We start from the raw sequence: 72,089 nt of genomic DNA, 5'->3' as shown, positions 1-72,089 counted from the left end.
CAGGCCACTGTGGCTGGACTGGTGCCCATGAACTAGGGAAATGACTCAAGGTACAGTGCAGCACTGGAGCCCCAAAACTATCAACTTGCCATTCCAAGATGTAGAGTCACCAGTTTAGACCCTGTGACTCCTTACTTATCTACCACAGCAGCTCGTCAGCATCCTGTGTCCCTGCTGTCACTTGGAAAGACTCTGTGGACCCAAAGGGTGTGTCCAGATCCCCATAGTAAGGGTTTCCACAAGAAAACCTCATCAAAAAGGGTCTGAGCCCACAAGCACCTTCCTGAGTGCCTAAACCACCAACTATGGGCTCTCCTGGAGCAAAACTCTGTAAGCACCACTTTGCAAGGGATAATGAATTCTCCTGAGGATGGAGAGGGGGTGAACATGTTTGTACACAGAAGTGTGGTCAGAGCTCCCATCCATCAGTCTATAAGCTTACCTCATCCAGTGACTAACATTAAATGATATTATTATAAAATATAGAAAATGAATTGCTAACATAATCTGATTTCTAAATGCAATGGCATATGTTGAAAGCCATTTATCTGTAGTATGAACGGATGATAACTAGAGCAGGCACATAGTGAGATGGTAAAAGTGGCTGGCCAGTCCTTGCAAGGGCATGAAACATCCTGGAAGAGTTAGCCATGGCAAAGAGTGGCGGGATTTTTCTCAGTGTGGATAAAGTGAATACCAGAAAGAAGAATTATTAAGGCCAAAAGGCCTTAGCCTAGGCACGAGAGGCTCTGGAGCAGCATCTCAACCTCTGAGGTGGGCAAGACGATGTGCTGAAGTGGGTCTTGACAGACATGCAACTGGGAAAACAAGAAGTGACAGGCAGGGATAGTGGGAGAACTCATAGCAGCCTTCCAATATCTGAAGGGGACCTACAGGGGTGCTGGAGAAGGACTTTTATCAGGGACTGCAAGGGTAGGAGAAGGGGTAATGGGTTTAAAGGTAAACAGGGGAAGTTCAGTTTGGATATAAGGAAGAAGTTCTTTACTGTGAGAGTGGTGAGGCACTTTAACAGGTTACCCAAAAAGCGATAAATCTTCCATCACTGGCAGCGTTCAAGGCCAGGCTGGATAGAGCTTTGGGTGACATGGTCTAGTGTGAGGCATCCCTGCTCATGGCAGGGGATTGGAACTAGATGATCTTAAAGTCCTTTCCAAACAAAACCATTCTATGATCCTATGAGACTAGACTTGATGGCTCAGGAAGGCTTGGATCCTATTTTCATATCTGCAGGCAGAAAATCTCAGTCTGAAATTTACATTTTTTTTCAAAGTCCTGATGCCAGATAGCATCTATGAACAGTGCTTTCAACTTTGATACCTCTGTAAGAGGTTCATTCCCATTCTCATGCATGACCCAGCCTTGGTTTCACAGCTTCTTATTATTGTCACCAGAACAGTAGCAGTGTAACATTAATAGGACCTGGAACTCAGAAAGATTCTATTCTCAATAAAAATATTTCTAAATATTTCTAAAGTAAAATGCTCTTCTGCAACTGTGTTTCCCTCTGAAGACGTATTACAGAATGGCACATGCCTCGCTGAAGTATCATGGAAACCCTTCAGATGCTACACAGGGATTGTGTGAAAAGGGAGAAGTTAACACCTCTGAAGAGGCACACTATGAACTGCTTTGTGTAGTGGCTTCTAAAGTTTATTCTCTGTTGTAAATCTAAATGTAATGAAGCAAATAGCAATCTCTGTTCAGATCATCTGGGAAAAGATTGTTTAATGTCATTAATACTGTATAAGAATGAATTACAAGCCCACTGTTTCTTGCATAAAACAGATAAACTCTGTAGACTCAAGGGCTTTTTGAAATATGCTTGCAGCCATACCATTCGGACAGCCCATAGGCCTCTCACAGCACCATCTTCACAGCCTGCTTTGGCCTAGCAGTGGGTACCATGTGGTTTTTGCTAAGTCCACAAGGAATCAGGCTTTTCAATGGAACTAAAAACCCCAGGTATTTGCATGCCTTTGTGCATCACTTGTGATGAGAGACTAAACAGCCATGAACACTAGATGATTTTGAAGAATAATCTAGCAACATCAGGCTGCATGCACTGCATGGATAGTCAAGAAAAGCCTTCACTCTACACTAGTGACTCTAAAGTCTTTGAGTGATGGCACTGATCTTATTCTTCACCGTATGACTGCTGTACGTTCTGAGTAGGAAAAAGGAGTTGCGTTTTAAGAGTTGCAAGGATGCGCATCTTAGCTTCTACATAGTGAAAAGGTATCCTCAAAGGACAAGGCAGTTATTCTTCGTGCAGGGAGTGAATCTGCAGGATCCTGTAAACTAGGAGGAGTGACAAAAATATTTGTAACAATCCAGACTGATTTGATTTTGTTTATGGACAATGGCAAAGCTTTCCAGAAAAACCTTACCTGGCACAGCAAGTTCTGGTATTTTAAGGCACAAAAGCCCCATGCATAGTTGGAAATGACTACATGCCCTTACAGGGGACACTAATGTAACAGACCCACATGCTTCTTAGACAGGTGGCAGATTATGAAACGGGTGTTTTTTAACAATCTGTGGTCACAATTTTTATGCAGACTTTTAACTGTAAAGAATTCCTAAACAATGAGCCAGGCTCCCATGGTTAGCATTAGAGATGGACTTATGCACATCTATGATTGCAGATAATTGTAAGGGTGGTGAGTCACTGAAATGGGTTGCTCAGGGAAGATCTATCCCTGGCAGTATTCAAGGCGAGGTTGGACAGAGCCTTGGGTGACATGGTTTAGTGTGAGGTGTCCCTGCCCACAGCAGGGGGGTTGGAACTAGATGATCTTAAGGTCCTTTCCAACCCTAACTATTCTATGATTGTATAATTAGTAGACATGATTATGAACAATTTATTGACCTACTGGATTTCTTTATTGAGATATCCATGATTAATTCATTAGCTTGTCCATGATGAAGTGCTTAAAATTAAAAGCATAACCTTAAGTAAGGTTAATTATTTCCAGACTGTGTTTTCCAAACAAAAAATTCTTCCCTAGTGAAAGATAAAAATATTCGTATAAAATGCTGTTCTGAAAAAAAAAGACAAATACTGCTGTTGAAACACGACTACAGCATGCTTGTGCTCAGACACATCTGTACTTCTCCAGGTTTTGGAGTAGTGGAATTGCCCAAGGACTGACTTCCTCAGAGGTGTCTCCTTGCTGGATCAGTCACTCTCTTTTTCTCTTTGCTGGCATTTCCAAAAGAAATCTTCCTTATAGGTTAGCTAGCTTGGTCTTTCATTTTTCATTAACCAAAACTGATCACTACAGTTTAATACTCCTACTGTACCCTACTCTGAAAGAGGAGGAAAACAGCCTACTAACCAAACAGAAAAGAAAATACACACACAAACAAAAAAACACACCAAAAAAAAGCCAACCAAGCAAGCAAACAAACAAACAAACCAAACAAAAAAAAACACACACACAAAAAAAAAACCAACAAAAAAAACCCACAGAACATCTCCCCCACGAAAGAGAAAAAAAAAAGAAAATATTGATTGGGAGTGTTAACAGGCTAAGTGGGGTTGCATGTTGATGATGCTACATAGAAAGTTTCACAGCTTTCCTACATGCAGAGGATCAGTCTTCCACACAGAGTGGGCAAAACATATGCAACAGCAGCACAAGTGTTAGGAAAATAGACATACTGTCTGATTTACATTTCTTCATGGTCCCAGAAGTTGTAGGTGCTTTATTTTAGGGTAGATTGGGCTCTCAATCCATTGTAGTTCATGTATGAAGTTTTCAAAAGAGAAATCCAAAAAGTGAGTGCAGAAGGATACAAAAAGAACCTGCTTTTTTAGGATAAGCCACACTCTCAGATTATGTCGTAGAATCATAGTATGGTTTGAGTTGGAAAGGACCTTAAAGATCATCTCATTCAAACCCCTCTTGCCATGGGCATGGACAACTTCCATTCAACCTGTCCTTGGACACTTCTAGGGGTGGGCCACTCATAGCTTCTCTGAGCAACCTGTTCCAGTGTCTAATCACTTCCATATAAACAGCTGCTATAAGGCCCCCACTGAACCTTCCCTCCAGGCTAAACAACCTCATCTCTCTCAGCCTGTCTCCATGGCAGTGCTGCTTTAGCCCTCTGAGTATCTTCATGGCCTCCTCTGTACCGACTCCAACAGCTCCATGTCCTTCTTCTATTGGTGTCCCCAGAGCTGAACACAGTACTGCAGGTGGGGTCGTACAAATACAGAGTAGAGAGAGGAGATGTCACACCACGTTCTTACAGAAAAACTAAATTCTCTGAAAACACAATATTGTTTAAGTGTGCCCACTGTACTGTCAAAACTACCAGATTTTTTAGCTTTCAAACCTACCAGATTTGTGCATCCAAAGGCATTTTCCAACATTTTAAGACTATAACAAAAGATGACAGGCAAAACTGTTTTTTTTTCTGTCTGTAAAAACTGAGCTTCAACTATCCTGCCTGACCAATTTGGTGGCCTTCTATGATGGGGCTACAGAACTGATGGACAGCGGTAGAGCAGTTGATGTCATCTACCTGGACTTGTGTAAAGCGTTCGACACTGTCCCACACAACATCCCGGTCTCTAAATTGGAGAGACATCAATTTGATGGATGGACCACTCGGTGGATAAAGAAATGGCTGGATGGCCGCACACAAAGAGTTGTGGTCAGTGGCTCAATGTCCGGCTGGAGACCAGTAACGAGTGGTGTCCCTCAGGGATCAGTGTTGGGACCGGTCTTGTTTAACATCTTCATCACTGACATGGACACTGTTATTGAGTGCGCCCTCAGCAAGTTTGCGATGACACCAAGCTGTGTGGTTCGGTTGATACACTGGAGGGAAGGAATGCCATCCAGAGGGACCTTGACATGCTTGTGAGGTGGGCTGATGCCAACCTTATGAAGTTTAACCATGACAAGTGCAAGGTCCTACACCTGGGTCAGAACAATCCCAGGCACAGCCACAGGTTGGGCAAAGAAGAGATTCAGAGCAGCCTGGGGAGAAAGACTTGGAGGCGTTGGTTGATGAGAAAATGAACATGGGCTGGCAGCATCCTGGGCTGCATCAAAAGGAGCGTGACCACCAGGTCAAAGGAGGTCATCCTGCCCCTCTACTCTGCTCTTGTGGGACCTCACTTGGAGTATTGTGTACAGTTCTGGTGTCCTCAACATAAAAAGGACATGGAACTATTGGAACAAGTCCAGAGGAGGGCCACGAGGATGATCAGGGGACTGAAGCACCTCCCGTATGAAGACAGGCTGAGGAAGTTGGGGCTGTTCAGCCTGGAGAAGAGAAGGCTGCGTGGAGACCTCCTAGCAGCCTTCCAGTATCTGAAGGGGGCCTATAGTGATGCTGGAGAGGGACTCTTCAATAGGGACTGTAGGACAACAGGTAATGGGTTAAAACTTAAACAGGGGAAGTTTAGATTGGAGGAAATTCTTTCCTGTTAGGGTGGTGAGGCACTGGAATAGGTTGCCCAGGGAGGTTGTGAATGCTCCAGCCCTGGCAGTGTTCAAGACCAGGTTGGACAGAGCTTTGGGTGATATGGTTTAGCGTAAGGTGTCCCTTCCCACGGCAGGGGGGTTGGAACTAGATGATCTCAAGGTCCTTTCCAACCCTAACGATTCTATGATTCTATGATTCTATTAGTGCTACAAGTGATGCACTCAGGGGGTGGTATGACTTGCTATGGGAGAAGGTTCAACTCTGCAGTTGTGGCTCAAAGACACCAGACTGCTTATGGTCAAAGAGACACTGCATAGTCAAACAAGCAGCTTTTTTGCAAACAATTCCCACTCTGTGAACATTGTATTTGAAGCTACCATAGGCCCAGTTTATTCTAAGCAAAAATATCTTCATTTAAATAGAACTTTGTGATTTCATGTATGATTGATGAAAAAAGTGTGCAGAAGATACAGTAAGGTGATTTTAATAATTATCTTATGATAATATGATATGGTAATACATACAGTGTAAAAACTCACCCTGGACTAAGAACCTTACAAAGCAGCGCCCCTGGTTTTCCAGAGCTATTTGCAGGGCAGTGGGTAGTAGTATGCAGTACATATAGGACATATAGGAATGCAAAGCTCAAGGGGCTGCCGTGATCAGAAGGTGCCAGGCAGCAAGTGTCAAGTATAGAGGGAGCCGGGACATCCACCCATCTGCCAGGATATGCTGCGAGTCACAGAGCATCCTAGCTTGCAAGAAACCCGAAATCCACAGTAATAAGCTGAGGTCCACCCACAGGAAGAGAGCAAGAGAAATCAGGGACATTGCTCACACCAGTGGGTCTCCTGTAACTGCAAATTGATGTGCTATTGCAAAAAAATAATGAAAGACCCCTCACCTGGATGGATCAACAAGGCAGGAGAGGATCATGGCACCAGAGCAGACATGAGAAGCCCTCAGTTATCTCTTCCATCTAGACCGAGTTCTGGTGATGAGTTTAAGCAGAGAAGGAAGGAGGATGTGCACTGAGACTCCTTCTGAAGTGAATGCCCCAGCAGCAACTATGAGTGTCACCACCACTCTGGGTCACCAGTCACCAGTGCTGAGGGAGAAAAAGGAGATGTGTTCTTACTGTCACCCAAGACAGCTGAAACACTAGGCAATGGCAGTACAAGCACGGTATTAGCAGAGGAATCCAGTGTCTCTTCAAAAACACTTCGGGTTTAATTTCTTGCACCCTCACAGGTGTCACAAAACAAAACTCACCCCTTTTCTCCAGCAATTCCTCCTTCACCTATTCTGCCCCTCATGTGAGGACATGAAGCTCCATCTTGAAACAAGTCCAGGTTCCCCATTTTCCTGACCAAATGGTTTTTTCAGAACTTGTCTTTTCAGATAATCAGAAATTGTCTTCTAATTTACCATATGAATTTATTCATGAGCAATATGTAGCCATTTGATCCTCAGCAGATATTATCCTTCAACTCAAAGAGCTCTTTCCTCTCTTCAGCATTTACCACCCAACATGTTTATTAAAAGATATCCCCTCTAACCTTTGCTCAATGGCTAAATGAGCTAAGCTCAACAGAGGAAATGTTATAATTATTTTAAAATACAATTACCAATTCTGCTAATAAGAGAGAGCAGAGAGACTACAAAGACAGGAGGATTTCAGTAGTAACAATTAAAACATGAAGGTATCTGCCTTAGAGGCTACAGACAGAGACAATCATTAATTCCCCAAATATGTATTTCCCCCTGACACACAGCAGTGAACAAGTCTCCCACTAAAGATAAGGATAGTTCTTTATGTTCCACAATAACAAACCTTTCTGACATCCAGCCAACCTCCATCTGGAGCAGCAATTTACCTGTCTGCTTGTCTTTGCCAGCACTGGTCTCAGGAGTTCCCTCCAGCCAAGGTACAGGCAAGTGCACTAGCTGCGGTGAGAGCAGAGTAGCTGTGCCAAGGAGTGATCATTTCTCAGGTTATTATTGAATTCATTTTCCACTGGCATAGACTGTCAGACTGACCTGGCTCCATTTCTAATTAAGTCTTTCTTCAAACATTTTTAAGGAAAAGAAAAATCCCTTCTTTTCCTTAACCAAGTTGTGATTTTAAGATATTTCTGGTTTTACTTTGACATTTCAGAGATTTAATGGCAGGTGGGACATCTGGCCCCACACTGGGGAAAAGCCCTGTCATTAAATACAGGAGTGCTTAATATGCCAAACAATCTCAAAAAAGAAATAGCAGAAAAAAACATCTCCAGTTTTGATGAAAGTCTTCTGCAAGAAGTGGCTGAACAGACGCAAAGCTATGACTGGGTCATAGAACTGCTCACCCATGCCTGGGGGAGATGCAATGGGTGGACACCCTCAAGGTTCTTGTCCCTTTGTCTGAGTTAGAGCCTTCAGGGTTAGAACCTTGCTAGTCAAGCAAGAAGGATTAATCATCTGTTGAACCCTCTACCTGCTCTGGCTCACTGTGCTTAAATCCTGATGATGACCCTTACAGCATATCTAAGAGTCCAGGAATTGTATTATATGTAGTTGATATATGTACCCATATAAAAGATGCTTCCATAAATGCTATAGGAAGCTGCTTCCATTTGCATAGAGGAAGAAAAATGTTCTTGCCTTGCAGCCTGATAAAACCTGTAAAAGCTGTAGATAATTTCTCTTCCTCATATGTAGTTCATTTTTTCCAAACCATTACATTTTCCTCCATGAACAAAAGTAGGAAACTACAGCTGTTCAGTAGCAAACTATGTATTTACATCCTGCATGTGGCCTTACGTGTGTTTGGACCAGACCTGGTGCACGTCAGGAAGGTTAGAAGAGAGGACATGACATGCAGCACTTGGCAGAAGCTGAAGGTGAGCAAATGGCACCAGATGACAACTGGGTCATCTACAGGAGGTGCTGAGACACTTGTATCATACAAGAGCCTGGAGTATTTCCACAGAGCTGCCCCATTTGTTACCCGCCCCACTGCCCACCCAGGCTACACTCCAGGAAAGGGAGATGAGGACAATAAGATGTATTATGCACCCATGGATACTGCCTGCAGTCACCTGCATGGTGAGTGCTTTTCCAATTGCTCAGGCTGACTTAAGCCTAGCCATTGTTAGCTTTCCAAAGTATCATATGAACAGTCATACGAACACAATTCCTTTGTTTTATAGTAGCTGATCTACAATAGAGATGCAGTGCTAAGGGATAGTGTTTCCAGTACTGGCACTGCTGGACACACCCTTGGTGCCAGTCACCTGAGGACACAGGCTTGCTCTGAACATGCCATGGAGAGCTTTACTGCAGGGCACTGCAGGATCAGTTTTCAAGACAGGCTGCAGGGATGCAGAGCCCATCCTCCTGTCATCAACTGCTTCCTTTGTTATAACTTCAAAAGACTCAGAAATTAAAAAAAACTCATTTTTACTTTTGCTAGATGGCTGAAGCAGGTAGCGAAAGCCTTAATTAGGGTAGATAATGCCAGAAGAATAAAAACCTGATATAACATAATGTCTCTTGGTGGTACATAAATGTCAAGACATTCTTGGAAGACAAGTGGTGCAGCAAAACAAATGCCTGTATTTTCGTTATACTGAGCGATGGATGAAGATGCAAATGTCACCATATGGCTGAAGGGTGCTGTGCAGATGAGTGGAGGTGGCTTGCTCACAGCACACTGCTTGAGCCAGTTGCACACCACTGCTCCTGGAGAGGGACCACAGCAGGCAATCTGTGCTAGAGCTGTCCAGGAGGGCATGCCAGGACTGGGCTTTGATCATGTTTTGGGGTGCATCCCTGCATCTCTTTTCTCACTGGATTAATCCTGAGTCCACCTAATGTGATACCTGCCTTGTCCATAAAACATACATAAGCTGCATAAGAGAAAAAAAAAAACATCGCCTTGGAGGAGGAGATGAGGAGACAGGGCAGAGGGGACCCTTTTCCATAAGCACTTCACACAGTGAGGATTTAGGCTCCAAGACACATTGACAGTTCAAGAAATAAATAGCAACAGGATACAACCTGGACACTGGGCTTCAGTTTGAAGATAATATGACTAAATAAAATTAGTTTTTATGTTCCATTCAAATCATACTCTAATTTCACAGACATTTTCAGAAGTCTACAGCACTATACATGGCAGAATACATTAAAGATGCAAATGGAAGGTGAATGACTAATATTAGAGATTAAATAGGGAGATTTACATTAGATATAAGGAAAAAAATTCTTCCCTGTGAGGGTGGTGAGGTACTGGCGCAGGTTACCCGAAGAAGTTGGGGCTGCCCCATCCCTGGTAGGGTTCAAGACCAGGTTGGACAGGGCTTGGAGCAACTTGGTCTAGCGGAAGGTGTCCCTGCCTCTGGGAGTGGGTTAGAAGCAGATGATCTTTGAGGTACTTCCCAACCATTTTATGATTCTATGATAAGCAATTAAACAAAGAACAGAAATCATTTTCTAAGAGGAATAACTCCTTTCTTCCTCTTGCCTTATTTTTACTGTTGGCTTTAACAGGTATTTTGCATTTAAGGGATTCTAAGTATGGCCTCAGTTTTCATTAGCACATGCATCTCCAGCCCCTGAACACTGCAAGGCCTTCAGGTCCTCAGCATGGTCCCTTGCAGACTCCCAGCACCCTGGCAGAGAGCCCCTGGCCTGAATCTGCTGAACACAGCACATGAACACAAGCACATGTGAGGAGGTTCACATGCACCATTTAGCATTTGGCCAAGGCTGATTTTCCTCTCCTTCCCCTCCTGCTGAGCAAGAGCCCAATAGGAGGAGGAAGGGCCAATCAAGATCTTACAGTTGGAAGATCTTGCAATTTTATACAGCTGCTGAATCCCTCAGGAAATATACCGGAGTAGGTAAAAAAGGTATCTGCTTTTTCTTCAGCTATAAAGGGAATCGCTTGAGAGGTGCTACAACAGAGGAACACCCTCCCGACGACACCAAGGAAAATGCTATGGTTTAACTTAAAGGAAACAAAGTGCAATCCCACATTACTCAAAGCCAGTTCCTATGAAAGATATAGTTTTCATGACCAGCCAACTTAGGCAATGAATGAGTGATTAAAATCATCAGCTGATGGTTTTCTTCTAAGAAATGACAGATTAGACCGTAAAACACTGTAGTTTGATGTGTTAAAACAGACACTAGAACAAATCAATCAAACCTTTTTGTACCACACGTTAATGACAGACATTCCTTCAGCAAAGAATTTTTTCATCAGTTCCCTACACTGTAGATAAATTGAAATATATGAATCTATTTTCAAAGTAGGTGATTTAAAAGCAGTATTAAAGTAAGACAGAGACAAATAGTTAAACTTTCCTCTAAAGAACCAGAGGTCAGTCTTCCTTAATGTCAAATTTTAGTCTGTAATGCATTTATTTTCTTAAGATATTTTTTTTCTTTTCAAATCAGATAAACCTTTACACAGGATAGTCTGATTTTTGCAGCTACTGCTGCTTCAGAAGGGAAGTCCTTTTTGCCTCTTTCCCCTGTCTCTGTAGGTCTCCTGCAGCAAGCACTTTCCCTCAGCACCTGCCTGTGAGCTGTGGGTGTGTGAGAGAAAAGAGATTAATGAAGTAGTTTCAGTGCAGTCTGTATGCAAAGATATAAACCCAGCCAGAAAGGAATGCACTCCAGTTTTGACCTCTTCCAAGAACCCAAGTTTTTTTGTAGACAGCTGAATCAAACCCACAGCAGAAATGGGCTTATCAAGCTGATCGTGTCTCATCAAAGGGAACGGCAGGACGCATTTTGGGGATGGAGATATCACTTATTCAGGAGAACAGGAGGTTGTAGGAAACTGAAAAAGCCAGAGAGTAAATACAGAGTGACTAAAGCCTGGAAAAAAAGGACCAGTCTGCAAAGGGATTTTGGTGGGATACTTTTTGTGGTTTTGTTTGTTTAACTCTTCTGTCTCACTTTAGGGTTTTTCATCAATTTTCAGTTTGCTGCTGGAGCTCAGGGATTGTGTTTTGAAGAGGTGCTGCAGCTGTTCTCAGAGCTGCCACCAGGCAAAAAGCCCACCACAGCCATTCACCAGAGGGAACGGGGGACTGATCCATAGAGAGTCTCATTTTCTCTCAGACAATATGAAGGATCTTAAGAAATACAAAAATATGCCAAAGCTTCTGAAACCTCATCATTTGTAATGTCACTGACTTGGTGAGGTGGGAAGGCACCTCTTGGATCATCTTGTCTAACACCCGTGCTCTATCAGGTCACCCAGAACACATTGCTCAGTGCATCCAGTCAGGTTTCAAACTTCCCCCAAGATGGAGATTGCACACCCTCTCTGGGCTGCCCAAACCATGAGGCATGGCCTATTAAGTGTGATATCACTATCACAAATATTTCAGTTTCAGCTTTTCTAATGTGGCAATATAAAAAGTAGCTTCTATCTCTCTGTGCTCATGCTTAGCACCATTATGAAAGTCAGTTTCCACCAGCTTCAGATGCATACAATAAAATATACTTCCCACTAACTTAAGACTAGAATCATTTAGGCTGGGAAAGACCTTTAAGATCATACAGTCCCATTGTAAGAGACATAGACGAAAGAATACAAGAACTAGAAAGAGTCTGTTGCTGTGCGCAATCCATAATTCCTCTTGTATGAAAATACTTCCAGCAGCAGCCTGCCCCTCTGCCAGGCCCTGGAGCGAGCAGGGCAAGCTGCCCTTTACAAGCATAGGCTCTGCTGCGTGTGAGCATGTCACTGTGACCTGCTGAGATCCTACCCTTGGGTTTATTAGCCCAAGCAGACTACACAAACCACATATTGTCTTTTACTCAGGCTTGCCCTTTCCAAATATTAATCCCTTTGTTATTCAGTGGATTTGCTTGCTTACAATGAGACTTGAACACCAGCTAATACTCTACATGATACCAACCACAGAGGACCAGATATCCTCCATGCAAGGTGCCTTTCTGCTCCAGGGACAAGCAGGAACACTCAAGCAGTATCCCATCCCACTGCCCTCACTGGTAGTGTGCTTGGTGGCTGCAGCCTTGCTGGCCTGCCCAGTAAACATGTGCCTGCAGTGTACCAAAGCCTGCCAGGTTCTTTGCAGCACCCAGCCATCCCTGCTGCCACACAGAACAGCCCCAGGGAAGCTGCTGGCTGAGATTTCAATTTGTTGCAGCAGCACTCTCCTGAAATACTGGGAAAGGCATTTAACAGTATTCCCAGCAGGTGCCCACTGCTGTATCCCTACCAGTTCAGCCCAGCCCTTGGAAGTAGCTGCTCAGGCAGAGCGCTGTGGGAAGTCTGCAGTCTGAATGTCAGCACAAGATCTGGGCATGGCCCTTGCTGTGGCTAACACCCCATAAAGGCAAGACCCTCAGTTCATGAGCTTAGAACAGTCTTTGCTTCTCTTTTCCTTGGCTTTTTCACCAGCAGGGGAAGGGATGCTCAGAGGAGGCAGAACAAGGGCCAACCTGTCCATCTTTTTACTGCTCTCCTCAGAGTCATTCCAATCACACCAGCCCTGGCACACCCAATCAGTTTTATCGCTCTAATGCACCCGGTCTGCTTAGAATCCCCTTTGGTGTTCATTTAATTCAATAATAATACTGCCTAAATGCTTGTGAACACCTCTAGGTGAATACCAGGGAGAGCACAACCTGCCCACTGGCACATCCTTGCACAGCTGATGGATGTGCAGGAGTGTGAGATTCCTGAAGCATTAAGGTTGCTGAAGTTTGTGTCTAAGTTTAGAAAAGGATCTCTCTTCTGCCTGACATGAAGGACAGGTGCCTTCTGCAGGAGATCTGCGCAAAAACTGTGCATTAATAAACATCAGCTTCCCTGGGGCAGCTCCTGCTGTTTTGGCTTGCAGACCAAGATGCAGGAGGCAGTGAGAAGCAGTAACCTGTGGGACAGTTTGCCTCCCCTGCACAGGCTGCTGAGGCTGGAGTGAGCACAGCACCTCCACCAGATCCCAAACCAATTCAACCCCTGTCTGACGCTTTAACATTTGCTGTGGGTATATTTGCCCTTGACCTTTCAGGGATCTTTAACTTAGTGTTTTTAACAAAGGGGACATAGGGGAGATGACAAAGAAACAAAAGACACAGAAAGTAGTTACACCCTTGTCTTCAAATTTTGACAACACAGTACCTTAAGTACTTAAAGTTATTCATGTCCTTATCCTGACTCCTGCTTCTCTGAGATGCTCCATGACATCCCTGTGTAAGAAGCCTATTTGGACATGTTAAAATAACAGGAGCTTCTGCCCAGTCCCTCCTGCTCTAACACATCCAGCAAGTACAGGCTCACAGCAAGAGCTGGTTTTGCTTTTCCCAAGGATACAAAAAATATGTTTTCAGCTGCCACACTTGAAAACCCAGTGCCACAATATTCTCACACTGTGCAATAACTTCACAGAACATATTTCTGTGAAGAAAAATCCTTCTTTTTCTTACCGCATGCAGATATGCAACGCCTTAGCTTGCTTTTCCTAGAAACATTCCTGAGTATGTGAAGAGAGTGAAAGAACAGGTAACCTTTCTGACTGTTGTCTTGTATGAGCCAGAAAATAAGTAGCAGATAAGACCAATTACCACGGACAGAAAAGGAGAGGCAGGATTTAAAGAAGAGGGATTGAAAATGCATCACTTAGTCTTGTTCTTAATTGCATATTGCACAGCTGGAGTAAATAAATGGACACTTGTCTTAAGTGCTGCACAGCAGCAAGGGGCAGGAGGAGTACCTTAGGGCTCAGTGGCGGGGGGTGAGTCTCCTTTAGCAAATATCCAGTGAGAAGAAGCCAGTTACTTTAAGCTGGTGTTTGAGAGGAGGCAGAGCTACTGCCTAGCTCATTACATGCCTAAACGAATCATAGAATGGTTTGGGTTGGAAGGGACCATCTCATTCCAACCCCTGTCATGGGCAGGAAAACCTTCCACTAGACCAGGCTGCGTCAAACCCCATTCAACCTGGCCTTGAATGCTGCCAGGGATGGGGCACCACAGCTTCTCTGGGCAACATGTTCCAGTGTCTCACCACCCTCACAGGGAAGAATTCCTTCCTTATACCTAGTCTAAATCTACCCTCTCTCAGCCATTCTCCCTTGCCCTGTCTCTACATGCCTTTGTAAAATGTCCCCCTACAGCTTTCTTTTTCACCCCTTTAGTTATTGTAAGACTGCTATAAGGTGTCCTGGATTCAGCTGTAACAGTTAATTTTCTTCCTAGTAGCTGGTGCAGTGCTGTGTTTTGGCTTTAGTCTGACAACAATGCTGATAACACACCGATGTTTTAGCTGTTGCTAAGTAGCACTTACCCTGAACAAGGATTTTTCAGTCTCATGCTCTGGCAGTGAGGAAGGGCACGGGAATCCAGGAGGAAGCAGGACACCTGACCCAAACTAGCCAAAAGGGCATTCCATACCACAGCACACAGGAAGAAATTGGCTGAGAGGTGACAATCGCTGCTCGGTTTGGGTTGGGTATCAGTGGGTGAATGGTGAGCAATTGTATTGTCATAGAATTATAGAATCAGAGAATAGTCAGGGTTGGAAAGGACCTTAAGATCATCCAGTTCTAAGCCCCCTGCCATGGGCAGGGACACCTCACACTAAACCATCTCACCCAAGGCTCTGTCCAACCTGGCCTTGAACACCGCCAGGGATGGAGCATTCACAGCTTCCCTGGGCAACCCATTCCAGTGCCTCACCACCCTTACAGTAAAGAATATCTGCCTTATATCCAAACTAAACTTCCTCTGTTTAAGTTTTTACCTGTTACCCTTTGTCATGTCACTACAGTCCCTATTGAATAGTCCCTCCCCAGCATCCCCGTAGCCACCCTTCAGATACTGGAAGGCTGCTATGAGGTCTCTACGTGGCCTTCTCTTCTCCAGGCTGAACAGCCCCAACTTCCTCAGCCTGTCTTCATACGGGAGGTGCTTCAGTCCCCTGATCACCCTCGTGGCCCTCCTCTGGACTTGTTTCAATAGTTCCATGTCCTTTTTATGTTGAGGACACCAGAACTGCACACAATACTCCAGGTGAGGTCTCACAGGAGCAGAGTAAAGGGGCAGGATCACCTCCTTCGACCTGCTGGTCACGCTCCTTTTGATGCAGCCCAGGATACGGTTGGCTTTCTGGGCTGCGAGCACACACTGCCGCCTCATGTTGAGTTTCTCATTGACCAACACCCCCAGGTCCTTCTCCGCAGGGCTGCTCTGAATCTCTTCTCTGCCCAACCTGTAGCTGTGCCTGGGGTTGCTCCAACCCAGGTGTAGGACCTTGCACTTGGCATGGTTAAACTTCATGAGGTTGGCATCAGCCCACCTCACAAGCATGTCGAGGTCCCTCTGGATGGCATTCCCTTCCCTCCAGCGTATCAACCGAACCACACAGCTTGGTGTCATTGGCAAACTTGCTGATGGTGCACTCAATCTCACTGCATACTTAAGATCTTTTAAGGTTCCCCAGATGGAAGTAATGGCCTTTATTATTAAATGCCATTGAGAAACTGGTTGATACAAGTATTGTCCTACTTATAATTTTCAACATGAATAAGCTCTGCTTGGAAATTACATTACATATTTCCACATCACTCAGCAGCATATAAGACTGTCTAAAAATACAGACATACTTAAATAAATCATTTTAATAAAGACAACAAGAGGGAAATCCTGCCTGAGCAGTTTGATGGCCTTCTAAGATGGGGCTACGGAACTGATGGACAGGGGTAGAGCAGTTGATGTCATCTACCTGGACTTGTGCAAAGCATTCAACACTGTCACGCATGACATCCTTGTCTCTAAATTGGAGAAACATCAATTTGATGGATGGACCACTCTGTGGATAAAGAACTGGCTGGATGGTCGCACGTAAAGAGTTGTGGTCAATGGCTCAGTGTCCAGCTGGAGACCAGTAACGAGTGGTGTCCCTCAGGGATCAGTGTTGGGACCGGTCTTGTTCAACATCTTTGTGATTGTGCATCACTTGTGTTTGTTTTGAAGGTTTTTTGTTTTCCTTTTTCCCTTTTGCTTTTTAGTTTTATATTGTATCCCTTTGTTTTTTACCTTATCATTATTATTAGTAGTAGTGGGTTTGTATTACTATACCTTAGTTACTGGACTGGTCTTATTTCAACCCATGAGATTTACATTCTTTCAATTCTCCTCCACATCCCTGTGGAAGAGGGGGGGAGAAAAAGGTGGGACTGAGCAAGCGGTTGCATAGTTCTCGAGTTTCCAGCTGAGATTAAACTATGACATAAGGTCTCCCTGGAGCCTTCTCTTCTCCAGGTTGAACAACCCCAACTTTCTCAGCCTGTCTTCATGGGAAAGGTGCCCCAGGCCCTGGAGCATTTTTGTGGCCCCTTTGGACTTGCTTCAGCAGGTGCACGTCCTTCTCATGTTGTTGCCCCACAGCTGGGCAAAGTGTTCTAGGTGGTATCTCACCAGAGCAGAGTGGAGGGGCAGAATCAACTCCATCAACCTGCTGGTCATGCTTCTTTTGATGCAGCCCAGGACATGGTTGGTTTCTGGGCTGCAAGCGCACACTGCAGGCTCATGGGGAGCTTCTTAAAATCAACAAAGAACTACACTCTCAATTAATAAAACAAAATAGATCTCCCGCAGGTAATGAGAAAGGAAAATTGCGGAGCCAGAGGGAAGAGCAGCTGAAATTTGACAGTGAAAACTGGAAAGAAGTAAAATCAGCACAGCAAAGTTTGCCCAGTATGTCAGGGAAACACTTTGTGGTAGGAAGGTAATAGTTAAGAAAGCTATGATTATTGCATGGAAATTTAATTTGCTTCCATCAGTCACCATTATAGCAGATACCACCCTACACATCACTGGGGCCTATGAGTTGAGATAGCAACTTTTGTGCTCTGTCCATAGTGTGCAGCACTGCAGGATGGTGCCTGACTGTACAAGGTGCTGATAAACTGTGCTGAACCACATCTGCCTTCACAGGAGAAACCAGGAGAGCTGGCACTTGCTGTGTTTTGCAGAGCTTTACCCCAAGCACCACCTCCCCCTCCATGCCCCTTCCCCAGGCAATAATGGGTCTATTCAAGCTATTTCAATGGTCTTTTGATTAAAAAAAAAAAAATCTCTCTCCACCATTAGGTATTCGCAGGCACCAATGTCTGCTTTGGCTGTGGACACATCCGCTCTCCATCCTGGTGGTGGCTTCCAACAAAACAAATCAGTTGCTGTAAGCGGAGAGCTTGAGTCATGTCAACGTTACCACTGGTTAATATATTCAGAGATGGACAAATATGAATTCATTGAAAAAACAGTGTATCCATGGATTGCATTCCTTTCCTTATGCCAGCAAGCAGGTGAGTTGGCAGTGTATTCTCAAGATCTTTTCCATCAGTGTCAGATGATAACACTGCTCCTAGTCTGGAAAAACTTAGGGGGAAAAATCAAGTGTGAAAGAAAAAGGTGAAAAACTGCTTGTGGGGTGTTTTCTGATGACTAGAGAGCTGATCATAGAACACTAGAATGGTTTGCATTGGAAGGGACCTCAAAGATCATCTAGGTCCAATCCCCTGCCATGGGCAGGGACACCTTTCACTCAAAGCCGTGCAGGAGGGAGACGTTCTCAAAACAAACCTCCAGTGTGTGCAGGAAAGAGTACTTCCCCTTACACAGCATTTGTGTAGAAACTGTCCTGCTTTAGGGGTTATATCAGCCAGTTACTGTTGGAGGCTTTGGAAGTCTCTGGGCAGGTTATCACATGTTTGTAGCCATGGAAATTTGGTGCATGTGGGAAGTGGCCCTATTTTAAGAAAAATCAGTTTCAAAAAGCAATTTAATTTAGTGCAAAACTCCAACAGGGGTTCTTTGATAGCAGATTAATCTTGAGGTATCAATTTAGCCGAAATGAACTCCTTGCCAAACTAAGCAAGACATGTTATGGGTTAGATGAAGAAGTTATGGAAGAAGCTGGATGTCAGGCACTAAGATGATGTCAGCCCCTATGGGTCTCCAAAAGCTATCCATGGTGTTTAAACCTGATTTTGGACTGCTCAGATGGGATTTCAAACTTTTGAAAATATCACTTCTGAAAACATTATACTGAGTGGGATGCACATTTTTGCCAAGAGGCCTGTAAAACATTAGCCTCTTGGTAGGGCAAGTGGCTGGAGGACAGCAGGGAGCCGGAACAGTCTGTCTGTCCCACCAGCTCACCATACCATTCAGCACAGTCTGTGTCTCTGGAAAGCCCCTTTCTCCAAAACTAGGCTGTGTTTTTCAGCCCCAAAACCTCGTCTACCAAATCATTGCTTTAGAAAAGCCAAAATGCTAGAGTTTTGTCAATATGAAAGTAAAATTCTAACAAGCATTTGCTCTCCTGCCTTTTGGAAGTTGATCAAAAGCTCTCTGGCTCTGGCAAGCAAGAACTAAAGCATTATTTGTTTGAGTGTCTTCAACTCTTTGCAACCTGCCTTTGCTCTCTGGTTTGCCTGTGGAAGAAGTCTGCCAGGCTTTTGGGTGGGGAGGAGGCAGCTGAAAGCTGAGCCTGTGAAACAAAACTTTACAGAGGGTACCTAGAAACTGCTTATGTTATTTTGCAAATGCATTGAAAATAAATGTTTCAGTTGCACTGAAAAGCAACATTTTGGGATTTTTTTATTCTTAAGTGGCTTTTCATTCTGAAGTGTTTTATTTTGCTTTGCACCTTACTGAAAAGAGAAAATCTGTTTCACTGTAACAAAATGTTCTAAATGGCTGATCTGAAATTAATTGCTTTTTATCTTGTTATGTGAAGGAAACTTTGATGCTTTGGGCTTTCTTTTCATTTTGCTGTGAAAACAAGTAGCAATATTGTGCAGCTTTCCCAGGCAAAGGAATATTGAATTTCAACCAGATCTTGTTAAAAATCACAAGCATATGAATTGCAGAGTTTTATCTGTATCTTTACGAACAAAGATTTTTTTATTCTGTTTTTCCTGGAGTTAACAAAGATTTGTGAGCTATGGGAAGAGGCTGGGGAAGTCTAATTTGTTGCTTCTTAGTGGTACAGATGTAAAACATTATCTGTATCCTTATTTACAGCTAATAGCAAGATAACATGCCCAAGAGACAATTCATAGGCTCTTTGAAGTGCTTGTTAGCTCAGAAACACAACATCCCACAGCATTCAGCAAATAACAAAGGCTTGCAAAGGTATTGTTAAGTTTATTGTTAGAGAATAAAGATGATGTGAATGGACACAGGACTATAAATATAATTTCATGAAAGGCCACTGAGAGGAAAAATTGAAACCAGCACCTTTGCGGCCTGACCACAGAAGCAAAGAGGGGTGAAGCCATGCGAGGGTGATGGAGGAGGGTCCTGGGCCAGCTGAGCTGAAAGCTCGTGGGAGGGTAATCAGCTGCTCCAGTGACTCTAAAAGCAAAAGTGTGGCCTGAAATCACACTCATTTGACTTCAGCGCTTGTTCCCAGGCTTTTACCATGGTTGCAGCTTCCTTGGAGAGTATACCTTTGTTGCCAAAGTGTGTACTGGAGAAAAATGAGGTGCCAGGCGTGGCTGAGTTGGGTCAGTGCCTAAGATCAGGAGGCACAGCTTTGACAGGGCTGAAGGCTTTCCGCTTTGATAAGGGAAAAAAAACAGGAATTTTCTACATTTCCAGTCTCAGTCTAACTGACTAGAGCTCTTCCCTCTTGTGTTGCCATGTGGCAGGGCAGGTCCCTTCTCTGTCAGAACCTCCTTGCTGATAATTCAGGAACACACACCTCTCTCCATGTTTAATTCTCACTTCCCTCTGTCCCTGCAGTGTTATACACAGCATGGTAAATCCCAAGAAATAGTCATATTGTCATCTTTTTCCAGGGTTACTTGAAGACTTCCATTGTGAGCAGCCTGAGAAATTGCCTTGAACAACATTACGGCAAAAGTCCCTGTTGCCATAAATGACAGAAATGAGCCTGCTGTAGAGTCACGGGTGAAGGCTGCACTGTCCCTCTCTGCTCTCTTGGTGCAGGTTTGCTCTATCAAAAGAATTACTGCATTGGAATAAACTGTTACTGTGCCAGACTTCCCACCCCTGAGAGCGTTACTGTATAACTTATTATGAAAAGAGCATTTGATTGGAGGAACATACAGATGGTCAAACCTACTTTACACTCATTAGGAGCTGAAGTGAAGGTTAAGCGAGAGGATGAGCTTTCAGGGATGCAGTCAGATGGGACATAAATGAAGGGAAATAACTTTTTCTGGTAACAGGAAAACTACCACCATTGCACAAAAATGTTTTTTAAGTTTAGTGAGACTTTTTCCAGTTACTGGCATGGGCAGTGAGCAAACTGTTCTCCTGGCCTAGGGACTATGGGAGCCACTCCTCTCCCAGGCTTCATCTGAATTTTAAAATGAATTTATTCTCCTGGATACTATTATATTTTTCTTTGGTTTTGGGGGGTTTATTTTTGTTTTTGTTTTATTGTACTAGGATGTTCTGGGGATGATTCCAGAACCTGATTAAAAGACAAAGCTCTGACCAAGTGCACACAGAGAAGCCTTGTCCCAAGCCCTGTCCCCAGCAGGTCCCTGTCTGCAGGCCCAGGGGGGCTCCATGGCAGCTTACATCAGTACCCACAGCCCTTGCATCACACACATGCCCCATTTTGTAATCAGAAAAAATTTCTTTCACCTGTCCAAAAATAATCCATGGGGAGTAATGCACATCTCCAGTACTGAAACCGCATCTTGCCCTGCCAACACTTCACATGCTCCGTCAGTTCCAGCGTTGTCCAGAATACTGAGTAGCAAACTTCATGTATGCTCTTTGGCTATCTAAAAAGCTCTGAGACTCTGAAAGCTGGAGATTTGCCTTCTGCCTCACTGTTCCCTCATTTTAAATGATTCCAACAGCAAGTCATAGGATTTTCAGGCACTATGGCTCATAACCTGATGTGCAGTCCCTTTCCAAGGGCTGGTAACAAGACAGTGACCCAGGCAAAGAGATTTTAAATTTATCCCTACCCACAGCGTATCGAGCACCATGCCTCTTAGTATCACTGCAACATGTGTGACTGCAGTCTTCTCCCACTTTGTCTTACACTCATGCAGATGCACATATGCTGAGGATCCTGATCAACTCTGGAAAATAAGGTACAAAACCCCTATATCTTTTGTTCCAAGAAAAAAAAGCTGATTTTTTTTTTTTTTTTTTTTTGCCTACACAGGTGAAAAAATGAATATTCTGTTTGTACATGACTGGGAGGAAAGGAAAACTGTGGGGAAATGATGTGTGAGAACCAACTCTGCCTGTGCTTTCTGGAGATGGTTCTCAGCTGCAAAGATTTTTTGTTTACTGCAAGTATGTCTGCAATTTTTGAACCACTCAAATAGAAGTAAGAGCCCTCTGCTTTGAATAATATCTCTGCAACAGCTCCATTTTATCCTTAAAGATCTCCATTGCCTCTAAGCAAGGACACCTTCCACTAGACCAGGCTACTCAAAGCCCCATCCAACCTGGCCTTGAACACTTTATGAATATTTATGATAACCTTCAGAAATGCCCCACTCCAGCCAGAGTTCAGCACTCAGCTTCTCAGGGAGAAGATGCAAAATCTCTGCAAAACAGGCTGAAAGTCCTCCTCTTTTCAGACAGCTTTGCACAGCCTCGATGAGACTTTGAGATGGGCTTTGACAGCATGCGGCAACTGTCACACCAGCAGCAGCATGCACAGCACTTCCCAGCTCTCCTGTCCACCGTCACTTGCTCTGCCCAGAGAGTAGTGGCGTGTCCCACACACTTGGCAAACAAGTGCCCCCTTGACTTCTGGCATTTCTGCTGCAGCCAAAAAGCCATTTCACAGCAGGGTGCCTGTCTCCTGCTTTTCTCTGGCCTCTTCCACTAAGCCCTTGCTCCTGGAGGTCCCCAAGCACACGTTTAAATATGATTAAATTTGAAGATATGCTTAAACTAAACATGCAGTAGTAGAGATCACCCAAAAGAGGATCCCATCCAAATCAATAACCATGAGTAGTGACTTTTGGAGGGTGGGTCTATTGGAACCCCCATTGGTCCCCAGGACCAGCAGTGCCATGATGTGATGCATGGGGCTGTTCACCTGTGACCCATGGCTGTGACTGAAATCGACTTTCATTTGCTGCTCCCTGGTCCCTCTACCGCTTTTTAGTTGTGCTGTGAAAGTCATCTGATGCACAATTAAAATCCCAATGGAGAAAGCTCTCAGGCTGGTACCTACTCAGAGGGATTGTTTTGCAAAGGGTCAGTCAGGCAGGTTGTTAGGTAGAGACATACAGAAGTGGTGATTTGGATAATCAGTTTCTAGAGGTCACTAGTGGGGAATGACTTCTGCTTTTGAAGTAAAGTTACCAGTGATTGTTACCCTTTCTCAGTTTCTCTGCGTTAATACACATTAGCTTTATTTTTTTATCCATGTGCAAACATGGAGATTTTTTTTTCAGATTGGATGAGTTTTACAGCTCCACATCTCAACTGGTCTACAACATGTTCTTTGTAACTATTACCCTGTTGATGTACTGAGAATGACTTTCCTACATGACTGAGGGAAAGTACTTTGGAAATTATAAATGGGATTTTACAAGGCTGTGTTTTATTTTATATTGATCTGCAGCTGTTAACGTGTCCTAAAAATGCTGAATTGCTCTTAATGAGAACATGGATATGCTATTGCAGACTAATTTCACCATCCTTCAGTTTTATAGCTACTGGATTTATGCAGTTAGCTTTTTTTTTTTTTTTTCTTTTCCAGGCTGTAGGTTGTCTGAAAAAGAATCTTGAAATGTCGGTCTAAATCAATACAGCAGCAGAGAATCAGCAAATACAAGCTTGTAAGCTTGAAGAAGAAGGGAGCATCAACAATACTGTAAGCATCTCTTTACATAAGCCAAAGTTTCAATGACAGTTCTGCCACTCAGGGCAAGGAAGTGTTTCTGTGCCACTTCAGTCCCTTTTCTTAATCCAGCCCTTTGTTCCAAAAACATCCTGAGCCATTCTCAGTCAAGGCAGTCAGACCTGATGGTACAGCCTTGTGGCCTGCTGCTGTTTAATCATGTCCTGTACGATGAGCATCTAAGATCTGAGAAGAACCATGTCCAAGCTTGGCATCTTCCTCCTTGCCCCAGCAGGCATTACAGCCAGGAGTTTGCCCAGGGCTTGGACCAGCCAGCCCCTGGCTCTTCACCAAGATGCGTCCATTTCACAGGAGGGCATGGTATTCATTTTTCATCTATGTGATCTCCAAGCTGAAATGAAATGACAAACATGCATCTTCTTTATTCTTCTCCTGTCAGTAGGTGCATGAGTAGCAGTGCATTTTAAACAGGTCAGCAAACTAGACAGGCTGATGTCACTGTTAGCTCTGTAACACCATTCCTCAGCACCGCCTCTGCCTACACCATCCATTGCAACCATATTTTGGCTGAGAGCACCAGGAGTGATCAGTGTCCCCCTGCAGCCATACAGTCAGGCACTGCACACATCAGCTCTGCTCTTCTGGTCTCACTTCCCCCACTGGCATGGCTCAGCTGATGCAAAGAGACATGCTTCTGCCTTCTCTCCTTCAGCTGAGAATGAGCTCAGGAAGCAGGAAGACTAATGAAAATTGAGCAGTCTTCCTTGGTCAAAGGGACATACTCCTTTAGTGTTACGTGCGTGCCAAACCACCACAGGTGATGGACTTTATAGGAGCGAAGGCAAGATGGAGATAGATGGAAATTACTAGTAGCCAGAGCACCCTATTATAGCCTTAAAGTTTGTATTTTTAGGGATGTCCATTGGACAAGACAGCTTTGCTTGCTGTAGGATCGCACTGATTGCCTCATTCTTGGACAGATCTGAGAGAAAGTGTTAATTTCCCACAAAACTGGATTTTCCAAAGTGATGGTGGAAGCACTATTTTGCAGGGTATGGGCATCAGATACAATTTATAGTCTTTATTTACTCACCAGCCAAACAGAGATTAAATTTGCCCTAGAATTAATATATGCTTTCGGTAGGTGGTACCAATGTGCTGCTTCTGTGGTTTCCCTTTATATTTTAGGGTTAACATATTAAATTTGCTTTCCAAGTTGCTTTTGCCAAATTTATGCAATTTATGCCAAATTAATTCTCCTCCTGGCTGCAGTTTTTGTGCTTCTTGTAACATGTTTTCCCTGCATTTATTTTTTTCCAATTTCCTTTTCTACCTATGCATTACATACTTTCCAGCTGACAGAACAAAAGGGAACGTTCAGAAACTCATCCAAAAAAAATAAAAGTAATTGACACAGGCACCAGCAAGAGAGTATAATTAATTTGGGCAATCCATTCTTGAAAGTCAAAATCCCTCTCTGTGCCATGCTGAGGTGCCAGAGCACCACACTGCTTGACCTGCCAGTTATGCAGAAGCCTTCATGCTTCTGCTCTGCATTTGCCCTGAAACACCTGGCTAACTGCAGGGAGATGCCAACATGCACGGGACCCAGAAAGGAGGGGAACTGAGTTGTTTTCATGGTTTAAACCCGATGTCAATAAAACAAAACCCATTCTTCAAGGGATAATTCAGACCTTGCCATTACTGGGTGAATGACTTACACATTAGATTATGGTCTCCTGCTCTTTCATTACTTCTTCACTCACAGCCTCATAGCCCTTGCAATCCTTTCTGTAAAATAAGCTGTTTCCCCCCAAAGCAGCTGTCTTACCCAGCTCACCTCATAGTGTGGCAGGTTAGGTGCTTTCCTGGAACAAGTGAGATGAGCTTTGGATCTTCCTCAACAGAGTTAGGAACTGAACATTCACACACACTCTCCTCACTAATACAGGGAAAGAAGCAGTGTTGCCATTTTTTAAAGGAGCTATGGCTGTGCCACTTCTGTGTTGAAAACTGCACAAACATACCTACTTGGTGAGACCCCTCAGCAGTCAGGTGGAGGGACACTGACTTGTGAATCTTATACAGGCACATGTTTGAGACAAATGTAATGACTTGCATAGCACCAAAAGTAGCAGTTCTTTCACCCTGTGCAACAACAGCACTCACGATGCTGAAAGTATTGCAGCAGCTGCAGTCTAAGCATCTACCACAGCTTTACAAAAATTTAACAGTGTTTCTCCTTATTGCATGCTCAGGAGACAGTTTAAGAGAATGGAAATAGAAATTCTAGTTTGAGACCCTACTGCTCCCACAAATAAGCAATGTTCTACTTGCTTTTGCATGCTATTACAATAATAAAATACAATAAATAAAATCTAAGTACCATGGGAGGCAGATGGAGAACCCATTGGCCTTGAAGGCAAGCATTTCTTCCATGCTCTCATTTATTCTAAATATGTACATGAATACATGAAACAGGAAAAGCAACACAAACACTATAGTACTTTTACCTTTGCTGAAACCTCAAAATCTCATGTTACATAAATGCATTCAGGAAAGGAATTTCTCCTCCCACAACCTCCCTCCCTCTCCCCAGGCGTCTCCTAAAGTTGTTCCATTAAAAACTAACTGCTATACATCCCGCAGTGTAAGTATATTCAGAGCTAAAACCATATGGTCTATAGCAGCAGATGGATATGGGCAGAAGACGGGCACAGAATACTGCAGTGTATCAAAGAAATGATGGGAAATTGTAAAACAGTTATTGTGGGTTAACCCCAGCCAGCAGCTAAGCACCACACAGCCACTTGCTCTTTTCCCCTGCAGTGGGACGTGGGAAAGAACTGGAAGGGTAAAGTGAGAAAATTCATGGGTTGAGATAAAGATGGTTTAATGGGTAAAGCAAAAGCTGCACACACAAGCAAAGCAGAAAAAGTAATTCATTCACCACTTCCCATGGTCAGGCAGGTGTTCAGCTGTCTAAAGGAGAGCAGAGCTCCATCACACGTAGTGGTTACTTGGGAAGAAAAACACCATCACTCCTAATGTCCCTCTTCCCTTTTCTTGCCTCAGCTTTACATGCTGAGCATGACACCATATGGTAGGGGATATGCCTTGGGTCAGTGGGAGTCACGTGTTCCGGCTGTCCTCTCACTACTCCTTGTGCACCCCCAGCCTGCTCACTGGTGGAGTGGTGTAAGGAGCAAAGGCCTTGACTCTGTGTAAACACTGCTCAGCAATAGTGAACACATCCCTGTGTTATCAACACTGTTACCAGCACAAATCTAAAACATAGCTCCCCACAAGCTACTATGAACGACTGTCAACAGAAGAAATGCAAAATGGAGCAAAACTGCTCAGATATGGCTATAAGCAACTTTTTTCCCTCTTATCTAGTAAAACTTTTCCTTCAACATTTGTGTGAGTGGATATTAGAGCTGCAAGACCAGTGTATTATCTGCCTCAGTGGTTTTGGCGCTTACCTTGTATCCCCTGTCACATGGGTGACAGACTGTTGGATTTTGACTATGCATATAAATTACTCAATAGTTTCATTTCAGAGGAAATCATCAAGGTTTTTTCTGAGCCTAAACATTCTTCTTCACATCCATCAACCTGCTTTCTGATGATACTAAAGACAAAATGAAAATATGACATATTTACTCATGACCTTACACAGGTATGGAAGGATGACCCAGACCAGCATTTTCATCACTTTGCAGTCATCTACTTTATCATTCACTAGGTGGTTAATGGAATTCATCTTCATGTGTCATCTAGTACTATTTTCAGAGTGCAGCCACACACTATCATCAATGATTAACATCTCAAATGCTATCATTTCTACAGCAGCTTTAATCAAAAGGTAAAAAATCACTTCTCTAAGGACTACATATGTAGTCCATTATTTGGCTTGATTGAAAAACAAGTAATCGCATAAACGAACGTGATAATTATATTTGAGATTGACCCAACCGATACATCAGTGAGGTGAGAAGACATGGAGAATCCAGCTGTTAACTGAGTTTCAAGCTTTATTATTCCTGTTTATCAAATCCATCTTCAGAAAAGATCTTAAGTTTTTTGTGTGTGCTGAGATGTGACGTGCTGGTGAGAACATGAAGTAATGTTTTACTGCACAAATGACAGAACAGAGCACCATGAAATACAGTAGCAAGAGACAAAACCCAAGATTTTGAATTTTTATTTTATTGATTGTTTTGCAAGTACATAGAAGGACTTCAACATTTAGTTTGCAGAGTTTACAGTACAACTACGTTTTCTATAATATTTCATTTTTTTTGCTTTTTCAGGGCAAGAGTCAATAAAATATAAAGTTAAATAAGTCCAATGTGATAATATAGTAGAATCATCATTTTCTTCAGGACAAATGGTATCAGCTATCCTGTCCTGTGAAGTGCTGTCAAGCAGGGGATATCTCAATGACATCCCAATTAACATTCACGCATATCATCAGCCACTGAAGAGGAGTAAGACAATCTCATCCCTGTAATACCAATCATCACAACTACTACTCAGAGTAAACCTCACCTACAAAACCACACTTGCCCCACAGAAAGGGAGATACTCAGAAGTGCTTTAATTTCTAATCCTACTTTACAAATCAGCTAAAAAAGTGGAGTCACAGCTTGTTGCAATTAGCTTGTGCGGACACATGAGATTTTCTTAACAATACCAATATTCTACCACAACATGTCCTCAAGATGAAAAAATTCAAGGGTGACATGCAGATATTTGCACCACTTATATATGAAGAAAGCCTGTTCTCCTTTCTTCCCCAGTTTTCAGCACTATAGTGACTTTCACTCTCTTGCATTAACAGTGACACAAATAAGACAAGCCAGAGAGCTCTTGGTGAAGTGCGATCTGCAAACTGAAGAGAAAAAAATAAGCTGTTGCACAGACCTTTGCTGGTTATTTCTCACAACATCCATGTGAGGTAGGATGAAAAACATCTCCTTTTCCAGCAACAGGAGATAAGGCAGAGAGCACAGATGACATTTGTCAAGGCAGTATGTGCAGAACTGGAAAAACAAAAACTCGGGAGTTCTTGGCTCTTACTTCTTTGCTTCAGAAACCAAGGTGCTAAACTCTCAGACATCAGATCATCAATCTTTTTATAGCTATACATTAATGATAGATATGGCTTCTGTGCGTATGCCAGCAAAGCACAGTTTTATGGCAGAAGCAGCATACTCCTGATGCTGCCCTTAGACACTTCCCTTGTACTTTATTTACGTCAATAAATGTTCATTGCAATAAACTAATCAATCAGTCTTACAATTAATGTAGCAGAGGTAATTGCAATAGATCACATTTCACTTATAGATTTCTTAAAGACTTCCCAGCTATTTAAATACATTTGTTTGTTTGCTTGTTTGGATATATTAACAGTTACTCCCTTTCCTTGTATAATAGTTTTTATATTCCTCCCCTAAAACCAGCATCCCTTCTGGGTACTCCTTATGAGAGCTTTGGGGGATGATGAACAAGACACCTTCAGGGATCACACACATCCCATCAAGAGCAGCTTTCCACCCATCCTTGGCCATGAAGGTAAAGGCAGGCACCTTCTGCTGTGTACAGCACTCCACAAGGGTCAGAATTGTCACTGAAGTGTCTTTATGCACTGGGGAAGAGGCCTCTGGTCTGCTCTATCCAAAACCAAAACTGTTTCATACTGAGCTAAAATGGAGTAAACTTTTCTTACACAGAGAATTTTAATCTGCAAAAACTCTGCAAGCAGAACTTCAGGCTACCTCCATAGCAATAGAAATAGCCAGACTTTAAGAATGTCACTTGTTTGGAACGAGTAAGTAACATAGCAAATACATCTAAACAGAGAAAAAAGCTGAAAACCAAATCTAGGTAAAAACTAGCTTGTGCTAATCCTGCATTAAGATATTTTAAAGCACTTTGATCAATATAGTTTCAAGTCTTGCATGCAAATTAGCTATCAACAAAAACCCTAGCATATGCTTAGCAGTAGCCTTTGTACAACACATTTCTTTGCCATGGGCTCAGCATCAGGCCTTGCCTATGCCTTCGGGCTGCACAACAGCCTATCACCTGTTAGCACCCAGCAGCTCAAGTCATATAACTTGGTACTATGGCAGTACTTTTGTACTAGCATAAAAGTGCTTACAAAGGCATTTTGTTTATTGCTTTGTGGGAAGAGGGATAATCTACACTGGTATTGACAAGAAATTTAAAAAGAACTGTTTAGAGTTAAGTGTAACTAAACAAAATAATCTCACTAATCAAAACAGTTTTACTGCTTTAAAACCTATGTATGTGTGGATCAAGACAAATTTTAAAATTGTCCATGAAAGAGAAGCATCTTTTATTTCAGAATGGAAAAAGTGCAGTACAAAGGCTAGTACAGAAGCTAAACATTGCTGGATTTTTTTATTCAATTTTTGGTTCCCTAGAAATGAGTTATACTTTTTCCACAACAAACACTGGCTATGGTGAATACCTCACCTACCTAGTATTCAGATGCCTTCCATACCATATCCCCATACTGTTTATCACTGCATATCACAGGTATGATAGGCATATATATATACATACATATTTATTCGTGCATCTACATTTTACATGTTTTTTCAGTCACTTAATTTGCTCCAGTCCTGATGTCAAAATTATGTCAGAATTATGTCAGGAACTATTGTAACTGAAGTGTTTAACACATTCTTATTTACATGAATGACAGAAACCATTATACTTGGAGGGAACACTGCATTTTAGTAAATGCAGATCTCCAGTCAATTCATGATCTGTACAATAAAGACATATTGTGCTGATCTGGGATGTGATATCTAATGCTGTCATACTACCTATTTGCAAAAATAACAGTAATTTTGTAATTAATAACAGGGAAAGGAAGATCTTTATCAAATAGCAGAACGAGTATGAGAGAATGACTTTTGATTTTGATTCTCTCACGGTGCTCATTCTAGTTATCATGAGTCCGCTTCCAAACTGTTTAATTTTTGCTGATTCCTCAACTGACAAGTGGTGCAAACTTTTTACACTTAACCAACTGTATTCCTTTAGAAAGAATCTTCTAAGTGCCCACAGCATTATCTTCCCAGTTCTCTATGTAACACTGCAAGGACAGACCTCACTCCAGAAACAATCTTAACTTGCCTTTGAATGGAGGCTAGGGAGAAGGATTATATCTGGAAAATAAGAGCAGTTCAAGTAGGACAGTTGTGCAGCTGCCAGCTGTATGCATGGGGACATACTCCTTCACATTAGCCCCATTCCTGTTTGCATGATTTAATTTGCCATCCAGAGGGACCTTGACATGCTCGTGAGGTGGGCTGATGCCAACCTCATGAAGTTTAACCATGACAAGTGCAAAGTCCTACACCTGGGTCAAGGCAATCCAGGCACAGCTACAGGTTGGGCAGAGAAGAGATTCAGAGCAGCCCTGCGGAGGAGGACTTGGGGATGTTGGTCAATGAGAAACTCAACATGAGCAGGCTTCAGTGTGAGCTCACGGCCCAGAAAGCCAACAACTATCATGGGCTGCATCAAAAGGAGCGTGACCAGCAGGTCAAAGGATGTGATCCTGCCCCTTTACTCTGCTCCTGTGAGACCTCACCTGGAGTATTGTGTGCAGTTCTGGTGTCCTCAACATAAAAAGGAGGTGGAACTATTGGAACAAGTCCAGAGGAGGGCCACGAGGATGATCAGGGGACTGAAGCACCTCCCATATGAAGATAGGCTGAGGAAGTTGGGGCTGTTCAGCCTGGAGAAGAGAAGGCCACGTAGAGACCTCATAGCAGCCTTCCGGTATCTGAAGGGTGGCTATAGGGATGCTGGGGATGGACTATTCATTAGGGACTGTAGTGACAGGACAAGGGGTAACGGGTAAAAACTTAGAGGAAGTTTAGTTTGGATATAAGGAAGAAGCTCTTTCCTGTAAGGGTGGTGAAGCACTGGAACTGGTTGCCCAGGGAAGCTGTGAATGCTCCATCCCTGGCGGTGTTCAAGGCCAGGTTGGACAGAGCCTTGGGTGATGTGGTTTAGTGTGAGGTGTCCCTGCCCATGGCAGGAGGGCTGGAACTGGATGATCTTAAGGTCCTTTCCGACTCCAACTATTCTCTGATTCTACGATTCTATGAATTATAAGGGATTAGAGTTGGACTGTGGGAGGTGTAGGACTCTTAATGTCAACAGACACACACTGTGAAACATCAGATACAGTCAAGGCTAAGGACCTAGTTATTTCCACCAGTATAAAGAGTTTTGTCACTCATGAAAATTTTCAAGAAAAGGGAAGTTCATATTCCTGATATCTCTCTACAGGTGTGTACATTTTCTCTAGACCACTCTAGGAAAAAACAACACACCTTCACAGGCACAGGAGAATGGACATCCTAAGTGCTGTAGTTCCAGAGCAATGGAGTGACTTGTAAGTTTAATGACATCAGGAAAAGGAGAAGCAATTGTAAGTTTGCATGGACATTTTCTGATTCTGTGTAAAAAAGCGTAATGTTTGGCAGAGAGACTACAAGGCTTTTTTTTTTTTTTTTTGACAATGTTTATATTAGCATAACATCATTCAAAATAAATTCACCCATCCATTAAAATTGGTAATGTAATGAAAGTAAAATACAATTCTGATAGTCACAGCCTGAGTTTAGCTATCTGGAAACTACTTAACAAGCCCTTAGAAAAATTAAAAAAAAAAAATAAAAAGAAGACAAATAAGAAGTAAAATTGCAAACCAGACATCAATTTCTCTTCACTGAGCTCCCGTTTGGAAACAAGCTTTCTGGCAAGTTAAGCCCAGTCCGTATTTCACGTTTAAATCTGCCTCATTGGTGTTAGTTTTGGTGAAACCTAGCAGAAAAGAGGGAAAAAACCACAACAGTTGGCATACAGATATAGCAGTACAACGCACCATTCACTTTCACCTCTATCAACTGTGCCACTGAAGACTAGAGATACTGTACTTATTTAAACTAATACATTTACAGGATTTCTGAGATAAACACTCCCACCACTATATTTTCCAATGCAGGAATGCAAGATACGTGTGGTGTGCTAGTATCCATCCTCTAAATTTCATTTATCTTGATTTGGGTTATTGATTTAAGAATACAAGAAGATTAAAGAAACTTTGAAAGCTGAACGTGTACTCGCCCCTGCTAACTGCATGGTCTTCTTGCATAGCTTCCAATGCCAGCAGAAGAGATAGCTGTACTCAGGTGAAGGAGCTCCTCAGTTGTACATTACACGAACATCACTCAAAACCAGGCCTTGACCTAGTTAATGCACCGGCCCATAAATGGTTATGGGTGCAGAAGTAGTCAGTCAACTGAGTTTTGGAGCATGCACATTAGAAAGGGATATACAATCAAATGTACATTACAATATACATACTGTACTTACAGTATATGCAACCTTTGATTTGATACTAATTTGAAGATGATATAATTCAGTACTTCTAATTTTACCTATTTTTTAAAAAATATTTGCCTTCTTTCATTCACATTTGATTTGTTTGATGATGATGTAGTTTAATCTTTGTAATTTTACCTTTTTTTAAAAAAACTTGCCTTTTTCCCTTCATATTAATTTTTGTGTGACAACACACATATTCTATTAATTCCACATACTTGTAAAAATAAATTAGTGATATTGGAAGACATCCAGCAGGACAAAAATAAAACACAGTAAGCTTAAATAGGAAACTAGATGAGGAAAGAAGGTTTAAATGGAAACAATACAAGACTTTGAAGAGTAGCAGTGGTTGAACCTGGACTGCAGGTCTACACAAATATCCTGAGGAAAAGCTCTGCACTGAAGATCCAAGCCTCTTCAAATATCTCCTGTTCTCAGCCCTATTTAAATATATGCTCCAGTATCAAAACCAAAACCAACTCGTGATCTTGTTCAGGATAAAAGACACTTCCATAGATAATCTGGCTCCTAGTTCATCCCTGTGAAAAATGCATTCCTTCTGCCTCCTTCTCCCATCTTTTTCACTTAATAGTACTGAACAAGCTAACTCATCAAAAGTGATGTATAAAGGCCTTTCCAAGCATTAAAGCTTCTTTTTTTTTGTTAGAGTACAGGGCTGTATTTCCTGTGCCGGTTAGATTTTTACATTTTCCTTCCTCTAGCCATTATCTATCATTACTTATAATCTTATGAGAAAAACCAAGAAAAGCTTAGTTCATGAAGAATGTGTTTACTCTATCAAATGCTAATGAAATGTTTTTAGGAGATGGAAACTGTTCATTGGTTTTTCAAAGTTGCGTGTGAACTAAGATAATAAATAGATGTAAGAGATACAAGTGCAGAGGAGATGGAGAAAATCCCTGAGTGCACCAGCTTTCCTGGACTAACTTCAGAAATGTTTCAACACTCCTAACTCTAAGTACTTATGTGCCTCACTTAATTTGTGCCTACTTCTGCCTTACACAGGGATAGTTCCATTGAATTGAAGGCAAAAACTAGACCGTGAAGACAGCACCATTAAAATCTGTATTCTGCAAATAACGACAAAAGCCAGTTACTGGAGGAGATTGTTCTTTCCTGCTAACGTAGATTCTGGTGCCATCAAAACCTCAAGTGTTTTACATTTGAGCAGATTACATTAAATGTAATGTCTGCACATCTGATGCTAACAGCTATCATTTGTGTGTACCACTGTCTGCTTCAGACATGGTCAGATCCCCTGACTCCTGAAATGCCACAATGCCAGATGAAGATAGTAGAGGTGGTGAGAACCCAGCACCCCTCAGAAATGGACTCAAATGCAGCTGTTTATTCTAAATAAAATGGGATTAAATAAGCATAAAACTGCTAATGTAACAAAAAAGAAGGTTTGTGCTTGGAAAACAAGGGCTCTGAAATGCAGAAAGCCCCTGACTTTTAAATCCCGTAAGAGTCAGTCAATTTGGTAAGGGCTGAATGTGCTTAATGATGTCTGTTTTACAGTATACATCCACACAGTTGTCACTTTCTTACAGTACCTCCTAAGCACATTCTTAATATTATTTCACTTGTAGGAAGAACAGCTTATCTTGGAAGCTTCACAGTAGTTTGCTACCATTAAACAAGAAGGTATACTGGGGGAGGATTTTGAAAGGGCAGTCCTGTAAGCAGCCTACAAACTGGTAAGAAAGAGGACACAGGGCCTCCAGGATTTCCTGCAATTCAAGCTCATTGGCTCTGATTTCCAACCCAAACTACCCTTCCAGCTACACAACACAGCCCTATGCCTACTTAGTTTTATTTCTTTTTAGCGAGCAGTTCTTTCAAGACCTGGTTCTGAACAATGCTTAGTCCTAATAACTTCTAATGACCTCACCAGGTGCGCAAAAGCAAGTTATTGTTCAGGAATGTAAAGAATCAGAGAAAAGAAACACAAACCAAAACACAAAGATGGCCAGCTTTAGCATATCTGTTAAAATAAGTTGCTTATCCCTTATTAACTCCTAATTATTTGAAATAGCAGATAAAAGCAAACTACATTTCCAACATCAACTTTTGTACAAAACTCTGTTCCTAATGTGACTTTGATAATGGGGGTGATTGATCAGGAGAAAACACAACATCCATTTTAAAATGGACTCAATACTTGACATCCTGTTTCCTCAAAGGAAATGTTCTTCCAGAAAATAAAACCTTATCCTCTATTATTTTTTACTCACTGGCAGATGCTTTTCCTAAGCAATTTTCATGATTTAGTGTGAGGTGTCCCTGCCTATGGTAGGGGGGGTGGAACTAGATGATCTTAAGGTCCTTTCCAATCCTAACTATTCTATGATTCTATTCTATGATTCTATGATTCTAAACTGTTATCTTTTAAGATCATTTTGTAAAACTGAGATTTTACAAAAAAAAAAAAAAAAAAAGAGAGAGAGAGAGACTTATCCTGATTATTTTTATAACGAAATACAAATTCAGAAGTATGGTTCTCTCATGGTCTCCTCAATGATATAAACCAGTACCAGCCCAAACACATTACCTGCCAAGGTGATCTATATGCTAGGCTACAGCAAATATGATTTAAGCACACAAGATAAGCCAACATTTTGTCTTTAGAGCAAATTTAGTAAAATTGAGGGTGAACTGTTAATTTTTTATGTAATGCCAGTCTTTAATGAAGATCATTGACTCTAAATCACGTGTTCTTTGACATTCTGTTGCTGCAAATGTCCTTTAGGGGATGTTTTCCCAAATAAATAAGCAGGCTGATAAAATGGGAATGCACAGCTGAATGTGTCTCTAAGAAAGGCCTATAAAGGAGTAGTCTGCAGGAGGCAGATAGTTACATATAAAGTTACAGCTATCCCTTACAGTCTCACTTGTAATGAACCTAGAGAGATGTTTGTTTCAGTTCAGATCACCCACTGCACTCATGGAATAAAGCTGCTAGAAAAGGGTCAACTTCTCATTTTCCACCCATTATTTGCTTCAAACTAGCAAAACATATGATCCAAAAACCTGTAGCAATACAGTATCACTAAAGTTCCTGTCACTGATACAAACAAGAACAAGATGTCTCGTTCGGTGAACATAAATAATCAGAGGCACAACTGTTATTCTTGCAAGGAAGCCTGAGGCAAAGTCTTGAAATGTGGAAAAAAGGACCAAGGATACTGCTTTCTTTAATAAATAAATAATTGTGGTTCATGCTTCCTATCTTTAGTGCTATAGAGATTTCAGGCACTTTCCTATTTAGCAATCAGTAGGTAACACTGACCCCCCCCCCACATTCCCTGGCAGAGGTACACGCTCTGCACGAAAGATGTGCTTTGCAAGCATTCATGCAAGCTGCATGCTGTTAAGGTAAGTATATAATAGTGCATAAACCAAGCAGTATCTACGTTTTTCATGCCCACAGCTCCTTTAGTGCGGCTCGTGATTTCATGCATGACAATGGCAGCTGTACAAAACACACTGCATCAGTTTGCCTCCAGGAGAGCTAGGAAATGGTGCCTGTGAAATGTCCCAGTGAGACAGATCCCAGAGACCTATATGGTGGACTGTTGCAATACCTCTCATCAGTTGCTAACTTCAGGTTACCTTAAAGATTCAAGATTTATGCCACTGTTCTGTAACATTTACAGTAAAGTACGAAGGGATAGTGGGTGGTGCTAATCTTTTCTTTGGTCCTAATAGCCTTGCCCTATCATATCCACCATGCTGCTGTAAAGCTTAATCTCATAGCCCATCATTTTAAGGTTACCACTTCTTTATCTGAATTCTTTGGCTGCTTCTGCTTTCATTGCCTTGAGCATAGGCTGCTGGATTTTGAGTAACTCGCTCTCAATTAATACATATATACTTGTCACCCGAACCAAAAAGAAACAACTCCTTCCAAACAAGCAGGTTTGGAACACGTAACGACTGGTGTCTTCTGAAAACAAAGGTCCTCTACCGTAGTGTCAGTCTATTTAAATGCTTACTATACATCATACCTTTAAATCATGAAGTTTATCCCCAAATTAAATGTACAAGGCCAAAACAAAGTTCCTGACTGCAAAAGACAAAAACTTAGAAGGTTGTCCTGGTTTCAGCTGCAACAGGTTGCTTTTCAGGTTTTTTTCCTCCTTCCTAGTAGCTGGTGCAGTGCTGTGCTTTGGCTTCAGTCCGACAATAGTACTGATTGGTTTAATTGTTGCCAAGTAGCACTTACTCTGATCAAGGACTTTTCAGTCTCTCATGTTCTGCTGCTGAAGAGGGGTACAAGATGCCAGAAGGAAGCAAGGACTAGACACCTGACCCAGACTAGACAAAGGGGTATTCCATACCACAGCACATCATACCCAGTATATAAACTGGGGGGAGTCACCCAGAAGAGACCAGTCGCTGCTCAGGTTGGGCTGGGTATCGGTAAGTGGGTGGTGAGCAATTGTACTGTGCATCACTTGTGTTTACTGTTTTTTTCCTTTCCCCTTTTAGTCTTACATTATCTCCCCTTATTATTTCCCTTATCATTATTATTATTAGTAGTAGTAGTTTTATATTATACTTTAGCTACTGGACTCTTCTTATCTCAACCCATGAGGTTTACATTCTTTCCATTCTCCTCCCTACCCTCTCCCAGATGCTGAATGAATAATTTATTTTAAACATAGAATTGCTGAGCATGGAAAGTTGCTTCTAGCATAAATTAAAAAGTAACAATGACCTCTATAAAATGTTACATGGAAAATTAATAAAGAAGCAAAGTGAATTTGTAGCAGTTTCCTGCCCCTGCAATTGCAGGACACTTGTCTCTAACCAAACAATTGTTCTCAGATAAATGAATGTATTTTCAGAAGTAAAGACATCTTTACTTAGAATATTTAAGAAAAACATACACTATCAAATTTAGTTATCAGAAATTACAGGAATTGTAGAGAAATTCCACAAGCTCATTCCTCAGATAGTTTTACTTACTACCAGTAGTATGCTCAACCCTTAATAACAAACTCTTTTACATACTAACTGCTCTGCAATCTTTCAATTTTGTGCCCTAGCCCTGCCAAGTAACTGCAAAGAGGAAGAGTATTGCACATTACCAAATATTCCTCAACTATTTTTACAGCAGTATGTACATTGCCATACTCTCTGTCCTTGCCAAAGGAGGGCTGACCTGCCCCAAAAGACTTCACATCATGGAAGACAAAATTTTGCAATGTGCACGCAGAAGACCGGGAAGAAGCTGTATGTTTTCAATCACACATATGCAATCAGTTACAGTCCCGTGCGCTACAACTTTTCCACTGGCTTTTCCACTGATAAACCAGTTTTATGTTAGCATTGAGTAAGACTTCAGAATGAAGTGAAGGTCAAAAGGCAGTGGCTTTTCTGGATTAATGCAGAGCATATGTTTCGCTTGTAGAAGGCAATGGGAGAGAAAAAGCAAAGATATCAACAGTAGAGTACTTAACTGATTGGCACTAGTAACAGAGAGTGATGTGTAGTCACCCCTGTTGAGAAGACTCAAACCCTACCTAAAGATAGCATGAAAACTTAGTAACAGCGTTAGGTAAACTAACTTACACAGTGGAAAAATAAATATTCCTCCACCTTTCAGATATGAATAAACTCCTCTCTTCAAAGCATCATGAAAGTTCCATTTACACTTTGTCCTTTTACTCTTTGTCATTTCTCCATCTCTTCTGTTCATCCCAGCTGCTAATGCTTCCATTATAATCATATGAGATTAGTCCTAGATTGTCTTCTTATTTTTATTGAAAATCCAACAGCTAATCTACCCAGCCCTTACAAGTAAGGAGGAAACTTACTGCGTCTCCAAGACTTCATGTGATGAGTATTTGTGGAGAATGTATGTTCTGACACTCGACTAACTATATTTGCTTGTAAAATTACTTACTGTGAAGTCACAGCCAGTGCTTTTCTTGATATCATCCACTGTCAGACCTTCCCAGATTTCCACAAGGGTCAATCCCTTCTTCTTGTCCACATCAAACACAGCCTGTCAGGGTTCAAATAGCACAAAACAATTTTTTTATTATTAAAGCAGAAAATGAGGGTGTAAGTAGTAATATTGTATAAAATGGTGCCAAAGTAGGCAGTGTTCAGCCAGTAACAAAAGATGCCATTATCACTGGGTTTCACTTTTCACTTTTCTGACTGACCAATTAAGATTTCTGCTACCTTTATCTGTACGTGAAAGAATCTGGAGTCTGAGACGTTTAAGTTTTGTGAGGAGAGTGTGCAACTGCTCTTCAGTGCACAAAATGAAGACCACGTTCCCAAACAATCTGGTGAGAACTGTCAAGTCCAAAAGAAAGGGCTGAGATGTTCTTTGCTGCAAGACAATGCTCATGAGCAGATTATGAAGAAAATCAAGAAAAGACAATGTCTTCCTCACTCTTTGATTTCGTTTTAAGGCCAGCAGAGAGGTACAGTGTGGTTGATCACCTTCATCAGATTATGAGATTCTCCAACAGCTATTGCACAGTCAGTACAAGTTTTAGTATTTCCATAAGATAGCAATGGAAGAACAGATTTCTTGTTGTATTTTTAATAGAAAGCCTGGGAGGAAGTGGCTGAAGGAGCAAAGGTTGTTCTTTCCCCTTGCAAGGCTCACAAGTGCATCAAATAAAAACACATGTAAAATGACGTGCACTTTAATGATGCCTACCAGAGGGATATATACAGGTTGCAAGCTAGTTGCCATGGAAACCATAAGGTCTATAGTGATTTTTCTTAAAAAAAAAAATAAAGAAGTTAGTAGCAAAAGAACAATGAAGACTGAACTTGAAATTAAAGCAAAGTCTTAAACTTATCACAGAAGTGTACTTAGGTTCAGCTGTCCTTTGAGCATAAGACTTATTTATAGGATGGAAAAACAATAGCTCCTCTAAATCTTAAAAGAAAATCTGGGCATAAGGAAGTTAGTGTGGAAACAGAATTTGTAACACTACCTAAGTATTGTTGTACATTTGTGTCATCACCTAATAAAGCAACAAGACATGACAACTGGTAACACAGGGCAAATTCTGTTGTTTATTTTCTATCAGTCTTCGCTCACTCTATTTTTTTCTGTACCTTATATTTGTATGAGGTCAGTTAGTAGAAGACTGAAAAAACTTCAGTTTTCATTTGTTTTCCCTTACTTTGTGGAGAAAAAAAAGAACAAACCACATTTCAAATTACAGTAGCAATATACCACCAGGAAAAAGCAAATTCTACACTGGCACCTTTGATGAATTCTATTTGAATGTATGACAGATGGCTTATAGAGGAACTATTCTAAGCTCTTAAAAATGTAAACACTAATAATAAAAGGAGTATGACTGCAGAAAAAATCTTAAGTCACTTATCCTTTGCTGAAAAGATCCTCTAATGTACTTTGAGCAGCAGCACTATCAGATGCTCACACACACTTGCACTGGAGAAGAGGAACATATTGACAAGTATTCCAGAAAAGTATTTTACCTTCTCTGTAATGATGCGGTTTACACATTGTTTCCCAGTAAGTGGTAAATTGCACTTTTCCAAGATTTTATGGACATTACCCTGTGTTTAACAATAGGAAGACAAATGTTAATTTTAAAAACCAACACAACTTACATAGCATTCAAATGCTTACATGAAAATTGCAGATGTAGCCATTCAATATTAGTGAAACATTCACTGTACTCAGAACACTCTTTGAATTAATTTATATGACAGATTACATCTCCGGCAATTTGGGACAGTTATTACCTAAATCCCACATATAGGGAGATGAGTAATAAGAATCTCACTGTACTACTGAGTGGGCTCCTGAGTTTAGAACTTCTGTATTCTTCTGGTTTATAATTTGTCTTTCCTTCTGCAATGTGAGGATAAAAGATACATGATAAGACCCCAATGATGAAGGACAAAAATAAGGGAAAGACATTATAGGCATGACATTTTTCTGTCTTACACTTTATCATAAACTGTATGTGCAGGATCAGCCATACACACAGGCATTTCAAATACCTGCTAGGGCACAAATGCATAGTCATGCTCTGAAATTACTAAATACACTTTCTTTACCTACACTGCATTCACACTCCCTGTATCTCTCCACAAACGCCCAAAAGCACAAGACATGAGTACAATAGGCTCATCTTCAAGTGCTACACAGGAGTTACATCTCCATTTTAGACAGAACAAATTAGCATGCAAATACAGAAGAAAATAATATATACATATATAAAATTGGATTTATTTTAAGGCACTTCCTTTTAGGGGCATTAAATACCTGTTCCTCTAAATTGTAGGAAAAATACTACCTAATGAGAAGGAATAACTTTTGACATAAAGGTTTGGGTGGTGAATTTGGGGAGGTTTTTCTCTTCTTTTTTTGTTTTCTTTTTTTTTTTCTTCCTTTTTTTTTTTTTAATAGTTCACAAATGGCTTTACACCCTCCTAAATGAATGTAGGCTGCAAAAGCTCTGAATGAATATAAAAGTGATGGATTATTTTATTTTCAGTCAGTATTTGTAGGCATTTTACAGAGGTAGCATAACGTACACGTTTCTCCCATTACCATATGCTTTTATTTTGTCTCTAATTATCAATTTTCAGCTATGCATTTTGAAACTCTCAGAGTATTATGTGTCTTTATTTAACTATCTGAATCTAATACTTTCTAAATTGACAATCATCAGTTTGCCTTAAGGCTTAATATAATCTCAGGAACCATCTCTCAGCCAATTTGACTCCTGAGTGACAATAAAATGAGCAATCCATGCACTTTTGAATTTATCTTTTTCTGTGAAGACCTATTTCTTCATTCTAATTCTAATTATACTGGCAAGATCCACGTCAGGTACCAAGGCAACTGCTTTGATGAAACTTGCTTACTCGTAATGAAACTAATGACTTGCCACTGTTACTTTCAATTGATCTACTTATATCTCATCCATCTCAGGGACCTTCCTGTGTGCTTTGCCTAACAGTCAAGATTAACCTGTGCTATTTGTAATATCTTCAAAAAGATATCAGGTATGCTTCTCAGCCATATGAAATGAAGCATCTCTTCAACTAAGATTGAAATGTACAGACTTGCAGAGGTGACAGCTTGAATATCTCCCATGACCCTGAGAACTGGTACCTTCTATCTTCCTAACACTTCAGCTTAAGATCATTGTATTACCAATCGGCATAGGAGGCCACTTTTGGAAGACATTCATCAGGGCACTATCAGAATAGGAATCCAAATGGAACTGCATGAATTTTTACCATCTTGAGTTCATACAGGATTTGTTCAGACAAAGAAAAAGACTGCTGTGTAAATACGTAAAGCCTTAAGGTGTTTAGTCTACTTTAAGTAGAGAATTCTGTTGTTGAAGAATAAAAATGTCCTTAATCTTCCACAATACATTAAAATCAAAACCATTCACAATGATACAAAGGAGTTTTCAATTCAGGGCTCCATGCTTCAGTCATGTCCAAATCAAGGGCTTAAAACTAGTTTCTGTTCTCTTTTTCTGAATGGTGTAGACAACTCATTTCACAACATGGAACAATTACCAGCCATTACTTTATTATGTTTTGCAAAACATGTCAATGATGCTATGAGGGTAAGAATTTGATTGTTATTTCTCTTAGGCAGTATTCAGCACATTAGGCACAGCTGCACAGTGACTTTTAAAAGATTAAATAGCAACCTTACATCCTATTATTTTTCCTTATGGTTATAAACAAAACCCTAATTTAGCAAAAAGTACATGAAGAAATATCGTAATGAATTAAACTTAAGGTCTGTTTGCAAAGTCTTTCACAGGGGCTTAAGCATATGGAGCTTAAGCATATGGAGCAAAAACTGAGATAACCCTTCCACAGATACGTACTCCTGGTTCCTGCCATGCGGTGATGTACAGATTTTCTGAGCTACTGACTACTTCAAAGCAATGCTATTTAATTGTCACTAGTGAACTTAAGATCATAAAACAGTTCAGTCCCTTTCATATAAATTTAATTCTTGGAGCTTCTGCATCATCCTGCCAATCATCCACAACTTCATTAGCTGGCTGGTTTTTGTTGCTTTAAACACGGTAGTTGCCAATTTCAGTCAAGTACCCCTACTTCTTTTATAAGGCAGTGACTAGCCATTCTGCATCTATCTCCTCCGCCATTATAATTTTTTTCATTTCTATGTCACCTGTCCACAATAGCATTTCTTAAGCTAAAAAATCTTATCACAGAATCATAGAACAGTTAGGGTTGGAAAGGACCTTAAGATCTTCTAGTTCCAACCCCATTGCCATGGGCAGGGACACCTCACACTGAACCATCTCACCCAAGCTCTGTCCAACCCGGCCTTGAACACTACCAGGGATGGAGCATTCACAACTTTCCTGGGCAGCCCATTCCAGTGCATCACCACCCTTACAGTAAAGAACTTCCTCCTTATATCCAATCTAAACTTCCCCTGTTTAAGTTTTAACCCACTACCCCTTGTCCTATCACTACAGTCCCTAATGAACCTCCCCAGCATCCTTATAGGCCCCCTTCAGTTACTGGAAGGCTGCTATGAGGTCTCCACACAGCCTTCTCTTCTCCAGGCTGAACAGCCTCAACTTTCTCAAGCCTATCTTGTACAAAATTAATTTTACGCTCTGTCATCTTTCTTCTGTACGTTTTGGTTTTCATTACAAGTAAGAAGTTTAGTAATTAAAAAATGCAAATAGCTTCTGGCAGAGCGTATTTAGGTTTAGTTGCAATATATTGTATATCAGAGTTTATCAGTGTTAAGACAGATTCTAGTTTCACCTTCATAATTAAACTAAGTATTTTGCCTCCCCTGCAAGGACTTAGCCTATCCCTATGTTTAAAAACTACAACGTGTACTGAAAAGGAGAATGCACTTTTAAAGTCTTGGAAAACTTATTTTACTGCTTAAGAATCCATTACTGTTCCAAAAAAAAAAAAAAAAGGATTGAAATATCCTTCACAAGATCACAAATCAGACAAAGCTGACTCCAAGAACTACCTATCGCAGCAACTCTTGAACAGGTCCATTGAAGGTACTGCGTACATCTCATGCCTTTCACTTTATTTCTATCCATCAGATCTTGACTGCTGTTGATTTACAGAAGTCTTTGGTGTCTAATGATAGATTTCTTATTATTTATTTGGAGAGTAAGGTAACAGAAAAGCCTTTATTCTAAAAAGCCAGCAGACACCACAAACTGTCACAGTACATGCAGACATTTCTTTCACTCAGTAGCACATTGGGCATTGAGCAGGATAGAACAATGTTCCTCTGATCCATAAATACAGATGCAGTAACTTTGTGAGAAAATATTTTGTGTAAAGAATTAGACAGCTGTAGTGTGAGGTGTCCCTGCCCACGGCAGCGGAGTTGAAACTGGATGATCTTGGACCTTTGCAATCCAAACTATTCTATAATTCTATGAATAGAAATCAGCTTTGTAAGAAACAGTCACTCCAAGAAAAAGCTGAATTTCAGAACTGGTCTCACAGGTGCTATGTTTGCTTGTGTTCAAAAAGATTAAAAAAAAAAAAAAAAAAAGGAAAAAAGATAGAGGAGCACCTGAAAACTTTAAGATCAGCTTTTGATTTCCAAATGTAAGATTTTCATATTTTGTATCTTCACTTATGAGCAAACAAGAAGAAGCAGTATGAAGACCCCAAAAACAGCTAAGGTAAGAGGAAAGAGCGCTAAGAATACCCTCTTTGAAAATAAGAGTAAAATTAAAAATCATGCATATAGTTTAGTTTTGCTGTGCAGTCTCACAAAAGCAGGAGAAATAATTTATGAAAGCCTACAACTGGCTCCGTAGTGGTGCTCACCAGGCATCTCATGTACTTAAGAGGCCAAGTTATGTATACATATGCCAATAAAAATAAGTCAGTGCCTGGACTGTTTGTAACAGTGAACATATCTATGTTTCCGTCTTTTGCAGGTTTCTGTACTCCTGCTGACAAAAAAAAAAACCAGCATGCAAACACTTCGAAATAACTGTAGTGAAAAAAAGATTCTGGTAATACTACTTTTAAGAGAAAAACTGGCATGAATAATTACATCTGTGTGGACTCTGGGCCTTAACCAAATTCCACAATAACTAGAAATTTAACATAAATATTTTTTCAGATCATATTTGCACGTCAAGTACATCTCTGAGTAAATGGATAATTACATATTGAGTTTTGGGGTGGCTGTGATACAGATGCGAATCACATAAATGAATTTGCTTTGTACATTAATTTACTTATTGACACAAATGCACACAGAAACCATCAGGTCAAACTCAGCCCTGATACTAAAAATGTGTTCCTTGAGATCACAGCTTAGTATAAACTGTGAAACTACTATATTTTATAACAATTTTTTCAAGTGAAAATTCAATTCTTCAAACAATATTTAAAAACACACAACTGTTACTATATTTAGTTTAAATATTTACATATTATAGTTTACCATGCAAATTCCTTATGTTTGCCCTTATGCATGCTGAGAGGGATATTATCTTGCACAACACACAACTAATTCTTATTGCAAGCGTTCAACAAACTTGGAATTACAAAAACACAGGAATAAAAGAAAAAAAAATCATTTTTTAACATTTGGTATACTTCCCTGAAAATTAAGATATTTGTCCTTCAGCACATTTTTGTCATAGTTTGGACAGTGCCATTTTAGAATTTTCAAATGACAAGTTTCTTTGACCTTCTGTGGGAAACTGTTTATACCTATAAAACTCCACACCCCCCCAGCCCCCCCTCAAAGAAGTCTCTAGATTAACCTCTTAACCACATAATGTTGTAAGGCATCCAGCATTTCATCACGCCAAAAAGATCAGTGCTGTTAAGCTGTCAGTACTGGCAACTTCAAAGGTAAATACCTTTCCATCGTAACAAGTTTTTAACCGTGGGGAACCTCATTTTCCAAATTATTCTGAGGCAAAGAGTAAAACCTCTGGGGTAGTATCTACTGCAGCTTTGGCAATTGTCACCCTCCTTAAACTTTTATAAAGTAACTAAAAAAATGTGTACAGCTTTTGAACATCAACTTACTATTTTTTTTTTCCATAGTGAATGATTCTCTTACAATACGAAAGGAATCATACTAACCTAGCCCCCTGTTGCACCTCCATAATAATTAACAGCAAAACTGTCAAATCCTTACAAAGTAGCAGAATGAATGTAAGATGTCTTTTTTTTTTTTTTCTGTCCTTTTTTTGGTATAGTACAAAACACTTACCTAGAAAGAAGTGACAGAGCCTTACCTTGGCTGAGTGCTCCATGGTGACAACCACTTTGGTTTGTGCACTGGATACCAGGTCCATGGCACCTCCCATTCCTTTCACCATCTTACCCTAAAAAAAAAAAATTTAATGGAAATGTAACATTCTGACTACTACAAAAAAAAAAAAAAAAAAGAATATGTTGGCTGCACCAACGCAAAACCAGCAGTCTCATTCTAGGCTCTATTCAATGCAAATACGAGAAGAATAGTGAGTAGAGTAAGGACCTACTGTGTTTAACTTAAATCTAAGTAGTACCATTGTCTTAATGGAAGCCCTGACACCCAGGAGTGATGAATTCAGTTCAATGGCTCTGACATTAAAAAAGCAAAGTGTTCACTCTCCTGTTGATAGAAATGTCATTACTTCCTCAAAAGAAATCTTTGCTTATGAAATGTAGCAACAAGAGCATCTGAGCACTCTCCACCTGCCAGTTTAGAAAGACATAGCTTGTATCACTGTATCAGCACAAACCAATCATTTTGTTCTATTCCAGATATGTGGATACCATTTCAGAACATGGCCAAACAAATTAATGTGGATCAGTACTCACTTCTGTTTGCCCCTCAAACCACACAATGTTTTCTGCATCTGACTCATTCTTCTCTTAGAGTGCCTGAATTTCACCTGTTATCACAGCAGCGGTATTATGGCTTGGTGTTCAACTACCTCTATTTTTACTTTCTGTAATGCTACAAACAAGGCAACAACCTCATATTCCATTTGATGAGAAGGGTAAAAGGGGAGTGAAACATCAAGGTACCTGCATGATACTGGAGGTCAGTAGGAAATACAAGGCAAGGAATTTTATAGCTTAAAATAAATTAACTTCTGTCTCAAGTGTTATGTATTTGCTCTCTTTTGACTGGTTATTATCTGTAATTAAAGTAAGTTATGGACAGTAATAGCATTTATTTTACATTTCATAACCTAAAAGTAAACAGTTGACTGGAAAACTTGCTAGTATAAGCCTTTTCTCTTCATTTTATTAGCTAGGTGATTCAGTACTTTACTAGTATCAGTACCTATGATCCAATACATAAAACATATGGAAGGGACTTACTGGTCTCTTGATCATCATGAAGGGAATATGCACATGCTCTCCCCTTAAAAATAACCCAAACAAACAAACAAGGAAAAACAACCATATTTTCTTACTGTTTGCACTGTAAATAATAAATAAAATCTTCCTGTATCTATAAACAACCCCTTTGGAATTTCTCACATCAGATTAATATTTACTGTTAATCACATTAATTAACATTACCACTAAGTATTTCTTGGCAAATACAAACCTGAAAGGAATGAAAATATTTATCTACATCCTTAACTTCCTAGCATTCAGATAATTCTCCATCTTACCTGGAAATACAGAGCTCTTACAGATACTGCAATAATCTCTCACCTGTCTGGCAAAGGCTCACTGACGAGATAATGCAGAATAGCTGAAGACAATGGACTATCTCCCTAGTAACTCATCCCAGCAGATAAAGGCTGGATGGCTGCACACACAGAGTTGTGGTCAACGGCTCGTTGTCCAACTGGAAACCAGTAACAAGTGGTGTCCCAGAGGGGGCGGTGTTGGGACCAATCCTGTTCAACATCTATGTCAGTGACATGGACAGTGGGACTGATGCACCCTCAGCAAGTTTGCCAACGACACCAAGCTGTGTGGTTCAGATGATCAGCTGGAGGCAATGAATGCCATCCAGAGGGACCTTGACATGCTTGAAAGGTGTCCAATGCCAACCTCATGAAGTTCAACATGGCCAAGTCCAGGGTCCTACACCTGGGTTGGGGCAATCCTAAGCACAAATACAGGCTGGATGGAAATTGGATTGAGAGCAGCCCAGAGGAGAAGGACTTGGGAGTGCTGGTTGATGAGAAGCCTGGCAATGTGCACTTCCAGCCCAGAAAGCCAACCGTATCTTGGACTGCATCAAAAGGAGTGTGACCAGCAGGTCAAGGGAAGTGATTTTTCCCTTGTATGTACTCTGCTCTCGTGAGACCCCACCTGTAGTATTGCATTCAGCTATGAAACTCCTGACATAAGAAAGACATTGTCCTGCTGAAGCAAGTCCAGAGGAGGCCACAAAGATGATCAGATAGCTGGAGCACCTCTGCTACAGAGACAGGCTGAGAGAGCTGGGGCTGTTCAGCCTGGAAAAAGAAGGCACTGCGGAGACCTTAGACCAGCTTCCAGTGTCTAAAGGAGCTACAAGAAATCAGGAGAGGGCTATTTTACAAGGGCATGTAAATAGAGGACAAGGGGGAATGGCTTTAAACTGGAATAAAGTAGATTTAGATCAGACATTGGGAAGAAGTTCTTTATGTGAGACACTGGCACAGGTTGTCCAGAGAAACTGTGGCTGCCCCATCCTGGCAGTGTTCAAGGCCAGGTTAGATGGGGTTTGGACAACCTGGTCTAGCAGAAGGTGTCCCTGCCTGTGGCAGAGGCATTGAAAGTACATGGTCTTTCAGGTGGCTTCCAACCCAGATCACTCTATGATCCCATGAAAGAGCCTGAGAAAATAATTTAGCTTAATAGTAATCCCTAAACAGAAACCTTCCTGCTGGTTTGGTCACCTTTGCCATCCAAGACAATTTGTGGTGTCCCAGCAGAAGGTTGCGTGTACCTGAAGGTGGGCGAGACAGTAAAGATATTTTTCAAGAGAATGTGAAGTTTTTTCACAATGGGATAGCAAGCAGGAAATAACTCATGAGAAAATCCAAACCGGCTAAAAAAGAGGTGGCTGAGAGAAAAGAGGAAAGATCAGGAGCCTTCCAAGCTTTTGAAGGTCTTGTAACCACACTGGTGTCTTATACCATTCCTTTATATTCCCAGGGGGAAGGACTTTTCTTCCATAACTGAATTTTATAGCTACTCCAAACATTGTAAGATAAAACACACCTAAACTGATCTGGTTGTGTTAAAAGAACATAAACTTTCGAGACAAACAGATATCACATCAACTGTACAGCAAAGCAGGTGCTGATGACATGTTTGAGGAACAGTGAAAACTGTGGTAACTGTGGAGTTTGAAGGATTAATACTCAGATTGAAGGAAACAAAAGCTTGAATAATTCCATTTAAAACTGAATATCAAAGGACAGCCAAGATGAAAATGTGTACCTGTTTGAAAAGGAACTAAGTTACTTCCTTATTGAGTCCCTGCCCATGTTGCCAACTGCCCTAATACTGTATTAAATAAATACCATCCAGTCTGAAACTTCTCTTTCCTTCCATTAAATGAAAGAATATATATGCTTCACACTATGCTCAAAGTTCGTGAAAACTATTTCAAAAACTCTCACAGAAGATAATGAATGCTTCTAGTTCAAACTACAGTTGTCATGGAGGCTTCCCATTCAATCTGTATTCCAAGTCATCTCCCTGGAAGCAGTTGAACAAGCTACTTAGGAAGAGAAAGTGAAGATTTTAAAAATGTCAGTGTGGTCTCTGACAGCTACAAACACAGACTAAGTAGCAGGTATGGAATCCATCACCAGTCTCAAGTTCCTTACAAAAGGAATTAATTACATAGCGCCAGTGATGGCTACTAAAATTCGCAGGAACTGGAATTGCACAAACTCCATGGAATGAGACCATGGTTTGGGTTGGAAGGGACTTTACAGATCACTTAGTTCCAACCCCTTTGCCACGGGCAGGGACACAGAAATTAACGTAATGCACTAGATACAAGACACTTCCATGACCACTGTCAATGGTGTTAACGCTGCAGTCGAGAGGATGAGCTTCAAAATAGTTTGCTCTGCCCCTCCCTCCAGTGCTGTGTATGCACTAACATACATTAGTCACATAGGTTTCCCTATCCATATAGGTCTGTCTGTCTTCACAGATGTGCCAACTTCAAATGACATGCATAGCACAAGTTAGGAGCTCACCAGAGCATAAATAGTTATTTAAAAAAATCTCGTTAATTGTTGTGCAGTTAGATGTTGCTAGTTTGGGTGGGTTTTTTTTGTATGGTGGCTGCATATTAACACAGAGCTTAGCTTTGTACAAAGGAGATACCAAGCAGAAGGTAATATTAAAAAAATACATATGCATAAATCTCCTCTAACTACATAACAATGTAGATAAAAATCCTTTGCTCATTGTTAACAGTCCTGTCCAGTGTTTAAAGGAAATGTACATCTATAGTTGATTACAAAATGAAGGCCACAACTCTTCCAGATTTCACTTCCCATTTCTTCAGTGCAAAAGACTGTATAAATACTGTATCAAAAATTATGGATAAAGTTGAAGATTAAGTGTTCTAAAATATACTTCCTTGTCCTATTTTCCACTGATTTGATGTCCTTATACAACACATTTACAGAATTATTGTAATTATGCTGTCAACTATGACAGCTAGATTAGATTTTACTCCAAGAATGTGACTGAATAAACATTACCAAGAAACAATGGGAAATCATTATTGGGATATTTTAATCAGTAGAGCTGATAATTCAATAACACAACAAAGAGTTAATACCGTCTGAATGTAACAAAGCTGAGCAGACTCTACATGCATGAGGGTGAAGATACTTTTTTAAAGGACGTCCAAACAGAAAATGACCTGTTTTTCCAGAATGCTAACCAGATATCTCCTAACACACACACACAAAATGAAAAACAAATGTAAAAAGAAAATATAATTATTTTAAAAAATGGAACGTAAGTTCTTGAGTGACTGATACTTCCTGACAGAATTTATTAATAACTGTTCCCTAAAATGTAACATACACAAATATGATCACTAACTATATTTATAGTTTTAGTTGCTATAATCAGAAAATTAAGGAAGTATAAAATACGTGCAAAGAAAGTTGGCTTAATTTCATTCTTTAATTAGTTGGTGAAATTTTATTCCTTTATTCTCCCATAAAAATAATTTAAAAAAACCGTTGGCAACAGATTCAAATGACCGAATGAAATTCAAATGAATACATTGAGAAAGTGCGTCTCAAAAGCAACTCAAAACAGTCTGTAACATGCATACTGAAATTGATGTGCTTTGCAGAGGTGAATGTTATTTCAGTGTAACAGGACAGTTAATCCTTCTATTTACCATTGCATACTGTTTCCAAAACACACAGCATAGCATGCAATAATTAAATATTACTGCCAACATAATACTAGTCTCACTTGAAAGTGATGGTTCCGTATCATAGTCACAATTGTTACCACTAACCTGTGGATTTGGAGTCTTTTAACATATGCTTGTATTCTTGGCAGAATTTCTTCAGCTGTTCTCACTTTACAGATGCCTCATGCAAAGCAGCCACTTCCCACATGAAAATTTAAGTATGAATAAAATACCAACAGTGAGCTCCTACATTCCCTCCATGCAGTTTAAAGAGAAATCAATAAAAACAAAACTGGTAGAACAACCCTCAAAAAGATGGAAGAAGTAGACCTAACATAATATGCTCCCTTTCTCCTTTGAGGTTCCAGGACTCTTCAGTAGTGGTAACCATGTGTTGCAAGAGCTCTGCAGGGCTTCCAGGCACACGTTTGTTGGGAGAGAAGGAGTAAACTGATATACTACTGTAGGCTTTATTCCAAGACACATGCCTGCAAATACCTAACAGCTATTTATATTAAAATAATACCCCATTGAAATGTAGATTTCCAAGGAGAATAACTAACTGCAGGTCCTGTCCTCTTTAGTTCAAGTACTGCTGTATATCACTTAGTCAGTCATGTCCTAAACATTAAACAACTTCACACTGCTACTATGAGAAACACAGTCATTGAGCATAATTAAACTGCACATTTTCTAGTCACACAGAATTTAGCTGATTTGTAGTCCTTAATTCATTTTACAGTTAATAGCCCAAAAAAGTTTCCTAAAATTTCTTGTAATGCCGTACAACTTGAAACAGAAATATTAGAAGAGTGTTATTAGACGGTGCATTTTGACTCAAAAGTATAATAAGCCTTGTGCAAAGACTCTTCTATTCAAGCAAAGTGGCAAATAGCTGGCAACAGGACTTCTTGGAAAAGACATACTGTGTTCCCAGGCATGCAGGGATACATGTCCCTTCTCCCATCATTAAAATTACAATTTGAAGTCAGAAAATCGTTTGCTGCGGAGCCCTCTCCTATCAAATTCGGCACTACAAACAGTAATTAAAACCAAAACCAAACCCAAAACCCCATCCCACAGTCACATACTCAGCTGGCCTCTGCCAGTTTACTATCATTTTGAAAATCTCTACCAATGAACATGCAGTTCACCTCATGGCCAAAGTGTCCAAAACTGTCCAGAAGATGTACTTTGAAACTCTCTAGAAAAACTACCAATAATGTATAAAATTATATTCCTAACCTTAGGTTATACACCTAATAAAATAAAATATTACTAAATTTGAATTGCGGTTCCTGATGCCTTCTTTTCAGATAATCTTCTTTGCCAATGCTTAAAAGTTTTATACAATTTTATTTTAATTTATTGTATTATTACTGCTTTAATCATTTAGGTTTGACTAGAGCATTAAAAACTAAGACTGTTGCTTCTAAAATTGAAGGACTTTTTTTTTTAATTATCAAGATTTATGTATCCAAACTGCATCATCCTGCAAAAAATTACATCACCCTCTTCTTCAGTCCCCTGACTGCACTACGTTACTTACCAAAATTTATCAAAAAATTATTTACCAAAAATTGCTGAGGTGAGTAGCTCGAAAAAGGAGGCCTCCAACACCGGAGCTGGGGAGAGATCAGCGTTCAGGAGCCTCAACTCCGAAAGGCGAGAGCCACCGAGGGAGCCTCAAGTCCTCGACGGGACCTGCCCAGGCGCCGGCAGCTCAGCTGAGGCGAGCAAGGACTCACAGCGGGCGGAGCCAGGAGGAGCGGCACCAGCCCTGAGTGGGTAAAAACCTGCCCCAGGGAGCGCGAGCGGCGGCCAGGGCAGGCAAACAGGTCGAGGCAGTTTGCGCGGCAGTTCGAGCGGGGATGGTGAGCACTCGCCGTGTGAGCAGGGCCCGGTCCGGGAGCTCTGCTCTGGCTGCCCCGGCGGTGGCCAGCGTAGGCACCCAGACAGAGCCGGTGGGAGGGGAGGCTGCAGTGCAGAGCTCGGGGTGTAGAGAGTGCCTGCACTGGTCTGGTGAGGGGAGGGTGCGCAATGGGCAGGGCTGCACCCGATGCTCCCTGGTGGAGGTCCTCCTGCAGCAGAGGCTGAGCTGCGGGATGCTGTTAATAGGCTGCGAGATGTCAGGGAAGCTGAGAGGAAGCAGGAATGCTTGCTCCAGGCCCAAACTGGGCGGGGGCCTCGAGCTTCCCCTATAGCTCATGAAGGAAAGAAGGCGGTCGTTAACCCAGGAAGCTGGGAATTAGTGACAAAAAAAAAAAAAAAAAAAAAAAAAATTCCCCAAAAAAGGAGGAAAAGGACAATTAAAAGCAAGGGGCTTCCCCCTAAATCTGTTGTCCCCACGCAGAACCGCTTTGCTGTCCTGCGGGGGGCTAATGAGGAAGCGCACTTGAGCCAGAAACAGCCGGCTGATGCTCTGGTAAAGAAGATCTCTACTGGTGCTGCTAGGAAAAAACAGCGGGTCATAGTAGCAGGGGACTCTACACTGAAAGGGACAGAAGCACTTGTCTGCCGGCCAGACCCCGTCTCAAGGGAGGTGTGTTGCCTACCAGGGGCATGGATCAGGGATGTTGCAGAGAGGCTGCCTGCTCTAGTAAATCCCACTGACTATTACCCACTTCTAGCGATCCATGTGGGTGCTACGGATATAGATAGTAGTAGCCTGGGGAACATTAGGAAGGACTACAGAGCCCTGGGGGAGGTGGTTAGGGGCTCTGGAGCTCAGATTGTCTTTTCGTCAATTCTCCAGGATACAGGGGAGGACCTAAAAAAAGCTAGGAGGATTGGCCTGGTTAATATATGGTTAAATGGGTGGTGTCATAGTCAGGGGTTTTGGTGTCTTCAACACGGGACCCAAGTTTGTGGGCCAGGTCTAGTGGGAGCTGGTGGAGCTGGTCTGATAAAGAAGGGAAAGAGCAGTTTTGGTAGGAGGCTTGCCAGACTGGTCAAGGAGGCTTTAAACTAGATGGGGGGGGGGGCATCATTCCATCCCAACACACTCAAGTAAGTTGCCAGCACCTATAATAAATGCTCGGAGCAATGTAGAGATATTCCAGCCGCTCCAGCCAATGAGCTGGCTTCATTTGGAACTCAGCTCAGATGCCTCTAGACAAACGCCTGTAACATGGGGACCAAACAAGAGGAATTAGAGATGTGTGCACGTCTACAGGGGTATGATAAAATAGGCATCGCAGAAACATGGTGGGATGGCTCCTATGACTGGAGTTTTGGAATGAAAGGTTACAGGCTTTTTAGGAAAGACAGGCCTGGCAGGAGGGGAGGGGGAGATGTCCTTTATGTTAGGGATAGGCTGGAGAGTATGGAACTTTGTCTAGGGACAGGTGAGTGGTTAACAGAGAGTCTGTGGGTCAGGGTTAAAGGGAAAACAGCTATGGGAGACATTACTGTGGGAATCTGTTACAAACGGCCTGATCAAGGAGAACCTGCATTTCATAGACAGATGAAGCATTCCATAGACACACAGGAAAAGCCTCATGCTCACAGGCCCTTGTTCTCATGGGTGACTTCAACCACCCTGACATCTGTTGGAAGGATGGTACCGCCCAGCACAAGCAATCCAGAAGGTTCCTCGATTGTGTAGAAGACAACTTCCTTCTGCAAGTAATAGAGGAGCTGACAAGGAGAGGTGCCATGCTTGACCTCGTGCTCACCAACAGGGAAGGGCTGGTTGGAAATGTGATGCTCCAGGGCAGCCTTGGATGCAGCAATCACAAGATGGTCGAATTTGAGATCCTCAGGACAGTGAGAAGAGTGTGCAGCAAGCTCACTGCCCTGGACTTCAAAAGAGCAGACTCTGGCCTCTTCAGGAACCTGCTTAGTAAGGTTCCATGGGATATAGCCCTAGAAGGCAGGGGGGCCCAAGACTCTTGGTTGATATTCAAGGATCACCTGCTACAAGCTCAGGAGTGTTGCATCCCAACTAGAAGGAAGTGCAGCAGGAGGGCCAGGAGACCTCCTTGGATGGACAAGGAGCTGCTGAGGAAAATACAAACGAAAAAAGAGGCTTATAAAAAGTGGAAGCAAGGACAGGTGGCCTGGGAAGAGTACAGGGATGTTGTCCAGGAAGCTAGGGACCAGGTTAGGAAAGCTAAGGCCCAGTTAGAATTAAACTTGGCTAGGGATGTTAAGGATAACAGGAAGGGATTCTACAGGTATGTAGCAAATAACAAACAGACTAGGGACAACATAGGCCCGCTCAGGAAGCACTCGGGAAAACTAGCTACACAGGATTTGGAGAAGGCTGAGGTTCTGAATGACTTCACGTCACAAATCCACGGGACCTGATGAAATCCATCCGCAGGTTCTGAAGGAGCTGGCAAATGAAGGTGCTAAGCCACTGGCCATCATATTTGAGAAATCATGGCAGTCAGGTGAAGTTCCTGACAACTGGAAAAAGGGAAATATAACCCCAAATTTCAAGAAGGGGAAAATGGATGACCCAGAGAATTACAGACCAGTCAGTCTCACCTCTGTGCCTGGCAAAATCTTGGCAGGCATGCTAAAGCATATGAAAAACAACAAGGTGGTTGGTGACAGCCAGCATGGCTTCACTAAGGGGAAATCCTGCCTGACCAATCTGGTGGCCTTCCATGATGGGGCTACAGAACTGATGGACAGGGGTAGAGCAGTTGATGTCATCTACCTGGACTTGTGTAAAGCGTTCGACACTGTCCCACACGACATCCTCGTCTCTAAATTGGAGAGACATAAATTTGATGGATGGACCACTCGGTGGATAAAGAACTGGCTGGATGGCCTCACACAAAGAGTTGTCAATGGCTCAATGTCCAGCTGGAGACCAGTAACGAGTGGTGTCCCTCAGGGATCCGTGTTGGAACCGGTCTTGTTCAAGATCTTTGCTGGTGACATGGACAGTGGGATTCAGTGCGCCCTCAGCAAGTTTGCCCATGACACCAAGCTGTGTGGTTCGGTTGATGGAGGGAAGGAATGCCATCCAGAGGGACCCTGACACGCTTGTGAGGTGGGCTGATGCCAACCTCATGAAGTTTAACCATGCTAAGTGCAAGGTCCTACACCTGGGTCGGAGCAATCCCAGGCACAGCTACAGGTTGGGCAGAGAAGAGATTCAGAGCAGCCCTGTGGAGAAGGACTTGGGGGTGCTGGTCGATGAGAAAATGAACATGAGTTGGCAGTGTGCGCTCACAGCCCAGAAAGCCAACCGTTTCCTGGGCTGCCTCAGAAGCAGCGTGACCAGCAGGTTGAAGTGATCCTGCCCCTGTACTCTGCTCCTGTGAGACCTCACTTGGAATATTGTGTACAGTTCTGGTGTCCTCAACATAAAAAGGACATGAACTGTTGGAACAAGTCCAGAGAAGGGCCGCAAGGATGATCAGGGGGCTGGAGCATCTCCTGTATGAAGAGAGGCTGAGAAAGTTGGGGCTGTTCAGCCTGGAGAAGAGAAGGCTGTGTGGAGACCTCATAGCAGCCTTCCAGTATCTGAAGGGGGCTATAGGGATGCTGGGGAGGGACTCTTCATTAGAGACTGTAGTGATAGGACAAGGGGTAACGGGTTAAACAGGGGAAGTTTAGACTGGGTATACGGAAGAAATTATTTCCTGTTAGGGTGGTGAGGCAGTGGAATGGGTTGCCCAGGGATGTTGTGAATGCTCCATCCCTGGCAGTGTTCAAGACCAGGCTGGACGAAGCCTTGGGTGAGATGGTTCAGTGTGAGGTGTCCTGCCCGTAGCAGGGGGTTGAAACTAGATGATCTTAACATCCTTTCAACCCCTAACTATTCTATGATTCTAAACTATGATTTTTATACTATGGCAGAAGAATATACAAAGCTAGAGCTAATTTTCTTGCTCAGAATTGTATTTAGTTTATTTTATTGCAGGGAACAGATATTAAGCCGGCTCAGTGTCAGTAACACCTCTCAGGCTGCTGCTTGTTAACTGAACTGCTACCCACCAGGCTGTGAACCTAGTGGTTTAGAAAATTACCAGCTTCCTTGACACCTTCGGATGTATCCTATCTGCTCTTGTGGACTTTGTGTGTCCAGTTTACCCAGTCAGTCCCTGTTCCTCTTATATAATGAGTACTATACACCCTTCCCCACTGAAGTGTAGAGGTTGCTAACCATTTCTCCTTGGATTATCGGGCTTCATTGTGCTCCCTGTCCCTGTCTTCAAGCTCAGGGGGCTGATTACCTATCTTACTATTAAAGAGGCAAAGAAGGCATTAATTACCTCAGCATTTTCCTCATCCTTTGTCAGTATGTTCCTCATTTCCCCACCCAATAAAGGATTGAGATTCTCCTTAGCCCTCCATTTGTTACTCATGTATTTATAGAAACACTTTTAATTGTTTTTTATGGCAGTACCAGATTAAATTCTAGTTGGGCTTTAGCCCTTTTAATTTTCTTCAGTCATAATCTCATGACAACTTTCTAGTCCTCCTGAGTATATTACCCTCTCATTAATGGTATGCTTCCTAGGTATACTTTCCCCATAACAAGTTTCTGCCTACTGGAATGTGACAACACAGACATTTCATCCATTTTGCTTTTTCATATTCATGAACCTCCAGCTGCAGGGCTCCTCTGCCTAGTTCAAAGTTTTTTCTGCTGGTGTAGCATCTCAGCTGTATCAGTAGTCATATTATTAGTATGTTTTAATGGTTAAGGGATGTTCAGAAATTCATATTAAGAAGACAGAGGCTCTGGTGTTTTGTTTTGACCAATGCCCAGTCTCTTGACACATCACAATGGCAGTCAGGTACCTTCCATTAGGAAGGCTGTAGCAAACAAAGCCATACTTCTTAGTAAGGTGTAGCAACCAAAAGGGCACAAAAACCTGTTTAATAAAATGTTTCTATTCTGAGGGTCTCAAAAATTCACCAATAGAAAGGAACTACAGACAAAACAAGTAGAGGCAGGGGGATGTGCATTCAACCCCACAACTTTTAAAATCCCAAGCGACACAATGCAAACTGCCACAGGAGCCAGGACTGCTGTGACAGTACAGTTTTATGCTGCTGTCCTGCCTGCAGCAATTTCTGACAGTTGCTTGAGAGATACAGACAGGTCAGATCCTGTGCCTGTCACTCACGAAGTGAAACGTGGCTCCACCCAGTGGCTCCCAGCAGACATGGGCTCCCATCTGCTCTGGCCTGTCTGCCCTACTACGTGGTGGTGGCCTGGCCTGGCCGTTTCTCTTCCACTTCTCATCGCTTTCTCCCAGCTGCATTATGTTCCCAGGTACTCCCCAGAGAACAACCTCCTTCTCTGCAGCCTCCTTCTCCTTTCCCTCTCCAGAAACCCTCTTGTTAGTTGGAGAAATACCAAAGGGAAAAACACGAAAAGCCATTAAGTAGTAGTGCTTAACAGAATAAAACTACCAATAAATGACAGTGTTTAGGGAGTAACTTTTGCATAAGCAAACAGCATTGTTTACTGCAGGTACTTAAAATATTCTCACCCTCTTATTCCTTTACTCATAGGATTTTCCTATGCATTAGAGATTAGCATATGAGAGCAAAGAAAGGGCTATTGTTGCAATGAGCCTCCTTAGCTCAGTTCCTAATAAGAGCAAGTAAATACTCACATGCACACATTAGGGCTCTTATGGGAGAAGGGTAGCTTCCTGATGGTACTATTCAAAACACAAAATTTAGAGTTATCACTTGCCTCTGAAATAACGGTGAATACCATCAATCCAAGAATCCAAAAGCTACTAGTACATAAGTACTTAAACCAAACCTAAATGCAAAACTAAGTAAAAAATGTTACAATAATACAGTTTAGTTTTGTTACACTATGAGCTTTCAGCAGTCAATCTTTGTATCACCTCACTCAAATCTTGTGACTAAAAGAAGACACATCATGCTCGCAATTCAACTTAACTGACAATGACATACCACCTTATTTACAGGAAAAGCAGAAAGTCCTGAATGCCTACATGCTGGTTAATCCCATTTTACAAATCTGTACTGTAGAACAGTAATAACAGCAGTAAAGCAGATTAAAAAGCATCTGAACAATTCTCAAAATAAAGTAAGTTGAGGGAAATGACTGATGATTTGAATGGCTGGATTTAGAGTGTCATAAGGCATATTTACTCAGAAGTATATATGAAGTCACTGCAAAGAAAATGTACAGACAGCCAAAGCTTAGTAAGAGTGGCAAATGAAAGTAGCAAAAAGTCAAATATGCATGTATGCTAGTAAAAAGGTACACCTCGAAGGTAACAAAAAGACAAATAAAAGCTAGCAAAAGTCTTATTTTATTCTTTCCTGTTTTAAAAATGCACACATAGTTCCTAAATTTGGGACTGAACAGAATGAAAAGGCATTTTCATAAGCAGAATATACAATTACAGATATGAAAAATAATGCCCTTGATATGGATGCTAAATTGAAATCAGTATCTTTTAGAGAACATAAAGCATTTAAAAAAGGAATACATAAGTCTGCCCAGTTTTAAGAAAAACTTAAAATACAATCTGAACTTCAATGTTTCATGAACTATATTTGTAAATACACCTGTTTTATTAATGCCAAATACTGGCTTCATCTTTTGATAGAACAGATCTTGAAAGATAAGTCACAAAAACTGTCAGTGAAGGAATGTCAACATCATGATCAGAAAAATGAGTTTAACTTCCAGATGGGAAAAAAGTATTCTGAAAGAAAGTAAGAATTGCACAAAGCTACTGGAAAAGTTAATATTACTTAGATCCTGAAAGCACTGTATGTTATTGTACATATTATGTGTGCCTGCATTGCCTGTGAATGCTGTGCTTTTGTCCAGTGTAAGTCTAGGATATTGAAAAAAAAAAAAAAGCAAACAAAAACCAAAAAAAAACAAATTAAAAAAAAAAAAAAAAAAGAAAAGGAGGGAAAAACCCACCTCAAGTAAGAAACCAAGCAAGAAAACAAGTAGTGAATTGCTCTGGCTCATGACATTACCTTTCAAGATTGAATGATCTAGTGAATAGATTTTAGATTCAAAGCTATTATGCAACCACATAAAATTTCATATCCTGAGATACCAATATGGTCAGTTGAAATTACTGGGATTTTTTGGCATTAAAACCTATTCACCTATTCAGGAGTGCCTTTTTTCAAACATTTCAGCTTCATATGCTCTCACTAAAGGTACATTTTTGCTAGTTTAATAGGAATATTTTAGTGCAGGAATATTTATTTATTACTTTTTCACTGGGTATTTTGAAGAATACTTCTCTTGCCACTTCAATTTACAAAATCAACAATAAAGCAAATACAGCTATTCTTCCTACCTAAAATTCAACCTACCCCCTTCCACTTTCTGATAGGTCTTTCAAAAACAGTTTGAATAAACATAAGGCTTTAACAGGTGCAGGAACATTCAACACTGCTTTTACAGGACCAAAGGACTGTCAAAGAAGAAAATCTCAGGAGTTAAGTAATCTTGAATACAAAAGATAGTCTAGAGACACTTTTACATATACAGTGTTATTTCATTTTTCAAAAGTATAAAGAGAATGTCAGTTTAAAGCAATTCAGCTAAATAAAACCTAGAACTTATCTGACAATTGAAAGAAAAAGAGATATAGATTAAAATAATCTTGAGCTATGCCAATAAGAAAAATCTCTAAACACTAATAAACCCTCCCCCCCCAAAAAAAAGTTTATACCATAACAGCATAACAACCTAAGTTTAAATGTTTTTTTCTCCTCTATCTTTAAAATTTTGACAGAGAATGTAATAATTCAGAATCATTCTTAAAAGCCACTATGGAAACAAGTAATTTCTACTTGTATAAAACACTATGTCCATGCCAAATTAACATGAAGGAAGTGCTTTCACAAAAACAAAGTTTCCTTATCCAGTGAAAGAAAGGAGTAGTTCTTAGACTGACACAAAAAAAAAAAATCCTACTCAGCTTGTCAGTGACACGTACTTGCAGTGCTGGACTGACAGCGTATATTTATTTATGTCGATCATCTGAAGAAAGTACATTTCACTAAATGTGTTTCAAAGTTAGCAATTTAAAATATGTAATTTGAGTTTGGGTGACTTATCATACCTTTGAGATACAAAGCCATGGATAAACCAAATGAACTCCAATTTCAGTTAACCAAGGTTTTAACTCCTTGAAAACATACACTATCATAATTTTGCCTTGGCTCAAACGGCAAACCTAGGGTCAAAATTTAATTTGATTTACCCCTCATATTTCAAAGTGTGTGGTGAGTTCACAACAGAGGCTGGTTTCATTTTGGATTCTAGTGACAAGTTTTTGTAACTCTAGAAAAAAAATAAACTGGAATTGAAAATGCAAAACTAACCAGTATTAACTTAATGCATGTCATACTTGAACTCTTACACTGTATCTGATCGTCAGGTTATGTTTAAAACACAGAGTTCCATCAAAACATATAAAACAGCAATAGAAGAGCACAAACAGGATCCCAGAGTGCTACACTAACAGAAGCACTAATTTCCAGACCCTGTTTTTCACACTATATACTTGATGACAGCACAAGTAAAAATGTCTCGAAAAGCTAGCACTTCAATCAATGGAGTATGAAAATATCTAGGCAGAACTAATTTGTCTGTTCTCATAAAATCAGGTTATGCTGTGACAACATTGAAGGACTGTTTTTTTATGGATTTCTCTCCTATATGCTATATTCCAACCCAGCCATAACCCCTTCACATTCCCTTACAATCACTCACATGGAGACCTGAAATCACTCTTCACATATTCCATTCTCCCACATCTGCCTGTACAGACCTTTTCTTTGTCCCCTCTTGCTAAAAGCAGCTTATGCTCCAGCCACTGCTCCATGACTTGTACACTCACAAGCCTGCTGGAAAAGTCACACAGACTGCTAGGCTCAACCAATGCTCCTCCAAGAGACAGGACATGCATTGTTTTTTTTATCTCCTCTACCCAGCTTTCAGTTTTCAAAAGACTCTCCTGAAACTTTTAGCAGTGCTCAGGCAGCTAGAAATATGCCTCATTACCTTAAACCAGGCTAAAAAGAAAATTTGTTTCTAGATGTCTTTGATGAAAACTGTATTAGAAAGAACCATATTGAAAATATTAAACTTGCAAACCACGTGAAAGGTAGATATGTTTTTTAATGCTGAAACATAAACTTTGTTCAAAGAATGGCTTAATGTCATCAACTGCTTTAATAATATACTGGGATTAGCTTGTACTTTTATGGTTGAAACCTGTAGGAATTTTTTGGTGAACACAGTAGTATTGCTGCCTTCTATATTTATTCAACACTGCAATGCTGTGATCCTTTGACAGGAACACTGAGAAATATAATGCAGACATTTTAAATTTTTTTTTTTTTATGAGCTATGTATTATTTTACACCTTCCTTCAAGTTCTTGCTCCAGGCACAACTATACAAGAGTTGACAGTCTCAAGAAAAAGCACAAGATCTCAGCAAAAGAAATGTAACATTTGAAAGGCATAGACCCAAGTGGAAGGAAAAAGGCTTGTGCATAAACAATGTTTATGCTTTTCACAATGCTTAGCACAAGGATAATTTTAGGGGGGTCACTCCTGATAATTGCAGCTTGGTGCCAGAAACGGGAAAAAATACCTATTAACCTTAAAATTGAATATATCCTATATTTTAATGCTTTAAGCATCACAACACCCATTATGCTTCAGCCCTTTTCTCCTTTGCCTGACCCTCAGCTACATTTATATTATCCTAAATATAGTGCATTGACAGTAGTACAAACATCTACTTACAGGAATCATCCAGTTGGCCAGGTCACCATACTTAGACACTTGCATAGCTCCAAGCATTGTCAAATCAACATGGCCTCTGGCAACAGAAAGTGTGTAATTAGCATTATCATGTTCAAGTAACAGCCCACAGACCATAACAAGCTTTTGTTCTCGTTATTATTACATCAGTACAAAAAAGGTGGCATACCACAGAGGTAGCAACCATTCTTTCACACACATAGCTGGACTTTTTTTCCCCTGCAGATGTATCACTGATGCAAATTTTTCTACTGAGCATCAAATATGTTACTACTTTTTGTCTGGGTTTAGCTACTGCATGCAGAGTCAATCAGTTCTGAACTCATACTTTTAAGTGCACTCATTCACATATTTACATGCGCTCATTATCTTTTCAGAGCCATTAGGATTTAGTGTTTGTTTGCATTCAACCTCCTTCTCCCCAAAACAAACAAAAAACAGGTGCAGATAGTGAATTTCCATTAGGGAGGTGAAATGATGATCACAGTTGCAAGCTGAGCAAAGAGAATATACAGAGTGCAAGTACAGATTAGGTACTTGGAAATGATGAAAAAAATAGTTGTTAAAACATAGTTACAAACGTGTTTATATATGGCCAGGTGGTGGTAGACATGAACATCACTATAGTATCTATTAGTTACAGTGGTTTTCTATTTCCAATAGTGTGACCTAATCCTCTGTAAACCCTCACTGCTTAAATCCACGTTTATTTTACAGGTTGTTAAACGCTAACTGCATTTCAAAGAATTACTAATGAGTTCAGTCACTGACTCAGTTTATTCTTTTCATGTTTCAAAAGATCAGGGTTTGTGTTGTTACGTACCCTCTTATCATTGCAAATGATTCATCACTAGAGAAATAGGAAGAACCTGGAAGAACAGTGACTGTCTCCTTACCTGTAAAAGAAATAAGCTATAGTATGTACGTGTTCTGTCTCTTTTACAAATGAAGTCACAGCTATTGACCAAGATAAGTTCTTTAATCAAATTCCTTTGGATTCTGCAGAACTATGGACCTGATTACACTTACTATGTCGCATGTAAACCTAATCATAATGAATTGTAGCAGTTTGTTACAGTTTTTAATGATAGGACTGTCCACTCTTTGACTACCAACAGTTTCAGGCAAGACACCCCTGACACCAGAGGCTAAGAAATCTCTGTGCATTTCAGCTTTCTGCTCTGCCTACAGAAAAAGTGAGAGGTAACTCTTTTGAAACAGAAAGAGCATCATCAGGAGAGAGGGAAGTTGCAAGGAAGAGTGAGCAGATCGCTTTGAACAGTCTAGAGTGATAACAACGTACAGTAGAGAAAAATAAATTACAGATCTAGTCTACTCTTGCTTTGCTAGAGTGCACCAGAGAATGCGCTTCTGTGTTCTGGACTGTTCTTTCCACAGTGCTTGGATCAAGCAATGAAGCACACATGGAAGTGCCTTATTTTGACTCTGTCCAGGGCCCTTTCTTTCCTGCCAGCACAGAAACAGTCTAAGCAACAACCATGCATACAGAGTGCCTCTGGAAAAGCATATGAAACACAGCTGAAGGCAAAATTATAAACCAAGCCTTTATCACCAGATGATTTTATGAAGAAAAAGGGAAAGAGGAACGAGACATCTTTACAGTTTCCAGAAAACAGGGGAAAAGACAATGGGATTAATTAAGAGGATGGGAAAAAGGAAGAAAAAAGTGCAGGAAATTAAAATGGAGACCAAGTTACTTGCTTCAATTTACTGAGCTCACTCGATGTATATTATAGGCCAAGATATTGCATGAGAATGTAATTTTGACACAAGTGCACAGAATTAAGGTTATACAGCAGTCCTGTAGTCAGACCTCAAGAGTTCATCATGTTAATATCCAGACCTTCTAAAACTGCCTCATTTGCCTTTCCCTACCAGGTACCCACCCAAAGCAGTGGGAGAGACAGCATAGCCTGCAAACAGCTAGATGGAGTGAGAACCCTGGGATAAAGTGACAAGCTAAGAAAATGCTAAGTTGAAAGAGACACAGGCTGAGGATCCAGCAGCACCACATTACTCTGTAAGACAGAACTCTGCTTTGGGGAAAAAGAACCCATACATTTTTCAGAGAAATACAACTGCATTTGCAGACAATATCTGGCAAAAGCCCAAACCAGGAGTGTATTTCTAAAATGTAGACTTTGGGGGCCGATACAGGACCATTCCAGTAGATGAATACAAACAGAATTAAATCCTAGTGTTTTGTCATATAGTTTCTGTTTTCTTCATGTATTTATATATTTAGCTGGAAAGTATCCAGAATGGTCTTAATTCAACAAAAGTGTCTGAGAGGTTTAGCAGCTACTGAATGCTTCAGCAATGATAATGATAATTTTGGTGGTAGAGCTGAGGTTTGCCTATCCTGTGTCTTGTCTACTGCAGCTGCAGAGGAAGATGTAAAGGTGCTTAACAAAGAATTAACAATACTAGAATAATCTTATTTCCAATGTTGCATTCTGACCTCCTAAATTACCTTCATCCCTGCAAGATTACCTCTTCAAAAATATTTATCACCCATAAACAACAATTCAAGATCATCTTGACATCCATATAAGAGCACAGTGATTCTTCAGAGTATTTATCAAGTTCTTGGATATTTTTCCCATCATTAATTTGTTAATGTGTTCATTTCTAATGCACCCATATTAGAACTTAAGTTCTAATGTGCATGCATATAATGTCACCTCTTATAGTAACCATTTTTTTATTCTGAATTTTTCCTTCCAGTGATACCTTTAATTTTAAAAGCAAACTACCAAAACACAACATTTTCAGTTCAAGTGTTAACATAGCTCTCATATCCCTAAGACATTTTTCTTTGTGCAGAAAGAAATGTCCCTAAGACATTTTTCTTTCATCAGCAGTTACCTAGCTACTATTGAAATGCTGGACTCAAGTCCTTAATAATTTCTTATTTCAAATCAATTTTTTATTTAAAACATAATACTGAAAGAAGGGCAATAACATAGCAGAATGATAATATTATCAATTAGTTAAGACAGGTAGCAAATGTTTCAAGACAGTGAACAACTGATAGACTTCATCCTAATATTAAACAAAAAGCAGATAACTAAAAAATATAAAATGCACAGGTTTTCTATATGAAAAGAACAGCTCTAATATGTCAGCTATGGGTCTATAACCTATACCATTAACATTAATGAGAATTTATACCGTGCCAAGGCCTACTTTTGTTTGTTACAATACTATATGTAGGTGCAATTTTACATGGAAACAGAACAGATGCAGGCACAACTTTCCATAAAGAAAACAGATATCAGAAAGACACATTAAACCATAAAAAGCTTACATTTTTACATTGTATGGCTACTTCTGAGGTGTCATGCCCCAAACCAGTTGGGCGAGAACAGTATGTGAGGACTGGCATTTCCCCCTTAAAATGGCAAAACCAACCATCTGCAGCAGAGTCCTCCAGTGGCCAGGTGCTGTTTTGGGAGGCTCTTTCCCCCAGCCCTGGCTACTGTTCTCTCTCTAAATGCAAATGAGTTGTATTCCTGCAACTTACTAGCCTGGAATAAAGCAGACCAGGAAACATAGGATGTTTTACAGCATGTCCCAAACACAAACCATTTTCTAGAAGACACAAGGTGAAAAGTAGCAGGAAAACAAATCCACATTCACATCTAGGCTTAAAACAATCTCACTTCTGAAAAGGAAGAGTTAACCCTTTACTGCCTGGCCTCAAGGACAACTTCCTTTAGTACCAACTAGAATGCATCAAAGCATAAGCTCTTTAACTAGAATATTAAACATCTCCATTGATCAAAACCAACCTTCAGTTAAAAGAAGACAAATACATTAATATTCATAATATTCAGTATATGAACCCAAGAGTCTGGGTTCATATACTGAATCAAAATTATATTTTTAGATTAACATTCATTAACAATTTTCCATGAAATAAATTTATTTGAATATTTTACCTGCATTAATCAGGTCTGGATCTACTTCATTTTCAAGCGGATAAGGACCCTGAAAACAACATACATATATGTCTGCTTTATATTAAAATACATTTGAGAGAGAATTCACAACTTCTTTTATTTCTAATGCTTGTTACTGAAAACAGTTCATCACAGACCTGCATTTTTTTAATCTTCAGCAGAACAAAGTCCCTGACAAGAGAAGCCACAATTTACATCAACTATCGTATGAGAACTGATGAACATATTGTTAGAGTTGTTACATAACCAGAAAGCTGGGGGTTTGGTTGTTTGGTTGGGTTTGGGTTTAACCAAAGTGACAGACATTTTTCAGAAAAAGGTAGATAGGTGAAACTTCATAAAACCAAACAACAGTGAAAATAATGTTTACCTTAAGATTTATTTAAAATTATGTTTAATGAGGCTTACAAGGCTTGGTCTTGAAAACTACTGAAGTTTCTGACTCCTTCTAGCAAAACATGTACTTAAAAACATATTTAGCAAAGCAGTACTACAATCCTGAAATAAAGATTTCTAATGAGAGTTTTATGATCATGAAATATGGCATATATTTGAATATGACTTTTAGTAAAATTCTGATCAAGCTGGGGGTGTGTGGGGAATGAAACTCAGCCCCTGCAAGGTAAGTACACTGCAGTAAGGGACCAAGATATATTCTTACCAAGCCTAGGACTCCATTTTCACTCTGTAAGTGAACAGTTATGTCTGGACTGATGAAGTTACTGGCCAACAGTGGGATTCCAATACCCAGATTAGCTGAAGAGAATAGGTTAAGGCACAAACAGGAACATACTGCAAACTAGTAAATTAAAAAAAAAAAAATCATTCTACTATGACTAGAACTGTTCTCTTCAGAAACACTTTCATTTTTAGTTAGATGCCCCATATTTGTGATGAATTATTTTGCCATTTGGATTGTTTAACTGCATTCTGTCAATGCTTTACATGCTATAAAAATCCACAGTGCAAGTAACCTTCATTTTCAATGTACGTAACTTTTTTGAGAAATTCTTCAAAACATTCAACTGCTAACAAACTTTCCAGATATGCTTGGATAAAAACTCCATGTACCCTATTCCCCAACATCCTATATATTTCAACAAGGTATTAATAAAATGACAGAAGCCCAGCTCTGTGAAAGACAATGAGCATGGTAATTAACCCATCTTAAACAAACTAGCTGTAGTATTATTCTAATGAGTCATCAGTTTAACCTATAGCACAGATGAAGGATACCATACATGCCATCCTCAAACTCTAAAGCAGCCCGTCTGATGATTCTCTCCCTCACATTGTCTCCTTGTTTTTGTTTGGCCTTTGAGTCTTCAGGCTTTCGAACTGATAAGCGCTGGAAGAAATGAAGTAATCATAAGTAAAGATTAGAATCCAAATTCTTGCTTTTCACAGCACAAAAGCCCGATGTGTGGTTGCTCAGAGGTACTTAGTGTAAGGATAAAATTATTTATGCATCTTCTACAAAAAAAACAACCTTTTATTCTATCAGTTTATCTAAGCCAATGAAGTCATCAAATATCTCCAGTGATGGCCTTAGAGCAAAATGTTATTTCTTTGACTGTATTGCTATGGCTGAGGTAATACACAGACAACTGGTTAAGAAGGCACCAAGCATTAGTGCAAATATTAGCAAGTCTGAGATTCATTACCCAAGAGATACTTAAATAGATTTGTTAAATGTCAGCCTAAAATACAAATACTGCTCTCTTTCTTCATTTAATTCAGTGGTGCTAGTCTAGATTTATATGCATGAGACAGACAAATGCCAGTCATCCAAAGATACTGGGAGCTAAACAACCAAATTTTCAAACATAAATCTGTATAATCTTGCAAAATATGCCCGAAGTTTTTTCCTGATATTTTCTGCCCTTAATGCTTTCTAAATCACACATTGGTGAAAATGCCATGATATTCCAGAAGTTTGCAAGACTTTTTTTGAAAATTATTGTTTACATTGATTATGTTCTTTGCACATCTCTCCCATGTATATAAAACTGCTCTGAGTAGCACCATGTCCTGCACCCCCATTATTTTTCACACGCCTTCCTACTTCAGGCCATAATGAACACATCATGCAAAATTATACTCTGTTACTTTTCATCACCACAAAAAAAAAAATTTTGCAGTCTCTTTTATCTCCATGTTGGAAGTCACTTTCCTCTCAGGCAGCCAGAAACAGTCAGTATAAATCCTCTTGAATTCCCCAGAGGCTTTCTTTTTCTGCCTTGGCTATTTCCCTACAATTGCTTCACTTGCAAGTTACAGAAAAAGAACAATCACAGAGGGTTTCTCTGCAGCAAAGAGAAGGTTGGACAGAGAGTATGACTTGCACTAGTGGGACCACGTCTAGGCCAAATTAAGAAGGAAATGCTATTTAAATCCAGCAAGAATTACAACAGACTAGATTCTTCTTATTCTCTTTATTTCTCATCTCTCCTCTTACCACTAACATACTCAGCACTTTCATATGTACAGCTACTTCCTTATACCTAATCTTTTATGGAAGAGTAAATAAATCTACCGTTTCCTTCCTATGCTTCTATTAATGAAAGGCACCACTGCCAGAATTACAAAATTACACAACCAAAAATAATCTCTGTTCCTTTGCTGAGCCATTTATAGTAGTTCTCCTCCCACACCCCTTCATTTTTTCCTGAAGTATATAGGAAACAAGGCAGTTGACTATGTAGGTGTATTTACTTATAGAGGCAACCCAAAGAAAATCAGGTGTTTGTACAAAGGTCTTCTCTGGACAGAGAGTCACCTTTTCATCCACTGCCAAACTGCAGTGAAAACAGCAATATAATTAATGCAAAATGGATTTTGCTTGTAAAAGGCGAAAGCTTTTATGTGAGATATTGCATCCTCAATAATACAGGCCATTAACGTAAGTACAACAAAACATGCACAAAGAAAAAAAAAGAGAAAGGAAGAAAATATATTTGACACATTTGTTTCCAGTTAAATACTCAACAACATGCAATATGTTTTTGCAGAATGAACAGATGGAACGAAGAAAAAAAATGCTTTTTAACCTAACATTCATGAAAGAGTTTAATCAGAGAAAAGGCCTTATATGACTTGCTAGGACTTTATGACTTGATTTTAATATTAAAAGTTTAATTATTACTATTCTTTTCTGCACTGTTTTTTGAGATGCTTCTTTTTCCTTACGTCATATATCTCCCCCTCCACCAGCTCTTCTTATGACATTTTGAATAATTCCCACCTCCAGAGTATGGAGACATAGGAGAAATAAGAATTTTCAATTACACTTTAAAAGCACTGTCAAATCACCAAAATTAATAATATAGGGACATAGCCTGAGTGGGCAAAGCCACAGAAACAAAGAACAATTATGTAATCCTCATTTTTCAGTGACAGAATATTATTGCTGTGATGTTGCTATTGACATCTTATGCAGACCAGAAATGCCACTGATTAATGAAAAAGAAAGGGGCCTTTGCAATGTAATATAATTCAATACACAGCAAAAAAAAAGGGGCTGATGCTGGCCCTACATGTTCATATCAAAAGCTCTACAGCAGAAAACATCTGATCAAAGACAGCTCATAAGTCTATGTGCTCCCCTTGTTGTGTCTGCAGTAGGTGAAGTGAGAGAAGGAAGGAGAAAGAGGTAGCATTTTCCATCAAAACTGCCGCTGCGTTAGAGCCCCCAGGACTACAGGTTGTTGCTCTTAAATTATTCAGGGAATGAACCAGAGAGGCTGAGGTATAGGAAACAATGCTTGATTCTCAGGCCCACACCTAACTACTAACTACGTAAGTACCTACCCAAGCTTCTAGCAAAACTCAACAAGCGTTTCTAACACTGTGTTCTCAGTGCTAAGACTTGGTGTCTAGAGTAAAACCCTATATATTCTAAAATACCCACCAAGCTGAAATATATTGTGACCAAACACTCAGCTACTTACTTCAATTCTCTTCTCAAACTTCTCTCCTTGTATCAGACGATCAACATAGATTTTGGGAACATGAATGTCTTCTGGGGCAAATGCTCCTATATCAACAATTTCTTCTACCTGTAGAGAGAAATGGAAAAGTGAAAACATTTAGAAAAGCTTATTCAACAAGACATTAGCCATGCGGTTTCAAATATTAAATATACAGTGGATCAAATAAAGAAAACTAAGGAATAGGACAAAATAGATACACCATTTAAAATAGGCTGGCTTAGATGTTTAGATTTCCTCTTCTTTCAAAGGACATTTCTACACACAAATTGAAGGTTTACATTTTAACAGCACAATTTGTATGACCACCTTGAAAAAACATACAATATACAGTTACATCAGAATTGGTTTTACCGACAAATAATTTCCGTCTAAATAGAGAGAAGCAATACACTGGTAACAAAACGTCAGAGTATAAAACAGAACTGGGAATATTAAGGATACAAACAGAGAAGCTGGCTTGGAATTTCTCCATGGTGTACTTGAAAATAAAATTGAAAATATTTGAACTGTAATAATTGACTGTAAGAGAGATGCAAAAATCTAGAAGTCTCTACCTTTAGTGAAACAGAGATTCAGCACAAAATGTCACCATTCCACACAGAGTATATTTGAAATTTCACCTATTTGGAGCACCACAGACAACAGGATTTCCCTTCCTTCTATACCTGAATTCAGGGTGGTCTATGCGGAGACCCTGCTCTGGTCAGACGCCTGCAGCAGAGACCCTCAGCTGTGTCTGGTGCTTTCTCTACAAGCCTTATGTGCAGAGAGCTCACAACTCTCTGACACAAAACAGACACTGTGTTAGGGCTGCACCTGCATCTGTATAACATTAAAGCTACAGGTCAAAGATAATGTCTGAAATAATCTAATAACAAATAAATTAAGTTTCTAAACTGCTTTATCACAAAGAACTAGTTAAGCTTTCAGGAATGTCTGAAGTCTAATCCAAAAAACAAGACTCATGACATATCTATAAGGGTACATCATTTAGCAGCCATCACCAATGAAGCAACATTAAAGAGCTTAAAATTCAGTCTGACATCCTACTGTTACTGCACAATGTGATCAATAATAAAATCTATACTATATCTCATAAGCAATTACCTTCCCACCGTCCCTTGCAGTGTGACAGTAAACAAACAAATCCACGCTAAAAAGGCA

The 72,089-nt window shown here is 40.6% G+C and overlaps 1 protein-coding gene and 1 long non-coding RNA gene across 2 annotated transcripts; both read right to left on the bottom strand.

Moving 5' to 3' along the window:
* Nucleotides 1–10,978: 10,978 nt before the first annotated feature.
* Nucleotides 10,979–16,699, bottom strand: LOC130600274 (uncharacterized). The gene is made up of 3 exons (XR_008972422.1): nucleotides 16,579–16,699; nucleotides 11,147–11,302; nucleotides 10,979–11,045 (listed from the first exon to the last, which is right to left on the bottom strand). It is a non-coding gene; the product is annotated as an uncharacterized LOC130600274 (long non-coding RNA).
* A 15,376-nt stretch (nucleotides 16,700–32,075) lies between these two features.
* Nucleotides 32,076–71,036, bottom strand: LOC130600270 (succinyl-CoA:3-ketoacid coenzyme A transferase 1, mitochondrial-like). The gene is made up of 10 exons (XM_057411401.1): nucleotides 70,884–71,036; nucleotides 68,170–68,281; nucleotides 67,595–67,689; nucleotides 66,913–66,961; nucleotides 63,771–63,843; nucleotides 62,930–63,005; nucleotides 46,066–46,155; nucleotides 40,274–40,354; nucleotides 38,703–38,804; nucleotides 32,076–32,203 (listed from the first exon to the last, which is right to left on the bottom strand). The coding sequence occupies exons 1-10, from the start codon at nucleotides 71,019–71,021 to the stop codon at nucleotides 32,168–32,170; spliced, it is 852 nt and encodes a 283-aa protein (XP_057267384.1). The 5' UTR covers nucleotides 71,022–71,036; the 3' UTR covers nucleotides 32,076–32,167.
* Between the last annotated feature and the right edge of the window lie 1,053 nt (nucleotides 71,037–72,089).

This window comes from Pezoporus wallicus, unplaced genomic scaffold (assembly GCF_028554395.1).
Source record: "Pezoporus wallicus isolate ANWC-B61680 ecotype Strahan unplaced genomic scaffold, APGP_CSIRO_Pwel_v1 contig_13885, whole genome shotgun sequence".
In the NCBI taxonomy this organism is placed as follows: domain Eukaryota; kingdom Metazoa; phylum Chordata; class Aves; order Psittaciformes; family Psittacidae; genus Pezoporus; species Pezoporus wallicus.
The sequence above is the reverse complement of the archived record's forward strand: the minus strand, read 5'-3'. Positions and strand labels throughout refer to the sequence as shown.

What these genes read in the sequence shown, in the direction of transcription:
- LOC130600270 (XM_057411401.1), bottom strand. Translation starts at nt 71,021, where the DNA reads ATGTTTTCACTTTTCCATTTCTCTCTACAGGTAGAAGAAATTGTTGAT. An exon ending in TCCAGACCTGATTAATGCAG is followed by an intron (nt 63,844 to 66,912) that starts GTAAAATATTCA and finishes TTTCTTTTACAG; the next exon opens with GTAAGGAGACAGTCACTGTT. An exon ending in GCACTGGCTGTGACTTCACA is followed by an intron (nt 32,204 to 38,702) that starts GTAAGTAATTTT and finishes CTTTTCTGCTAG; the next exon opens with GTTTCACCAAAACTAACACC.